The sequence below is a fragment of the Sphaerodactylus townsendi genome, linkage group LG08 (assembly GCF_021028975.2).
Source record: "Sphaerodactylus townsendi isolate TG3544 linkage group LG08, MPM_Stown_v2.3, whole genome shotgun sequence".
Classification (NCBI taxonomy): domain Eukaryota; kingdom Metazoa; phylum Chordata; class Lepidosauria; order Squamata; family Sphaerodactylidae; genus Sphaerodactylus; species Sphaerodactylus townsendi.
Genome location: NC_059432.1, coordinates 43,351,446 through 43,423,534, shown reverse-complemented (window position 1 = coordinate 43,423,534; position 72,089 = coordinate 43,351,446).

Sequence of the window (72,089 nt, the reverse complement as noted above, 5' to 3'; positions counted from 1 at the left end):
GAATAATTTTAGAGCTTTGGATTGCACAAGGACTGTTGTACATGCAGAATCCTTCTGCGAAATCTGACCCATTGCTTACATGTGGCTTGGACTGTACTGTAAATTACATTAGTTGTAGAAGAGGGAGGACCACTTTTACTGAAATTCATTTTCAGTAAAAGTATCATTGTTAAATGATAATCAGACTGATAAAAAGTTCCATTGGATGTCAGTGACCAATGGATTTCCCACTATGTAGGTCAGCATTCTCCAGTTTATAGAAGTAGATGGATTCTGTGTGTGACAATTTTTTGCAGGTATAGTCATGATAGGTGTAGAAAAGGGATCACAAAGCTTAACCCTCTATAGCAATGTTGGTCGCTGTAACCTCAAATAAAGGTGTAATTACAGCTTTTCTTTGTAAGTTTAAAATTTACAGTATATCATCAAATGCAAGACTAGACTTTTTCCTAGGTATGCCATCAAATAACAACTTTCTTCCCCACAAAAAAATCACAGGGAGTAATATTACATTTGCTTACAAATGTAATAACCAGCATGGTGTACTAATTAAGCGCAGGGTGACTCTAATCTGAAGAACTCAGGTTTGATTCTTCACTCCTCCATATGAGCAGTAGAGTCTTATTTGGTGAACCCGATTTGTTTCCCATTCTTAGGCCCCTTCCGCACACGCAAAATAATGCGTTTTCAAACCACTTTCACAACTGTTTGCAAGTGGATTTTGCTATTCCGCACAGCTTCAAAGAGCACTGAAAGCAGTTTGAAAGTGCATTATTCTGCATGTGCGGAATGAGCCTTACATTCCTGCTGAGTGACCTGGGATTGCCTTCGTCAACTTCTTATATACAAATCCTCCCAGTTTAGTCAGCATTTTATCATCAAGGTGATAATTCACTTCGGTGTCTTCCTTTGTGATATCAGGTCTGATCCAAATTGGTCCTGAGCATTTTCAGCAACTATCAAAATATACAAAGGGAATGGGAGGTTAACACCATTAGAGACGTAGCCCTTTCACTGGCACACAAGTCTTTTGTTTAAATGTTTCATACTGTATGTTTAAATAGTAATGGTTAGGAAAGAACTTTGATAAGGCAAAGGGCTAATTGGATGTTCTTGTTCTATAATTAAAAGGATATATATTATATCCTTATTAATACTAACAGCATTCATCATGATCAATGTTATTACAATGAATAACAAAGGAATCAGCAGCGATTGGTCACTTAGTTTAAAGGGTAGCTGAAATCATTAAATTGTTTGCCAGAGGGCTTATGAAAGCTTCTTGGATCACTGGGACTAAGCTTTCTGCCATTGGCCTGAATATTAAGGTTTACCCTTATAAAAGGAGAACAGGTGGTGATTTTATTCCTTTATAATTCCTTCAGTAAAGGTTAGTTTTAATAATAATGTGAGCAGAATTCTATTGTGCATGGCATGCATTTGACTTCAGTGTCAACCATGAGGGAAGAAACTAGACTAATAAGTCTTGAAGGCCAGTGTAGCTATTAGTTAAGACAGTTGAATTAGGTCTGAGGAGACTCAGGTTCCAGTCTTTGTCACCTGTGGTTGACCTTGAACCAGTCATTCTCTCTTGGCCTACTCTATACATAAAGTAGTTTTGAGGATTCAACTGAGCAGGCGAGTATATGAAAACTATAGTTCCAAATTGAATATCTGCAGTTACAAACTACAGCCGTTGTGACCCCTCTTCTATAGTCACCTTGAACTCCTTGGAGGTAGAGTAAGATAAATATGAAATACATAGTTGTTGGTTGATCTATTCAAGCAGCATGTCATCCAATACCTGAATAAAACAGATATGGTAGTACTTCACCCCATCCATTTTCCCTCATAAGGAAAATAATGATGTAGCCGTCTATGGGGATTAGACTTCACAAATCCCAAAGAATCTCAGAATTACCTGTTTTACACAATGAGTTACTGGCAGTGATGAGATACAGATGAGATACTCTTAGAGGCAGCATGGAGAATTTGGCATGGAAAGTTTCACACCAGTCCATACCTGATTATAAGGGCTATGACTTGGGTCATGATAGCTGCTTTTTATAGTGATGTTAACTTTCCGTAGAGAAGATGTCATGCTACTGTGAAAAGTCAGTTCACTAAAAATATTTTTGTAGCTGTAGTTAATGTTTTTGAATTTTAAAAAATCATTCTTTTTCTTTCTTTGTGTTGCTGGATAAAGTGAAATAAGACTCACCATACCGCAGATGTAAGAAATGACTGCTATCTGATTGCCACAGATGGCCTGGATACTGGCAGGAATCTGGGGGTGGGGTGGGAGGGCAGGCATGGTGTCAGCAACATGACATCAATAATGTGATGATGTCATTTCTGGAAATGACATCAACACATGACAGTGCCGATGCCTAGGCCTCAATTTGCACCTGGTAAGACCCCCTCCAGCCAGTTGAATGGCATCAGGGGGAGGAGCCCAAGTTAGCAATCATTCTGACAACCATACAAAAGTCCCACCAAGAGCAGACGAGGAAATGCTGGGCAGGCCACAACACAGGGAACCTTGGCAAGAACACTCCCCATGTCAGCTGTGCCTGGCATATAGCAGAGGGAAGATGCAGAGATCTGCTGAGCCATGCCAAAGGTGAGACTGGCAGCATCCCCCATAGGCCAATTTGGATCAGAGCAGAGGCCCTCCAATGTGGCAGGTGAAGAAAGAGTACAGGGAGGGAAAGCCTGAACCAGGAATCCAATCACTTCTGTTGCCCACATCCACTAGTACTGTGCCCTTTTTCATGAGGCTTTAAACAAGCCCAGGACTGCCCCATCAATGCAAAATCCATTAAAAGGCAGGAAGTAGAGCAGTCAAGAACAGTTCAAACCTCTCTCTCACAGTCAGAGAAGATGTGTGGAGCAAGGGAGAGAGGGAATGAGAAAGGACCCCCTCTCCCACTTCCCTCCCATGACTGAAGCTTTTTCTGCATGTCGCTGAAAGGTATGACATTCCAGGCTTCATCCTTTGGAAGTCAGCAGCAAACATACAGCTCCAGTCAGTGTTTCTAAATACTTTCATTCTGTAAGAATCCTGCAGAACTCAAGGCACCTTCTGGTGTGACTATCGATGGATAATGAGGGAAAAGCTCTGATTTCACTAGAAGAACATCTCTAGGATGTAGGAGGAAGCTCCTGCCTCTATCCTTTCGCACAGTGCCACTCAGCAAGATGGCAATCAACGGAATAATGGCCAGGACAATTGAGGTTGCTCCAGGGTGGTGATGTCATTTCCAGATATTCCCCAGAAGTAATGTTGTATTTTGGACAACTCCTAGAGCATCATGTTGATGTTGTGGTGTCCCTTCTACACATTCACCCAAAGTGAAATTGCATCCATGGTACAACATCATTCTCCCAACCCCACTCTCCTTCCTGTCCCAGTGAGTGGCAACCTTTCTAGGAAGCTAGATAAATTGTCCTAACTTTTTAAATTGAAAAATGCCAAGTATGTGTAATACATTGCCAAATCTTGGCCAAAACTGGAATAGTACTATTAGACTTGATATACTAGTAGTTAGTTTTATTTTGCCTGTTTGAATCCTGCTTCTTCCAAGCACAAAGCAACTGACCCAAAATAAAATCATCACATCTTTATAAACCATACTAAAGCAATAAATAATAAAATTAAATTCTAAGACAAGATAATATGAAAAACACTACCTAATGTGTGTGTGTGTGTGTGCACGCATGTGCGTTCACATGTGCCATCAAGTCACAGATCACTCAAGTCACAGATGACTTATGGAAATCTGGTAGTTTTACAAAACTTCCAAATCTTGCCCCAAAATGCACCTTGTACTGTTCCTCTGGCATGCTATTCCAAAAAGTGGGGTCAATACAGGAAAAAGCTGAAAATCTCAGATATGTCAACTCCCTAACTGGAAGAGGTCCTTAACTAAAAGGGCTGTGATGAATAAAGTTGGCATGCAGGTGTATACTGGGATATGTGGTCCATCAAATATGTGGTTCCAAATTTACAAAAAAGCCTTTACCAGTTACATACTTTGAATTGACCTTGGAAACAAACAGAGGCCCTTTCCGCATGGGCCAAATACAGCACCCTGGGGACGGGCAAAAATGCCGTCCCCAGGGAGCTGTTCGCATGGGGGGTGCAGCTTCTTCGCAGCCACGCCGCCCTTGCTCCTCCCCAGCGGCGCGAAGCTGCCATTTTCCCATTTTTGGCAAATGTTTTTGGAAAATGTTTTTGGAAAACGGCGTGCGAACGGCAGTAGCTGGAAGGCGCCATCCCTCCCCCCTTGCCCAATCGACTTACCGTCCCTGCAACCGTCCGGTGCGTCGCTGAGGCCAGGGGATACCCCTCCTGCCCTGCGACTCCGGAGCAGTTGCAGAGGGCAGGGGGGCGTGTCCCCTGGCCACGGCGACACGCCGGATGGTCACAGGGATGGTAAGTCGATCGGGCGACGGCGCAGCGTGGCGCCGTCTTCCCGGTCGTGCGAACGGTCCCAGGGGGGTTGGGTCGGCATCACGTACGCCGACCCGACCCCCAGCGTGGCTGTGCGGAAGCGGCCTCTGTCAGGCTAATTGTATCTTCACTTATGTTTCTGTTTGTACAAGATCTTGTGCAACCAGTTTCTGGACACTACAATGAATATCAGGAGGAAAGAAATAGTTGTTGCACAATATCATAAAAAACTGGAATGGTAGCAAATTTGTTTCTACTCATGCATTGCTAGATCAAAGCCCTTGTCTTTTTCAGGTCAGGAAGACCCACTGAAGGTGTCTTGCCTAAGAGAACTGTAGAATCAATATTGCATATTTATACATTCTGAATGTGTCCAATGAAGTTTTTATTGGTCTGTGAATAAGAGCAGGGCTTGTTTCCAGAGGTGTTACTGGAGCTAATTGATACCAATGGGTGGAACCCAGAATGGTTATGAAATTCCTGGGTAATGGGTATTCATTAAGAGCCACTTGACTATCAAGTGGTTGCTTTAAAATTCTGGGTATGTTGACTCTTGGCAGTGACCACCTGAACATACTACCACCATATGCAAATGTCAATTTTTGGCTACAAAGTTTCCACAAGCAATGAGCTAGCACATACATTCGCCTCTTAAACATTCTTCTTTGGCTACCATGTATCCAATGGGTATATGAGCAGCCCTAAATATGCACAGCCGGAGAATATGAGATGACTTTGCTTCTAATCAAGGGAGCAAAAAAAAAAATTAAGGGTGAAGAGAAAAAAAAACACTCCTAGTTTGAAGTGCCTCCTCTTTTCCTATGAGCAACTGATTTTTACTATGAAGAAGTGCAACATTAATTCTGACCTTTTCTACAATGCAGCTCCTAATTACTCGAGCATATGGTATTCTTGAAATAGCAGTACTATAAACAATTATAATTGAAGTTCTAGTGGTAGTATATTATACATTTTTAAAAAATCAGCTCCGCGGGATTCCTATAACACCATCTGAGCTATAAACCCCTCTCTAATGTTCTTGCAGCTGAAAACCCCTCCTTTTATTTGACCTTTCCTGAGTTCATGCAATTGGAAAAAGTGAGGGGTATTTATTTATTGATTAGATGTATATCTTTCAACATGGAATTCAAAGTGGCGTTCCTAGGGTTTTCAGGAAATCTCCTATCCAGCCCCTCACTCATTCGATACATTTTCTGTCTTTTACCAACTTGCTATTTCATGTGCTGCCTGGCCACACTAAGCACTACGAGGATATGAGTGGGAGCTCGCCTGTGGAATGGTCTCATGCCAAACAGAGCAAACAGTTTCCTGAAGGTAAATCCCTTTGGCTAAACCTGAGTAGGATTCTGATGAGACCTGATTCAGATGGCACTGATTCAGACCTGATTCAGATGGCTGCCTCTTGTGTTAAAAACTAATATATCAATAAGATGGCTAGACCCCTTTGCCTTCATGTGCTCATTTTCTATGTGCAGGGAGTTTTTCACAGGAGAGAATGTATGTTGGTATAGCAGTGAATTATTAGAGCAAATAATAGGGCAAGGTTGTTACTGCCATGTATTGATCAGAGAGGTGAGTTTGCTATTTAACTATTCTGTTCTACACATGTTGCTTTAAAAGAAGTGCCCACTGGAATCAGCAGGATTTGTGTATAAGTAGCGAGTTCAAGATCATTGTGTAAAAAGAAAAGGTGAAGGAAAAGAAGGAACTTTATAAAAGAATAGGATGAATAGGATAAAGGTAAGCCAACTAGCAGAGAGACGGCACTGAAAGGATGATCATGGACATGTTTTTATTTCATTTTACACTGCTTTTCTCCACAGAGATTCACAGCCTCTTAAAAGTAAAAAATAAACATAACTGTAAACTGTAAATATGGAATTTTGTTAGGATTTTTTCTTTCTTTTAAAAATTCTGGGAATTCTTATTACATTTGGAATCTTCCAGCTGCTGATACCTGGCAGCTAAAATAGTCTTCTACTGACTTATCTGTGACCCAAAATTGGATCAAACTCTAGGTTTTTATATACATATAATTTCTCACAGATGAGCATAGGTCCATTTTGCATAACACAAATAAGACATCCTGAAGGCACCAAAAAATGTTTCCTAGGCCCCTTCCGCACATGCAAAATAATTCATTTTCAAACCACTTTAACAACTGTTTGCAAGTGGATTTTGCTATTCTCCTGCCTGGCTGTGCAAAGCTCAGGAGCTCGGGAGGCATCTTATTTTTCCTGCCTGACCACTGAGCTCTCTGGTCAGTTTCTTCCTCAGCTTCTGCCCACATTTTGTGAGCTGCTGAAGGGATTCTTCCTGCCTCCAGTTGCTGAAGGCTGCCCCGGAACATTTGGTTTGCAGGCTCCAATCTTCTACACCTTTTCAGCCCAAAGAGTACATAGTTCTCAGCTTTTCATGCCAGGGAAAAAAAAGCTGGTAAAATGACGTTATGGGTGGAGAGTTTGCACGGCCGTCACTGTAGAAACGACACTGCAGTGATGCGGCAGTGTTCCAGTGGGGCCACAACGGTGTATCCAAAAATCGCTCAATGAGTGAGTCTTCCCAACAACGGCACTTCGCAGACAGTGTCGTGTGAAGCGCCAGCCAGGAATTGGTGCCGCAGAGCCTGCCCCCAGCAGTGGCGGCCCACACTGGCCAATCTTGGTGCTGAACACCCGTGACATCTACCCTGGGGAAAAAAGAAAGCCATTTGCAAAGTGCAGCCATGCAAAGCACTGTAGTTCAGCCAATGCGCTACCTGTCCATGGAGCGCCTGCCCATGTGATTGCTCCGTTGCTGCAGCGTTGCCAATAACACTGATGGCACGATGCTGTAATTGGCTGTGCAGAAACAGTCTTAGGCCTGTACATGAGAATCAGCCATGTTTCTCATATGCATGTCTGTGTATTTTCAAATACAACTCCTCCCCCCCAAATTTTTTTAATTGGAAAACTATATATTGCTGAAATCAGCAAGAAAAGCTGAGTACAAATGTGTACTCTTTGGGCTGAAAAGGCACCCAGGATTAAAGCCAGCAGAGCAAATGTCCTGGGGCAACCTTCTGCAAATGGAGGCAGGGAGAATCCCTTCAGCAGCACACAAAATGTGGGCACAAGCTGAGGAGGAAACTGACATACATATATCTTGTGAAGCTTTTGTTGTAACTAATTTTAATAAACAAAATCTTGGTTTCAGATACTAGTTTGATGTGCCCTAACCAAACTTACTGGGGAAACCTTCATTCAGATGATCATGCTAATTAAATAATTAATTAAAATTAATTATGGTTTTTGTGATGTTTGAATTGAGCTTCTGAAAGAAGAGAAGAAGAAGAGAAGAGTTTGGATTTATATCCCCCTTTCTCTCCTGTAAGGAGACTCAAAGGGGCTGACAATCTCCTTGCCCTTCCCCCCTCACAACAAACACCCTGTGAGGTGGGTGGGGCTGAGAGAGCTCCAAAAAGCTGTGACTAGCCCAAGGTCACCCAACTGGCCTGTGTGGGAGTGTACAGGCTAATCTGAATTCCCCAGATAAGCCTCCACAGCTCAGGCAGCAGAGCTGGGAATCAAACCCGGTTCCTCCAGATTAGATACACAAGCTCTTAACCTGCTACGCCACTGCTGCTCCAAAAAAGAGGCTTATGTGTTGTTTTGACAGTTCAGATAGTGGAAAAAAGTTTCTGCAGTGTATACCTATGACATCTCTCAAAATGTGAGATTGATACAACAAGATATTCTATTTAGATCATACTAATGAGACTGGCAATCTGGACAAATGAAGAACGTGTGGCTCCCAGTAGCTTCTCAATATACTGTGGGATTGTTGAAAGTAGTAGTTCTATTCTGGCAAAACTTTTTCTTATACTTTTATTGGACTTTGTTCATTTTCTATTATTCAAGGAGTCCTTCCATCATTTGTGACCTGTACAAATTCTATATTTAAATTACACCTTTTTGGTGGCAAAAAGATAAATTTTATAACTGTAGTAATTTACAAATTTCAATTATCCTAAGTATGAAAAACTGGACTTCTGTCTTCTGTATTAACCTCTTGAGGGGTGGTAGTGTTTGCTAAGTATTTCAAGGTAGACAAAATCAGAAAATCGTTAAAACTTATACGTTTTCTATTTCTTTCGTTCCCTTTTTGCATATGCTAAACTTTCTGCTAATGGATTATTTTGTTAATTATTAATTTATTTAAATAATGGGTGGGCACTTGAATTATTTGTATTGCTGCAGTATAAATGTTAGATCATATATGCATTTATGTATAAAAAATCAATAACATTTAAAAGAAAGAAAAGCATGACATTAATCCATTAATAAGGGCACACACATACATTTAAACATCCTGAGGTCTTAAACTAGTGGCTAGTAGATGAAGATACATCTAATTGGATCATCTTAACAGGGAAGAAGGAGCAAGGACCATACAAAGGAGTACAAGGTGTCTTCAGGTCACATCCTTGTTTGCAATTATATCTGGTCACTAGTCAGTATATTATATCTTCCCAGCTTGTGTTATTCCCCACTTTGGATCCCAAAAGTTGGGAGAAAAGTGGGCCTATAAATATTTTAAATACATACATACATAATTGCTGTTTTGCTGTGTGTGTCCTAGATTTTGGTCTAACTTTACTAATATTTTCTCTTTTTCCCTTTCTCTCTGAGCAACATGGTAACATTTAGCTGTGGGTACTTTTTCATATGACACAAATAAAATGGTTCTGGAATCCCATAATAAGTGTTGAGAATACTAAATGGGGAGCTGGGTAAGATACTTAGAAATAGTATCTTAAAGCACTGGGTAAGATACTTAGAAATAGACTGAACTAGTTGGAATCCTTAAGTCTTCAAGAACAGTTCTGTGAGAAGTAAATAATAGCAGCCAGATATGAGTATTTATCAAACACGTGTGGACGCTTGCTTCTAGCCCTCCTTAATGTTGCTGAGAACCTTTGTGTACCAAGCTGATGCAAATATATTCCTGAAATTTGTTATTCATATCAGAGAACTTAATTTGAAACCACAATTGAAAATTGAGAGTTGGTACGAATGACTCTTCTACTAACGACGAATAAGTAAAATCTAGCTATTCCGAGAGCATAACCTTGAAATGCACCCTATTGTGTGAAAAACAGGAATTTAGAATTATTGCACCAGTATTTTTCCCCACAAGAAGAACTCTTTATGGTCTAGGTATTCATTCTCATGTGTCCAGATCCAGCTAGTTTATGCCTCTTTATGATGGGAAAGCCAGCCAAAAGGGACTAGAAAGGATCTATTAATTAGATAGAGAGTCTCTTGGTCAAATTCAGTGCTAAATGAATGGGTCACTGCTGAATTGAAGGCAGAGAAATTGCACCTTCTAAATATTCATATACATAAAGCTGCTCATTGTGTTGGGAGGTTGGAATCCAAGTTGCCAAATTGTGTGCTTTTTTAAACATTTTGCAGATGTGCAATACTTAATCTTCTTTTCAACAGATGCTTTCATAATCTGAACATATAAAGGATGACTTCTTGGAAACAAATCTCCTTTTTGCTCTTGCGAATGCTTTGTTTTTATTCCAGAATTTTAAAATCTTTATTATACTATTATTATATTTTATACTTTGCTATAGGGTGAATGCAGACAATAGCCCCAGCTTTTCTCATAACAACTGCTTCAAGAGTTCTGACAACATTTCCTTGTGTGTCTGCTTATTTTATTTTTTGTATGCCCCTTTTCCCAAGACCTGGTTTTCAGTTAAGGGAAAATATTCTCTGAAAATAATAATCTACGGTACACTAAAATGTGCTAAAGCATTTTTTTACACTCTGCAAAACAAAGTTTATGAATATTTCTTCACTTAGTACTATTAGCAATCCCTTTTTTGTTCCCTGTGAGAGAATTTAGCTTTAGCATTAGTGGTCAATCAAATGTTTTATTCTCAGGAGGAGGTGAAAAAAAATCACTTGAAAATGGCTGGAAAAAAAATCTTGGTTCCAGAAGGAGTTTTGAAAAGGTGGACTCAAGGTCAGCAAAGTGCTAAATGCTGTTCCTAACTCTTGTCAATCCCTTGGTGATCCAGTTCATGCTGTGTGTTGATTAGACCAAATGAAGTTGACTACTTTTAAAGAGAACTTGCAGTGGGCAATAGTGCATCTGTTAGGCTCATAAAAGTATATATTTAGGGGCAGCAAGGGTCCAAGGACAAAAAACAGTATGCTTATGGATTTATATTGTAATCCTGAAATCTATAAAATGATTTGTAGAAAACCCCTTTTCATCTTCCCAAAGGCATGGACATTTGATGTAAGTTTTACATTTGATTTATGGTACTTAAATGTATGGCCATTGTGAGGCTGTCATATTATCCATTTGGCAATGGCCAGTTCATGGAAGTTGCCATTTTTTGTGGTAGGTCCAATCCTTTGGAATGGCTTACCAGAGTGGGTGCAGTGAACATATTCACTTTCTGGCCGTTTGTGCACTTGTGGTCTGCTCCACAGTGAGTGTACAGTCTCTTCAGGTATGATTCTCGATTGCACACACTTTTTTCTTGCTCCCAAGTTAACAGCATTGCAGATCAGAGAATCCCCAGTTTCTAAAAGTGGGTAAAGTGCAAAAGACAAAAGTGGGTAAAGTGCACAGAGAAAGTGAAGGAGATGGCCATGTGTTACTCTTTCTTCAGTTTTTCTCACTCCTCCTCGACTTTCTCTGCCCACCGAACAGCTTTTCTAATCGTATTGTTCTTTTTAATTTCACACTGCTGGTCTATTGATAATTCAATATCAGTAAAATTGACATGGTCTATTGAATTATTGATAGACCAAAAATGACACTCCCCTCTCATTCTCTCTCTCTTGCTCAAAAAAAAGGGCATCAGGCAACTTCTCCAAAGGGAGGCTGCATGGAAAGGAAAAGAAGTGGCGGGGGTCAAAATGGTGGATCAGATCAGGGCAGCTGGGGACACTTCACAATGGGAGACTTCCCTTTAAATGGAAAACCATGAGAAAACCCTGCATACCACACCACCCGCTCTGCAAGCAATAAGTACATGAAAGCCCTCTGCATTCAGGAAGGTACGTAAAATGGTTTTACTTCAGAGGACATTTGGTGGGGGGTAGTTGGTTCAGCAGATTAGGTTATGCTTTGTGTTATTCTTATCTTGTTGATAGATGGTTGCATTATTTTTTATGTTTTTGCTGCTTGTTGCTTACATATCTGCTTTGACTCAAAAAAGATAAGAGTGGATTTAAATATTTTACATAAATAAATAAATGGAACAGATTGTTGTGCTGCTAAGGAAGTGCTTAAAATGAGGTATCCCATGCCAGCGTTTAATACAAGCTTGGTTAAGCCAACAATTTATGTAAGTTTTTATGTGGAGGGTAGGGATATAATGATCTGATCAAACTGTGGAACTTAAACCGTTTTCAATACTTATGTAAAACAACACATATGGGAAGATTGTTACATGTACTTCTCTTGATATATGAGATCACCATTTTGTTTCATAAGGGCACTATGCATGTAGTTAGCTTGTGTACACACCAGAGTTTGTGTGTACACAAACACTACAGCTTGTGTGTAGTGTGTTCTCCTCATATGCATGATCAAATGTAGTGATTGAAAAGGTATGTAGTGTTACAGCTCAAAAAACACCTCTTCTTTTCCCGCTGTAACATCTAGTACTGTTTTCTGCTATCCTGGTGCAACAGTGTCTTAGTGATTCTGGGGCCCTGGGCAAAAGTCCAAGATGGATCCCCAGAATCACTGTCACCCCTGCCTGGGCTACTGCAGGCTCAAGCATGGTGCACATGCATGGCAAAGGTGTTGATGGATTCTTTCTCCTCTATTAGGAAGTCAGGGCTCTGATTAGTTGTGGGCCTGCCTAGTCTTTGAGCAGTTGTGGGCCTGCCCAGCTACCCCAGCTGCTCCATGGCCAAGACTGTCTTTGCCATTATGTAATTACACTACTAGTAGATGCCAATGATATGGAAACCTAGACAAGAAGTGACACAGCATCATGACATAGGGACGCGAACTAAGTTGTCCTAGAAATTATGTACAGAATAGGCCTTGACAGGGATCAGCACATCCAAATACATACCACAGAATGACTTCCTGACTTCTAAAACGTATGTTCTTTGGAATTTTGTCCTTCTGCTATATCTGTATGCCCAACTAAAAATGTGATGTTAATGAGTGGGTTAGTGTGACATTGAACATGCCCAGCATTGAACCCCTTAGCTGTTCTGTGTGGTATATTAGCATGTGAGAACTCTGTAGACAAGTGGTGTCGAACTCTTTTGCTACAAGGACCAGCTATGACATAAATGTGACATGGTAGGGCCAGGCCTGCGGGAGGGGTAGAGATGGCTGCCTTGGCTGGCCTCAGAATGGCACTGGGGGTGTTTGGACTGGCAAGCTTGAAGTGGGGAGGGGTGGTTGCCTTGAGAGAACTTATCTGGGCCACAAGCCAGGTGAGGCAACCCCTCCTCACGCCTGAGCTGTCCTGACAAACCCACTGGACTTGCCAAGCCAGATTGGGAGTGTGAGGAGGAGTTGCATCAGCTGGCTCACAGGGTTGATAAGTCCCTCATGGGGTTACATCCAGCCCCCGAGCTACATGTTTGACACTCCTGCCACTGTGTAGTCATTTTAGTGGTGTTCTGCAAGCAGCCTTGCTTGAACAAGAGTTGGGTGCATGTAATTTTTAAATTGGGCCAAGATCAGGCTTATCACAGAATTACAAGTGAAAAACAAAGAGAAGGTAGTCCATGTGGCATTGATTATCAAAGCTGCATATTCCCTGAATCACTGGGACTGATAATAATGTCTGCAACACTTAGAAAGCTAAAAAAATTGTCCAAACTTATGAAGCTCAGTTTAGATTAGTACGTACTTTTCCTCAAAAGAATAAAGGTATACAATTAAGTCTCTCATAGTATGATTCCTCTGGAAGCAGAGTTACTAATGCAAATGTTCAGCTCTTTCCGAACCTTTTCAGCCTAAAAGATTTTAAAATGTATTTGTCTCATCATTCTTTTTCTCATCTGAGTCCGTGCACAATTGTGTGCATATTTTATAGGTTTTCTAATAAAGTAACAAGAGCCAGTTGATAGCATTAAAGGGTTCTTTCAGATGTATTGCCTGGAATTCATTGTGACCTCATCATTGCATTTGGAGGTGCTCAGATCTCGAGTGTGGGCTTTATTTATAGCTTTAGAATTAGAAAAGGGACTGCTGCATGTGAGATGTGATCGATGTTTGAGATGGGTAATTTTTGTTTTTCCGTTGTCAAGAGATAAGATAGAAATGCTTAAGCATCACTTGCTCTCTCACTGATGTGCATATCAAAATTGTTAAGAGTACTTCCAGAACAGATAGAAAACGGAAGGATACTTTGATTGCTAGAAAATTTGAAAAGGAAATATCCTGTATGTATAATGATGGGTTTTAAGGGTGTGGGAGTTGTGCTTTTCATAAACGTTACCCATTGAATGAGAGGAGGGGATAATTTCTAATGGCAGACCAGAACATATCTATGATTGCACAATACTAGGCAGATATACAAGTGATACTATAAGAAGTCTATTATGAGTGTATGCTAATCCAAAAATCCTTTTGGTTCAGTGCAACCCAGACATTACATCGCTATCAAAAGAAAATCCAAACTATTCCTTTTTTAAAGTTATACATCAATTCCTCACAGGGCACAATACAAGCAAGAAAATATTACAACAAATCAGTTAAAATACAATTAGTACAACAAAACACATTTAGGGAAAAAATCCTTGGTTTTTGAGTTTCCACAATAATGTGTGAAATCTGTAGGTATTGAGGAGATAGAAAAAGTGCAGAGAAGGGCAACAAGGATGAGTGAGGGACTGGAGCACCTTCCCTATGAGGAGAGGCTGCAGTGTTTGGGACTCTTTAGTTTGGAGAGGAGACGGCTGAGGGGGGATATGATTGAAGTCTATAAAATTATGCATGGGGTAGAAAATGTTGACAGAGAGAAATTTTTTCTCTCTTTCTCACAATACTAGAACCAGGGGGCATTCATTAAAAATGCTGGGGGGAAGAATTAGGACTAATAAAAGGAAACACTTCTTCACGCAACGTGTGATTGGTGTTTGGAATATGCTGCCACAGGAGGTGGTGATGGCCACTAACCTGGATAGCTTTAAAAGGGGCTTGGACAGATTTATGGAGGAGAAGTCGATTTATGGCTACCAATCTTGATCCTCTTTGATTTGAGATTGCAAATGCCTTAACAGTCCAGGTGCTCGGGAGCAACAGCCGCAGAAGGCCATCGCTTTCACATTCTGCATGTGAGCTCCCAAAGGCACCTGGTGGGCCACTGCGAGTAGCAGAGAGCTGGACTAGATGGACTCTGGTCTGATCCAGCTGGCTTGTTCTTATGTTCTTCTTATGGTCTCTTATGTTCAATTGCAATTATTGTTTTGGGTGAGAGATGCTATGACAGTTCTGGTGTTGGAGGGGTACATTGGTGTCTGTGTGACTGGGAAAGGTGATATTCTCTGGATGCACAGCATCCTTTCCAGCCAATCGAGAAAACATGTGGTCGGTCCTTTTGACCTAACATGGCTGAGTGTGTTAGTCATGAAAGATAACAGAGGAAATGATGCTAAAGATATTAGCAGGTGCACCTAGGGAGCAGGAGTATCAAACAAACAAAGACAAAAAATGTCATGGATTGTAAGTACCAGATAAGTTAGTTTACTTTTGCTTACTTTGATTAGAGCACCTAGATCTATCTTGTGTACCCTTTGTTTGTGCCTTGTACAAATAAAGTTGTTTCATTAAAAAGAGTGCACACCTCGTTACCCACTTGCCTTGGTCACCCAGCATGCTAAAGTAACACACCCCTGTGGTGTTGGGCTCTGGTGACCTATGCGAGTGGGGGTGAATTTTATCAATGGTGGTGGCAAAAGGAAAATTGGAGGGAGGGGGTAAGACCATGGCTGGGCTTCCCCACATGGTGACATTGTTCTTTACTATCAAATTGATAGGAACAGGGCTGCCAAGGGAGTGGTTAAGAGCATAACATTTCACCTGTTTTGGTCATCTTGGGGGCAAAGAACTGAACAAGTAATGTGATTTATATTCATTTTATGTTTGGGTTGGGTCTGAATGATATGAAAAGTGCCCTGAGGGAATTTTGGTCAGAGCCAGTTGGCAATTTATGGTGAGGGGCATAAGAGTACATACCTTGAGACTCATTGAGCGAGGTCTGATGCTGTCATGAGTGGATTCCTATGATATCATGTGGGTGGGGTCTGGTGATGTAACAGTGAATACAGTATTAATTCTTCTTCTCCCTCTTCCTCTTCTTCTTCTTTATGGTATCTGTGAATGTGTTTACTTATAATTGTACATCTTTGAAGAAATGGACTATTTATCATACTAAAAATAAACAGCCTAAAGAAATGAACTATATGCTAAATGTGAATATTATAATAAACCTATGTATTTGAACTGTTGGTGCCAGATTTGGCCATCTGTCACCAATTTATGTATATACTAGTAGCAATCCCTGCTGTAGGGCAAGGAATAGTTGGCCTAGATAGAATGGGGGGTAAAGGCAGGTAGTGAACTGGGCTTTCCCAGCTTGCCTTTGGGGGGGGTGGGGTGGGAGAGGGCAGGTACAGGGATGGGAAGGTTCATGATAGCCTCAGTCTGCCTTGGAGGGGTGAGAGTGCTAGGCAGGGAGATGGCAGGGAGGGCTTCCTAAGCTGGCAGATCTGATGATCCACAGGCTGGGGTGCTAGGTGGGGGAGAGGGCGAGGGGCTTTTTGGAGCCCTGGAGCAGCAGCAGACAGATACTGCTGACATGGGATGGTGACGGGAAAGGCCAGGAGGGCTTGCTGGTGGTGGGAGAGGGCAAGAGGGCTTTTGGGGCCCCAAGCAGTGGTGACATGCTGCTGCTGTCCTGGAGGAAGGGTGGGAGATGCCAGGAGGGCTTGCTGGGAGGGTGAGGGGGCTTTTTGAGCCCCGGAGCAGCGGTGTCAAGCTGCCACTTCTCCAGGGCACGGATGGAATGTCCAATGATGAACCCTCCACTAATTAGGGAGTAGGATGGAGTCCTGCTCCCTTATTGCTGGAGGGTTCATTGTTGGACATTCCATCACTTAGTTCTTTATTATTGGTAAGATTAGTTACCACAAACAGGCATACATAGAAGTGTTTAAAGAACTCATCAAGTGTGGAGGATTAGCTCATGTGAGATACAAACTAGTCCTTGCATTATTTGCTAACAAATATGAAGACTGTGTACAGGGACTTTGTGATGATGGACTGAGACTTGGCTATCCTGTATGCTTGTACTGTGTGTGAGGAAGAGACATCCTGGAACAACAACACCCAAGCCAGTCCAATATGCATAATTTAACTAGTCTTTTAGTCCCATGTGTCCAGGTGGCCTGGCCCAATATTCTGGTGTGGATCACCAGCTGCTTTTCTGTTCACATCATTGTATGATGAAGTCTTATTTGACTAAATAATATTTGCACTTTGCACACTTCAGTGGCAGTAATGATGTTTTGTTCAGTAATATGAGACATTTTAATCAATTTGAATTTTATTTCATGTTTTGCTAGTGGTTTCTTGATTTTTAATTTTTTTTAAAGCAAGACTGCATTTGAACAGGACCATAATGCTATGAAGTTGGATCTCTTTTCCCTCCCTTCTTCCACACTAGCCTTGTTCACATATTAAATACCTACAGTGGATGCATGTACAGCCTGCATGAATGTTGTAAGAGGGAACCTGGGTACATGTGAGTTTACATCACCCATTCAGCTGCACATGTTTTGAATGGACAGGAAATCTAGGCATTCAGAGGACACCGTCTTCCACATATGTGAATTTCAGCACACCTAGTGAGGGAGCAAGGAATCTAAAATATACTGACTGAAAACTTAAGTTGATAAAACTGATTTGGGAAGGAGATCGATCATTCTTATTGTCCTGTTCTTCTATCCAGAAATGAGCTTTATTTTCAACTGAAGTCGCATAAGTTAGAACTAAGAACATAAGAACATAAGAACAAGCCAGCTGGATCAGACCAAAGTCCATCTAGTCCAGCTCTCTGCTACTCGCAGTGGCCCACCAGGTGCCTTTGGGAGCTCACATGTAGGATGTGAACGCAATGGCCTTCTGCGGCTGTTGCTCCCGATCACCTGGTCTGTTAAGGCATTTGCAATCTCAGATCAAAGAGAATCAAGATTGGTAGCCATAAATCGACTTCTCCTCCATCAATCTGTCCAAGCCCCTTTTAAGCTATCCAGGTTAGTGGCCATCACCACCTCCTGTGGCAGCATATTCCAAACACCAATCACACGTTGCGTGAAGAAGTGTTTCCTTTTATTAGTCCTAATTCTTCCCCCCAGCATTTTCAATGAATGCCCCCTGGTTCTAGTATTGTGAGAAAGAGAGAAAAATTTCTCTCTGTCAACATTTTCTACCCCATGCATAATTTTATAGACTTCAATCATATCCCCCGTCAGACATCTCCTCTCCAAACTAAAGAGTCCCAAACGCTGCAGCCTCTCCTCATAGGGAAGGTGCTCCAGTCCCTCAATCATCCTTGTTGCCCTTCTCTGCACTTTTTCTATCTCCTCAATATCCTTTTTGAGATGTGGTGACCAGAACTGGACACAGTACTCCAAGTGCGGTCGCACCACTGCTTTATATAAGGGCATGACAATCTTTGCAGTTTTATTATCAATTCCTTTCCTAATGATCCCCAGCATAGAGTTTGCCTTTTTCACAGCTGCCATGCATTGAGTTGACATTCCCATGGAACTATCAACTAAGACGCCTAAATCCCTTTCCTGGTCTGTGACTGATAGCACTGACCCCTGTAGTGTGTATGTGAAGTTTGGATTTTTTGCCCCTGTGTGCATCACTTTACATTTTGCTACATTGAACTGCATTTGCCATTTCTGAGCCCACTCACCTAATTTATCAAGGTCTGCTTGGAGCTCTTAGCAATCCTTTGTGGTTCTCACCACCCTACATAATTTGGTATCATCTGCAAACTTGGCCACCAGCTACCCACCCTACTTCCAGGTCATTTTATGAATAGGTTAAAGAGCACTGGTCCCAAAAGGATCCTTGGGGACACCACTCCCTACATCTCTCCATTGTGAGAACTTCCCATTTTAAACCCACTCTTTGTTTCCTGTTTCTCAACCAGTTTTTAATCCATAGGAGGACTTCCCCTCTTATTCATTCATTGCTGAGTTTTCTCAACAGTCTCTGGTGAGGAACTTTGTCAAAAGCCTTTTGGAAATCCAAGTAGACAATGTCCACCGGTTCACCCCTGTCCACATGCCTGTTTACACCATCAAAGAACTCTAGTAAGTTTGTAAGACAGGATTTGCCTCTGCAAAAGCCATGCTGACTCTTTCTCAGCAGGTCTTGCTTTCTACATGTTTTATAATTTTATCTTTAATGATAGATTCTACTAATTTACCAGGAACAGATGTCAAACTGACTGGCCTGTAATTTCGGGTCCCCTAGATCCTTTCTTAAAGATTGGTGTGACATTGGCCATCTTCCAGTCTTCAGGGGATGGAGCCTGATTCCAGGGATAAGTTGCATATTAAAGTGAGAAGATCAGCAATTTTCATGCTTGAGCTCGTTAGGAACTCTTGGGTGAATGCAATCTGGAGCCAGGGGATTTGGTAACATTTAGTTTATCAATGGCTGCCAGAACTTCTTCCTTGTCTACCACTATCTTAGCTAGTTCCTCGGATTAAGCCTCCTAAGAAGCTTGGTTCAGGTGCAGGAATGTTCCTCACCTCCTCTTGGGTGAAGACAGATGCAAAGAATTCATTCAGCTTCTCTGCAATCTCCCTGCCATCTTTTAGCACACCCTTTGTTCCTTTGTCATCTAACGGGCCTACCGCTTCCCTTGTTGGCTTCCTGCTTTTGATGTACTTGAAGAACTGTTTTGTTGCTGGTCTTGATGTTAAGCAGCCATCGTTCCTCATAATCCTTTTTTGCCTCCCTTACAGCTTACTTGCTTCTCTTTTGCCACCATTTGTGTTCCCTCTCATATTCTTCATCAGCCAAACTGGACTTCCATTTTCTAAAAGACATTTTCTTTTTTCTGATAATTTCCTCAACCTCTCTTGTTAACCATGGTGGCTTTCTTTTGGACTGGGCGCTGCCTTTTCTAACCTGTGGAACACATTCCAGCTGAGCTTTTATTACTGTGTTTTTAAATAACCTCAAAGCATCCTGGACAGTTTTGACTCTCTTGATTTTCCCTTTCAGCTTCCTGCGCACTATCCCCCTCATCTTTGAGAAATTTCCCTTTCTGAAGGCGAATGTAACTACATTAGTAGTTGCCACTTGTTCGCATGCTGAGATACTGAATCCGACAGCATTGTGGTCGCTGTTCCCTATCGGCTCAACAACACTGACTTCCTGCACCAGGTCCTGAGTCCCACATAGAATTAGATCTAGGATCACCTCTCCCCTGGTTGGTTCCACAACCATCTGCTCTAAGCCACAGTCATTTAGCATATCCAGGAATGCTCTCTCCTTACTATGACCTGAACATGCATTTTTCCAGTTTATATGGGGATAGTTAAAATCACCCATTACCACTACATTTTGTTTTTGTTGGCCTCTCTAATTTCTTTTCCATCTCCAGGATCCTCTTGTGCACTTTGGTCAGGGGGACGATAATATATTCCTAATATTAAACTGTCCTTCACACCTGGTATTGATGTGCACAGTGATTCTGTAGGGGGACCAGCTGCTCGGGCAGTGTGGATTTTATGTGAGACTATGCTCTCTTTGATGTAAGGAGCAAGTGCACCCCAATCGCCCTATCCTATCCTTCCTATAGAGCCTGTAGCCTGGTATAACAGCATCCCACTGGTTCTCCGCATTCCACCATGTCGCTGTAATGCCCACTATATCAAAGCCCTCCTTCAAAACTCTGTACTCTACCTCCCCCATTTTAGGTCGAATGCTTCTACTATTAGCATAGAGACACCTGTATACCCTGTCTCTGTCCTTAACCTGGGATTTATGTGCTTTACCCTCAAGTCTTTTGTAGACACTATCCCTTGTCACATGCACATTGCTATGTTCCTCGCTTGTATGTGGTTGATTTAGAAAAACCTCCCTCTCTGTCTGCATCCCCATAGATACTGTATTCCGAACCGAAGTCACCTCAGCTCCTGTCGGCTTTCCCCCAGTGATCAGTTTAAAAGCTGTTCTGCCACCTTTTTAATGTTGAGCGCCAGCAGCCTGGTTCCTCTTTGGTTAAGATGAAGCCCGTCCCGTTTGTACAGGCCTACCTTGTCCCAAAAGGTTCCCCAGTTCCTGACAAATCTGAAACCCTCTGCCTTACACCACCTTCTCATCCCGCATTTGAGACCCTGTATCTCCGCTTGCACCTAGCTTCGCCCTGCGCGTGGAACGGGTAGCATTTCTGAGAATGCCACCTTGGAGGTCCTGGACTTCAACCTGTTTCCTAGCAGCCTAAATTTAGCTTCCAGAACCTCCCGGCTACATTTCCCAACGTCGTTGGTGCCAATGTGGACCACAACTGCTGACTCCACCCCAGCACTGTCTAAAAGCCTATCTAGATGAAGCGTGACATCCGCAACCTTCGCACCAGGCAGGCAAGTCACCATGCGGTCATCACACCTCTCACAAACCCAACTCTCTACATTTCTAATGATCGAATCACCCACTACAAGGAGCCCCCCACCTCCCCGAGGGGTATCCTCAGTGCGAGAGGACAGTGCGAGAGGACACTGATAAGTGTTTAGCAGTTCTCTTAGTTCTGCTGATTTTTATGGCACCCATAGCTTTTGCAGGATTGTACTCTGAATAGTTACACACGAAAACAATACAATTAATCTGTTTTATGCATGTGAAGTTGAGTAGACATTGTATTGTCGAAGGCTTTCACGGCCGGAATCACTTGGGTGCTGTGTGGTTTCCGGGCTGTATGGCCATGTTCTAGCAGCATTCTCTCCTGACGTTTCGCCTGCATCTGTGGCTGGCATCTTCAGAGGATCTGATGTTGGAAAAGCAAGTGGAGTATATATCTGTCCAGGGTGTGTGGGGAGTGTCCAGGGTGGGTGGGGAAACCTTGTCTGTGAGTAACAAAGGCGGCAACCAGGTCAATAGTTGAGGGCATCTGAATAGAAGTATGAGTAACAATGAAGACTATAGCCTGGGAGTAACCCTGTAGATAGCAAGGTCACTGGTGGGAGCATCTGAATAGAAGTATCCTGGCCTTTGTTTCTTTTGTCTATGTTCATCCTGTGTTTGTGTGGAGCTGGTTTGACACAGTCTTGACCCTAGTATTTTTCAACACTGGCAGCCAAGTTCTGTTCATTTTCAGAGTTTCTTCCTTCCTGTTAAAATTGTCCATGTGCTTATGGATTTCAATTGCTTCTCTGTGTAGTCTGATGTAGTGGCTTTCAGAGTGGTCCAGAATTTCTGTTTTTTTCAAATAATATTCTATGTCCAGGTTGGTTTATCATGTGTTCTGCTATTGCTGATTTTTTTCTGGCTGAAATAGCCTGCAGTGCCTTTCGTGTTCTTTGATACGTGTCTGTGCGCTGCGTTTGGTGGTTCCTATGTAGACTTGTCCACAGCTGCATGGTATGCGATAGACTCCTGCAGTAGCTAGAGGATCCCTCTTATCCTTTGCTGAACGTAGCATCTGTTGAATTTTCTTAGTGGGTCTGTAGATTGTTTGTAGGTTGTGCTTCTTCATCAGTTTTCCAATGCGATCAGTGGTTCCCTTGATGTATGGTAAGAACACCTTGAGTAGACATTTTTTTTCCAAACAGGAAAACATTTTTCAACTGATTAAAGAATTTCTTGTCTTTCTTTCCATGCATGTAGTTTAGATAACAGATATGATATTTCTATTATGCATACTTAAATCTCTCACTAAAAGGACGTACATGAAAATGTGATTCCTTCCAAATGTTCAAAGATTGCATGCCAAATTAATTAAGGCAAAAAGCTTCAGATTTAATTCAGGGGAGGTCTGGGTTTTGCTCTACACTGTTAAAGTATGATTGATTTCATATTGAATTATCAGAGTTTATGGTTTCTCTTGGTCTTAAGGTAAAGAAGAGTGTGTAATGCATAATGCTGGCAACATAAATGCCTTATTTGCTTCCTTTTAAAAATATAATTATTTTCAGAACTATAAGGGAACAGAAAAATTGTTTCCCTCAAACACCCAATGTATATTTTCATATTTGGGATCTGGCAGGATTAAGCCATTCCTATGCCAGAATCAATTGCCTGCCAAATTGTATAGTAATTCAACCCAGAATTGTATATTTTAATAAATGTAAAATTGGGGGGGGGGGGGGCTTCCATTGCAATCTTTTTCAATTACCTGTGCACTAGTTACATATTATCCATGTAATTTGCTCCCTCTAGTCATTAGTTAGAAATATTTGCTTCCCAAACTGAATCCAATAATTGTCTGAAGGCACAAATAAGTTAATAACATGAAAATACAATGGGCAATCTTGTTTACCGATTCTGGCTGCTGAAAGGTTAAACCTCTTCCAGTAAATTCATTCCTATTTCTCTTTTAAAAATATTCCCAGTGCTACAGAGCAATTGGCTTTTCCATTTTTATGTGTATGTGGGTGTGCAGAAAATGGATGTACCCAACAATCCTACCACTATTTAACAGAAACATTTTTAAAGAAAAGGTTTGGGATTAGAACAGGCTATTCAAACGGGAAAAACATATCAAGAAGGACAAGTCCTTGCTGCTCATGTTTTCTGTACACAGGGAAGTTATATGCAGAACATTTAACAGACCAGGTGCTCGGGAGCAACAGCCGCAGAAGGCCATTGCTTTCACATCCTGCATGTGAGCTCCCAAAGGCACCTGGTGGGCCACTGCGAGTAGCAGAGAGCTGGACTAGATGGACTCTAATCTGATCCAGCTGGCTTGTTCTTATGTTCTTAACAACATTAAAACAGTTTGGGTTTGAAGTCCAAATAGGTACAGCCTAGTATATCCTTTCAGAATTCTACTGTCTCATTTCTGTTGCATTCTTGACAACCAAACCTAAACTTATAACAAGTGAGTAGGGTATATTGAACCCAGGTAGGTTTCATTATTTAAGAGTAATAAAAAGTAGGGTATACAGAGTCTGACAATCATAATTTTATCCTGATAAACATGTTGTTAACCTAATCCCTGCTAGATCAGACAAGCGGTCCATCCATACCAGTGGTCCAATATACTGTCTCACACAGAGGCCAAGTAGTTGCTCTGGACAGCCAACAAAGGTAAGGAGGCCAAATGGGACAAATAGAAAGATGGAAGGGAAAGAGTATAGAAGCTCATTCTGTCCATAACTGATTGATGAATGCGGGAATTATTCTTGTTATTTTATTTGGTCTAAAATCAATAATGTTTGTTACTATTATTTTGGTGTGTGCATGATCTTTTTATTTTGTAAATAAACCAAATGTTGCAAAAGTGGGATATGGGAGATCACTGTCTTGGCCAACAGCTCAATCCCTGTAAGTGTCTAGATCATGATTTGATTTTGACAGCCCAAAGCAGTAGACAGATGGCAGTGACACAGAGATCTGGGATTCTCGGGCAGCTTTGGATATATATAATATAATATATAAAGTACTTCAATATGAAGTATTCTCAAAGATTTTCTTCTGCCCTAAATTAAAGCAGACCCTTGTCATTCAGGCGAAGTGGCTGGAAGGGTCATCATGGTATCTGTGATGTTGCCTTTTGTGTGCAAATCAGCATTAGGGTACTCACTCAGGTTCCTGCTCTTATGTTCACCCAGCACAGAGAGTTGTGTTCAGAATGACATTAATTTATTAGCAAGCAGATACATGGACAGTAACAACTGGTTTCAGGATAAGTTGTCTACAATTCTAATTAATAAACAGAATCTACCAGCAACTCCATCCTATGAGACTAAATGGACCCCATCCAAAGCCTGAGGCGGCCAATGATGACATCACTGCTATGCCATGCTACCATCTCCAGAGGGCTTACTGATGGCATGGGTAGGCAGGGAAAAAAAGACCCAATTGCTGAAAGGGTGGTGTAACTCTGCGGGCTCGGGAACCACATAAGTCATAGAGTTTTGGTGCTGCACTCTTGGCCCTAAACCCCAGGTGGAAGGTTACTAATGTTGGCTCCACCCCTGGGAACACCCTGGCCTGCCCCCCTGTGTTGTTATCTGATTGAATGCCAGTGTTGCTCCGCAGCAGCCCCTGTATTGCTGGTGCTGAGCTGGTGGGTGGCCAGACCCCAGCACATTTGCTCCATGCACGGGGGGGGGGGCTGTCCCTTACGTGTCAGAGGAGGCAAACGTACCAGCACACGACTGCACCACTCCCGCAAGCTCTTTCAGCCCCTCCTCTGGATGGGGCCATAATTCATACAAATATCAGAGAAAGGCAATTGTTTCCACTGTAACAAGTAAAATATATAAATGACAATATTGACTCATTGTTTTAAAAGTTTAAAGCTGCATAATTTTTTGTCCTTTGGCAGAGGTTGAATTCCTGATCCACATAGATGCTTATATGCAAGATCTTTTTGGCCTCAAATACTCAAGGCTGGGCCATTTCCCCTGCCCTCCATAGGAAACAGTGGAGAGAGGTGTACCTAGGGATGCCCACTTAGAGGGCATCAAACTACTTTATCCACTTAGAGAGCCTTCAGATTAGAAAGAGGACTATATTCTGTGCAAATATGGTGTCATTATCTTTAAAAACATCTGCACCAGATTCTCAAATTGTTTTCTCGCTGAAAATAGTGGTTCTGAAATGTTGGGAACATCCCCACCGCCCATGGATTTGAATCTTGAACTAGACTTGTCCTACCTTAAACAGGAATACATGGTATACGTGGTCCACATTAAATCAGTTCTGAAAGACTGTAGCAATTTTTTTCTTGTAGTGCACCCCTACAGAGTGCATGAACTGATTGCTAAGGACAGGATGTTGAGCACATTGTTGTAAATTGTCCCTCTACATCTTTGTACTTGTATCATATGTTTCTCAATGCCAAACAATATTTACAGCCTGTTCCTTTGTTGTGAATTTCACAGGATCATACCTGACTAGGTGAACAAAGAATTGCAGCCTTACTCAGAAGTAGATATAATTATAATTTAATACCCTATTGAACTGAGATATTGTAGCATTTCTTTTATTTAATCAGCAATCTGATCTGTTAATTTTTTTGAAATCAAGACAGAGAGCCATAAAACTTTTTATCATTAGTCCAGATCAGTAACCTTGTATATGGGATAATTTGGAGAGATCCTCTGTGTGAGCAACACCTTCTTTATAATTGAAGCAGGCATGGCTTGAGTGCTTATATCAATTTCTGCCCATCTCCAAGCCTGCAAGGTTGAAGCTTTTCTCCATGTGATTGATGGTTCACGTGGGACGAGGAATGAATGCAGGGCCAGGAAGATCCATACTTCTTCCTTATTTCTTAGCTGAAAAGTTAACACAGCTGTTGCTAAAGGTTAAATTTGGAGGTCAGATTGTTATGCTATTAGGAACCCTCCGTACAGGTTTAAGCTGTATTAATGCACAACTCTTTCTTTATCCACAGAGTGAGTTAGTCAATGACTACATTGATCCATTGTTGTGTCTTCTTACAGAGGTTCCTGCAATGAAGCAATAGAAATCATTAGGGCTTGTGATAAGGAATTCCTCCTGGTGCAAACAGAGACAGAGTTCACATTTCATTTACTGTCACAGTAGTCAGACAGCTAGCAAACCTAGAATTTCATGTTAAAGTGGTTTCGTTAGTGAGACTGAACAGGTGCCACCCCATTTGATGTTCAGGTGAAAAACACACAGAACAATCTTTGTACTGTTGTTCATTTAAATTTGTGTTTTGTTTAGATATTAGAGTCTGCCTGGGGAGGGGTGGGAATTGTGTACTTGACTGACTACTAACATTTTCTTTTCTTCAGAAGAACTCAGTGGCTTGGCTCAGTCAAGGCAGGTTGTAGAATAAGAGAATCATAGATTTGGAAGGGACCACACAGGCTATCTAGTACAACCCCCTGTTCAATGCAGGATCAGCACAAAACATCCCTGACAGTCCAGGTGCTGCTTGAAGACTGCCAGTGAGGGAAAGCTCACCACCTCCCTAGGCAGCTGATTCCACTGCTGAACTACTCTTACTGAAAAACGTTTTTTCTAATATCCAGCCAGTACCTTTCTGTGCATATCAGTGATTCCTCCCCAATCTCCTCTTCTGTATACTGAAAATTTCCAAGTCCTTTGGTCTCCAGGATCCTGGTCACCCTTTTGTCGCTCTCCATTCTGTCCATATCCTTTTCAAAGTGAAGCTCCCAGAACTCCTCAAAGTACTTCAGGTGCAGCCTGACCAATGTGGTGTACAGCAGGACGATGAGTTCTTGTGATTTGAATGTTATGACTCTATTGATAAACCCCAAGACTGTATTAATTTTTTTACCACTACATCATACTGATTGCTCATATGTAGCTTACAGTCCACCCATAGCTGACAACCTTGTTCACACACATTACTACCCAGAACCCAGAGTCACCCACTTTGCATATTTTTCTTTTTTGTTACCCAAATGTTGAACTATGCTCTGATCCTTGTTGAATTACATCTTGTTCAGTTCACATCCTCCCACTTTCCCACTGCATTCAGATCTCATGGAATTTTATCTCTATCTTCATGTGTGTTCACTGCTCTTCCCACTTTGATGTCATCTGCAGGTTTAATGAACAGTCCCTCCACCCCCTCAACAGTAAAAAGTACCAGGCTCAAAGTCAAGCCCTGTGGCACCACACTGGAAACCTCCCTCCAATTAAATGAAATGCCATTGACAACTAGTTTTGGGGTGTGGTTCTCCATCCAGTTCCCTATTCTAGAGACCAGCCCACAGTCCTCCAGTTTACCCGTCAGAGCTTTACTGAAATCAAAATAAACAACATCAACACCATTCCCTTGATCCAGTAAGCTCATCACTTGATCAAAGAAGGAAACAAGATTGGTCTGTTGGGAACAAATCTCTGCTGACTTTCCCGGTTGTCTTTCAGTTGCTTGCTAATTGATCCCTTTAAAATCTGCTCCAGTATCTTTCCTGCGGCAAAGGTCAGACTGAGTTGCTTTTCGTTTCCTAGGTCATTGCTTCTCCCCTTTTTGAAAATTGAGATAACATTTGGTGTCTTCCAGTCTTGTGGCACATCTACCATCAGATCTGGAAGATGATGGACAAAGATTCTGCAGACTCACTAGAAAATTCTTTGTAAGGCTTCTTATCTCCAGAAACAGAACTGCATGTTATGATTTCAACTGTAAGTGGGAATTAGGCAACTTCTTAGAGCCAAGAAAATGGCTCTCATGTAACATCTCTCATGTAAGGTGAAATTTAATTGGAGATCAATTTGAACACCTGGGGCATATTATACCAGACAATAAATATGTGTCACCAAAGATGAGCTAATGAGTTATATGGGCTACACTATTAGCCTAGATCCCCTGAGTTCTAGCTTCCCTGAGAGTTGTGGTGACCACTTTAAACAAAATGATGTTAAGCTTTCTGTCAACAACAGCCCTTAATCTTTTTCCTGTTTGACAAGTTGCCTTTGAAACTCAAATGAGAAGTTTCACTAGTAGTTAGAGATGAGGAACAGAGACAAGAGGTGGTGATGAGTTGGAGAGAATTACTAGCTTTCACCCCACTAGAGATCATAGGAAAAATGAGTTTCTGTTTGTTCCAAACCCAGAATAGATTGTGGATTCAAGTATGGGTTCTGAAATCTGTTCTGGGCTTTGAAATGGCTTCTGTTCATACAGTGAGGCCTAGTGCCTTGACACACCATCAGCCTTGCAGTGACACACTTGAAGGCTTATTATGACTTATTGAACTCTGCAGAGTTCTCTGGAAATTGGAATAGAAATTGCCCTCCCCCCGACAATCAGTTCAAGGCTGATGCTCTGACAGCTTTGCAGTTAAATATTTTCTTGCTTTTTAAAAAAATCAGAAATTGAAAGTACTGGTTAGCATTGTTTCCTGAAGGACATGGGGAATATATATATATTTATAAATATGCCATTGTCAGCAGTATTTCCTAACTGGTTGTGTTGTCTCATATTACACCTGTTTTAAAATCATGTGCAATATGTGCATAAGTATTAAACAAACCCCAACAACAGTGATTTGTAAGTTCCATACCACAAACAACAGAGTGTCTGGAAAAGAGAAAAATGAATTTGATGGTGAAACAAAATCCCTACTATCAAGGATGTAATGACTACATATTAGAACAATATTTTGTACAGTCTTTGAAATGCTGCAAAAGACATAAATATCTCCAGCCTTTCTTTGAGAAGTACTGACAAGATGTATTTGCTTGAATCTTTGGCCGTTTCCTCACTTAAAAAAAAAGCAGAGGCAAAACGGTTTTGTAAGCTTTGGGTGTTTTTGAGTCACGCTCCTCACTGCAGGTAGTCGCGCGGGGTTTCCCAAAAGGCGCTGTTCTGAACAGGAACAGAAATGATGCGCTCTGAGGGGTCGGGAGGGTGGCAGAATCGGGGCGGCTGCTTGTCACTGCTCCAGTAGTGGGGAGTGCTGCTGGAACCCGCGTTACTTGGAGCGAGTAGCGCGCAACAAAAGGTGAGTGGGGAAACAGCTTTTGTGAAGTATTTTACTAAATATCCTTTATTAGTAGAATGTGCTCTATGTTCAATTTGGTTAATTTTCACTCTCCTTCTTGCCACCTGGTTGATAATCTTTGAGCAACAACTTCCAGGAAATGGTACCATCTCTATGCTGTACACTTTCTGCCCATCTTCATTCCTTTCCAGGTCTAATAACAGCTTCAGGATGAGAGTCAATCAGTTAAACCACTTGTTGGATGAAAAGGATTTAATCCCATCTTTCTCCATGCTGCAGTCCCAGTAAAATTTTGTGGGTCCTCCAACTGAAATATCTTTTTAAAAAATGCTGGGAAAATTCAACCACAGGTATTCTTTCATCTGGTTTGAACTTTAGTCTTCTGATTTCTCAGCTAAACCAGGTAAAATTGGATTTAGCCCTTTGAGGGAGATATACTTCTGAAGTTCAAAACAAAGGATTCTTACAACTGCCAATTGCCCCTAATGTTCATTAATGACTCCAGAGTAATTAATTTGGGATGCCAAAGCCTGTTACAGGGAAAGGGGGGAAAAGCCACATTTGATACATTACATAAATGTTGCACTTGGAGATGAATTTACTTATCCTGTTGAAAATATAACAACTAACTTCTTAAACAGGGACTTTGACAACCAAGTTTAATGGTCAGAGAACCAGTAAACAGTTATTTGTCTGATAGTGTGTGTAGTTAGAGAGCCAGTGTGGTTTACTTGTTAGATTTGTGGACACAGGTGTACAGCCTATAGGGACATGGGGTGTTCCTGGGACATCCATATCCCTTGGCCCAATGGTGGGATTCTAATTATTTAACTACTGGTTGACCCCCCAATGTGCCCCCGCTGCCCCCTGCTGCCCACTTACCTGGCTGCTGCACCCCTCTTTTCGATGTTGGGGGAGGCAAAGGAAGGTGGCGGCTGCAGCCTGGCCTGCGTGCCACCCATCTGGCCACCGAACAGGCTGGGCTTCTTTCACCAGTTGTCTACAGTGAGGATTGCCCAGTGGGCCTGAGGCAGCATCAGCCCACCCCCCACCTCCATCACAGCCCGGGTCTGCTTGCAGGCACAGCCTCCAATGGAGGTGTGGGGGTGCGGCAGCCTATTGCAGACCTGCCGGGTTCCCCTCAAGTTAAGGAGTGCCCAGCGGGATGGTGGCAGTCTACTGCTAGGCCAGGTTGAGGAGCACCCAACAAGCTTGTGGAAAGCTTTTGCCAGACTGGCTCCCCACACCTCCATCGGAGCCCTCGCCTGCGAGCAGGTGCAGCCTCCAATAGAGGTGCGGGGGTGCGGCAGCTTACTGCAGGCCTGCTAGGTGCTGCTTGAGTTGAGCAGTGCCCAGCAGGCTTGTGACAGGCTGCTGCCAGGCTGACCAGCCTCCAATAGAGGTGCAGGGGTGCGGCAGTGCTGCTCTGAAACCCCCCGCTCTCCCTCCCCTGAGAGAGGGAAGGACGGGGCTTTTCATGCCTTAGAGCAGCTGGCCACTTATAGCAACCAGTTTGCCCAAACTGGAGCAAATCAGCTGAATCCCAAAACTGTGTGCGCCCCAGCTGTACACCACCAAGCCCTGCCCCCACTCAGGAGCCAGCCTGCAGGGAGGCAGGGGAGAGGGCAGGTCTCAGTGACAGGCTGTTGCAGTGCCCGCTTGTGCCACCCACTGCCACCAAGCCCTGCCCCCCAGCCTCCCTGAAGGATGACCTTTTTCCTCCCCTGGCCCTGCCAGGCTGTACAGAGGCTGGGGGTGGGGCTCGGCCTGCACAGAGACTGGGGGCAGGGCTCAGCTCTGGGTGGCCCCACCCCAAGCCCTGCCCCCAGCTTCTGTACTGGTTGACAGGAGTGGCGCTCAGGACCTCCAAGCCATGCCCTTGTGTGTAGGGGGCACAGGGGTGGGGTGTGTGGGGGAGAAGGGGTTGTCTCCGGGCTCCATTTCCCCCGGATACACCTATGGTTCTGGACTAAGAACTGGGCCATTTTTGCATGGTCAAAATATCCCTGGGTAGAACCGGGATCTTACATACCACGGCTGGTTTGTCACAGTTTCTCCTTTCACACGGCTCTCTGAAGCTTCCAAGGAGTCGAGGCAGGACTGAGATGTAATGCTCCAGCTGTTTCTGCATTAGTCCCCATCTTTTTCCATTTGCACTGCAATCTTTTCTGCGCATGTGCGTACACCCTCCATTTCCTGTGTTGTAACTGGCTGAAAAAATCAGAAAAAGTGGGGGAAGACTAAAAGAAGAGGTGAGCGAGTCTCTCAAGTGACCGTGGATTTAAAACAGAAAAAAGTGGTGGGGGGGATGAAAAAAAAGGAGAGCAAGTCTCCCAAGCAACTACAAGCACTTCCTAAGCCAACGCAAACATTTCTTGCTTCCAGTGCCTGTTGATTGATGGGGCGGACCAGAGCAGTGTGGTGGGAAAAACAGACTAGTTCTGCCCCGGTTCTGCTCCTGTGGTGTTTGCATGGCAGCAGGGTCACACAGGGGCATTTTAAAATTACCACCACTTTGGTTTTTTACAGTTGCAGGGCAAAAGGAAAATAGCAGTGCAAAACCAGGGCAGATTCTGTGCAGCTTTGGGAACTGTGCAGAATTCCTGGTTGCATAGGGATATTTTCTGTGCTCACCACAGAAAAATGACCACGGAGTGAAACACATACGTTTCTTTGATAAGTTTTCATTTTTTGAACTCATGAAAATCCTTTAATTTAGAGCATTTTACAAAACAATTACCCAATTTACACTGTTCACTGAAGTAAAATTGGTATTTAACCCTCTAACCATACTTAAGAGGTATAATACCATAATACCATATTAATCTCATGTTTTTGCAATTTTTTGGCAAATTTTTTTACTTCAGTTTCCACACAGTTTAAAGAATGTATTCAATGCTTACCCAGCTTGGAAATGCTTACCCAGCTTGGAAATGTCTATTACAGGTTACTGTTCTGGCTTTTTGGATTAGGCTTGGAGATGATAACTTCCTTCTTTTCCCTAACAACACTCATGCAAAATGGTAGGATTTTAGTCTGTGTCAATGCTAACCAAACCTAGAAAATGATCCAGAGAGGTTGCTGTATTGTATCTGATGGGAATGGGCTGTTGCTCATAATAATAAATTCATTTGCTCATAATAATACATTCATTAAACTTTAAGATGGCAGAAGACAATGGGGGGATCCACTGTTTTATGCATAGGTCTTTCTAGGTTTTGTAGTTCCCAAATACAAGAGAGGCATAAATTGGGTCTTTGTCTGTCTGGCAGGCTGCCTGCCAGCTGACTTTACTAGTTTCTGCTTAGGAGAAAGACATTTAAAATTAAAATACTTTTATAATTTTACACTGAAACTCAGTCGACTGTGATTACTTGCTGATTAATTTTTGTGATTTATAAAGTGAAGCTGTTTCCTGGTCAGATATGTGTGGGTAGTAGAAGAGGTAGCAGGAAATATTTTTGGAGAAGCACTGCTTTTTCTAGTGTGTTGCATGAGCATCAATTCCATACTCAAGTCTGTGGGTGGGTGGGTGGGTGGGGAAGATGCCATTTTGCATAACTGAACAGCATACTCAAGTTGCATTACACAGTGACAACAGAGTCATGCTTGAATTAAACATCACTGATTTAAGGTTGCCAACTTGGAAAATTCTTAAAGAACAGTGCTTGGATAGAGTAAAATCTGAAGACTGGATGGAGCTCAGTGGGATAGCTGCTATTTCCAGTAGAGAAACTGATCTCTGTGGTATGGAGATCAATTGTAATTCCTAGAGATTCCTCTACAGGCCCCATGTAGAATTTGGCAATTCTAATCACTATCTTTTTCATTTTGACCAATGGAAAAATGTCGGAGAATTTTGAAACAACTTTTTCTCACCTATTTTACATGTTCCAGGGTGTTTTTGTATTTTGTAATTGTAATGTTAAACTAAAATAGTCTAGGATATAGTTACTTCAGCATACTTTAGTGCTCACTTCAAAGTAAACCTGTTTAGGATTGGGCCAAGATTCCCATGGGGGAAGAACCCACTCTTGTGAGATTTCCCTCTCTTGTAGACAAAAGCAATTTAGGTAGTGGGATTAATAGCTGAAGGAAATGCGATCTTACAGATGGTGCTTAAAATCAAGGTCCTGACCATTTGTTGACATTAAAGATCCCCTAACACTTTTTTATGAGCTAAGGTGTTAGCTGTGGTGTCCTGGACAAATTCCAAGTTTGAGTAATTAAATTCTGTTTTCCTAAATTCCTCCCTTCCCTTATGTAGTTCCAACTCACTGTAGTGTTCTTCATTTCCTGTCCTAAACCATTGTCAAGGATAGCCTTGTGCTGTTAAACAGCTGCCACATTTTCCCCACAAAGATAGGCATTTTTGTAGTAACGCATATATGCCTGTATATTATATACAGAAAGAGGGAATACAAGAAAGAGGGCTATTAGTATGCTGCAATAGCTATATTCTTTTCACATATTGCATTCATATGTTCTGGGAACTGTATGCACAGGAACATGATGCTCCTACCATAGGCAGTTGCCATGTTGTCTGAACAAAGGTAACATGCACATTTTGCATGTATGTATAGTTTTGGTAGATCCAAACCAGAACCCTGAAAAGAACCCATGTTAGCTTTATGCAGTGGCAGAACTACAAGGGGGCGGGGTGGGGGCGCGCCCCACTTCGCTCTCCTCACCCCACTTCGCCAGACTGGCCTCGCCCCACCAGTCTGACCCGTTTTCAGTCGACAGAAAGCTGTTTTCTGCTGGCTGGAAAAGGTAAATGGGGGTGGGGGTGGGCCAGGGCCGTGGGGGGGGGGGGAAGAAAACATGGAGTGTGCCCTGGGCACACTCCTGCCTAGCTTTGCTTCTGGCTTTATGCATATTAAAGCTGTACTTATATGCAAAATATGACTGGCATCTTGGAAGATCTAATTGCCATTGACAGCCTCCTACTGTGAATGGATTTAAAAGGGCTTAAATCACAATATCACACCTCCTCTTCCAGCTATATAGTAAGGCACATTATTTGAAAACACAGATCTGTGGAGCACCCACTTTTAATACTCTAGATTCTTAAAAATATGCACCAACATCCACAAAATATTCCCACCAAACAATGTGCAGGGCGTACACTGGGGGTCACAACCGATAGTATCATTTGTGTTGCCTCTGTATGATAACATGCTCTACACCACACCTTCCCTTTAAGAGGAACCAGGAAAGCTGACATTGCTGCTCTTGATTTCTAGGTATTGGTCATGCCAGGTAAATGGTTTCATTTTCTTAGCTGAGGAAGAAATCTCAAGCCCTCTTCTACAGGGGCTTGTTAAGCTGTTGCCTTGGGGGCCAGTTGATCAGTTCTTAAGCAGTAAGCAGCGTTTGCAGTCAACAGGCATAGGATCCCCTGCAGCTACAGCAGGCTGTCTCCCCTATCATCCTTTATAGTGGTAGAAGAGTGCTGCTGTATTGTAGTAATAATAAAGACAAAGAATAGAAACAAGGTAGCATTCATTGAGTTTTCAATGTGAGAGAATTTAAAGTGTGTGTAAGAGAGTGAGTGAGTGAGAGAGAGAGAGAGTGTGTGTAGAATGGTGATACAATCATAGCAATTTATGTGGATCTGAATCTCTCATATGAAAAGTATTCCTTGTAGCATTCCTGGAATGAAAGCTGTCCTAGTAATGAAATAAAATATCCGGGGCCACCTTCACATTAGATGGGAGATCCATGTTCAGATCTTCCAATGGGTTTGTTCTGCCAAGATACTCAACTGGATCAGAGCAGTGATATGGGGGAGTGTTTAACACTTCTGTCTGTTTTCTCAATTTAAATTGTGCCCACCCCAGCTTTTTCTGATGGAGAGTAAATATATGTCTTTTCCCGCAGCCAGAGAAATAACAAGTTTGTCACGATGATGCCAGAGGGTTTATTTAGATCAGAGCAACTGACCAATGCTACTGGTTCAATTAAAGCTGATCCACACTTGCTTTTAAGTGATAATAAATATAATAATGTGAACACAGTGTGATACACTCCACCATCTGCATGCTGAGAAATTCCAAAGACAGGGCTTACCTGAGTTTGCCCCCTTTGGAGGAGTGACCGCTGAATACTTCGGGCATTTTTGTAGGGTAATTTATTTATAAATATACAGGCAGAGCACAAGCAGATCGCTCTTACAAGGCAGCAGATCAGCAACTCCAAATCAGAATCCCAAACACTTCTAAGGATCATCAGCCAACTCATAGTAGTATCTGTCTACTTCTCTCTTCCAGTATCTACAATTGCTTTTTCATTACACATACATACACACCCTGGTTCCCTTGGTGGTGATATGCAGCTTTTCCATTTTCTGAGAGGTCCTCAGAGCCATTTCCTAAAACCTAAGAGACATTAAGGAGACATTTACAACTAGCAGTAAAGTCTATTGCCTTCTGAGGGTGGGAACCACCAGGGTGAATCCTCTCCAATAACCACACTGGACTCTTTGCTGGGATAAACATTTTGGCCATAGCCATTTTATTAGCCAACCAAAACAGAAGCGTGAGGCGTAGCATGGATCTTGATCTGGCCTGTCTGCTTCATAGCGAAGCTCCAATGGGCAGATCCCCTTATTGGACTTCGCTCCGCTGAAGGGCTCTGCCGGGCTGACGCTCCTGGCAAGACGTTATCCCCATTTGCCGGTTCAGCAGGGTGGTTGCCTCTTGCTGCCGTCGGCACTTCCAGATCATTACCCATGAGCCACCGCCAAACGGCTATGACAGAAACATGCAGCAACCGAATGAACCCAGGGAGAGGTGGGTGGGCAAATTGCCGGCTGGCCAAAGCACATGGCCAGAACAAAGGAGGGCTTTCCCCTTTAAAGGGTCAATCCGCCCTCCCCTCCTGGTGACATCAGCCCTTGCCCAACATGGCCCGGGCTTCGCTTCCGCCCTCAGTTAAGCGGAAGTGGTCACCTTGGCTCCACCCATCCCACACTTCTCTCTTCAACATTGGCAGAATGGTAGTCAAGCTAGGCCCTGATGCTCATGACTTCATTGCCTCAGATCTGCGTAACAGCCTTTGATCTCTCCCCTGTCATGTTCCCAAAGCAAACTTCTTATACAGAAATGTAGAGAAATTTCAGACTTCAAGGACTTTGATTGAGGTTAAATACTTACTCTTTCATGGCATCATCAATTTCTAAGAATGATATGGGCTTTTTCTGCAGTGTACACATAAAATGTTTTCAGGACAGAAATAAAAGCTGGTTCTGGTGGGTTTTCCGGGCTGTGTGGCCATGGTCTGGTGGATCTTGTTCCTAACATTAGGCGAAACATTAGGTGAAACGTTAGGAACAAGACCCGGCTACACAGCCCGGAAAACCCACCAGAACCAATTGAATCCGTGCGTGAAAGCCTTGGAAATAAAAGCATTTTTGGTCGGAATTCTGCACAGTTTCCCTCAACAATGTTTTCAAAACATTTTATTTGTGCTCAAAATGTTTTTTTTCCTGAAAATGCTGAAGTAGCAACTTCCCTCCCCCTAAAACTGTTTTGAAAGTGTTTCCTGCGTACTGTGCAGAAAGCAAGAAATGTTTTATTTTTCCCTTCTGACTTTAAAGATTCAATTTTTGTTTTGTTTTTTTTTGCAGCTCATGCCTGCCATTTTGTGCTGCTCCAGGGATTCTCTGTGCTGGCCGCCATTTGCTGAAAGTTTCCTATGGACATTTTTTTTTCTGCTTGCTCCATGGCCACCTGCTATTTCAGCATTTAAAGTACATGAATAAGTTTTGCCTGGTGATTCCATGCATCTGGTTTTTTTTTCTTTTTTTCTTTTTGCTGTTAATGAAGTGTCTTTGAAGCCATGATTTGAGAATCGCAGCTGATTCTCATGTCATTTTTTTGTAGCTTCAAAGACACCTCATTGGGAAAAAATGGAAAAATGACACATGCATGCAAAACAAAGTTTATTCATGTACTTTAAATGCTGAAATAGTGCGTGGCTATAATGCAAGCAGAGGGAAACCTTCGGCAAATGGCAGGCGGCACAGAGGATCTCTGCCGCAGTACATCTTAGCTTTCCTATTATATATGAAATTTTCTTAAGTCTGCTGCAATATTTCTGTGATAGAGTCAGAAAATGTGTTCCCCCAGAAAGAATGATCTTCTAGCACATCTTGTAATATATCAGAAGCAAGACATTTGAAATCTATTATAAGTCTTCTAGACATTGTTTTTGGTGATTTCTGGGAAGAAACATCAAAACACAAACAGGGATGTCCATAAGTGGGACCCATATCTTCTTGATCTGCAGCCCTGATAAGCAACATCTTTTGCCTGCTGGATCTTCAGCACATCAAATGACAGCTGTGGCATTGTTTTTAGAGGGTTAACTAAGATTAATGAGGAAAGAAACATGAAGCCATAGAAGATCAACATTACAAATCAATGCCTGAATAAATTTAATGTGCATTCTGTCTACCGAATGCTGGGCATGAGTGTGTTTCTTAAGTGTATCTTTTATGCCTCCAAATAACCCACCAAGACATGAACACTGCATCCAGTTTAATAATGCTTTATTTAAGGTTTATACTGTAGTCAATTTATTGATTGAGGGAGGAATTTGTAGCATACAGGAGAATGTTTAATAAGATACAAATAAACTCCCGCAGCGCTAGCAATTCCCAATCCACAGCATTTGCGAATTGTAACTTCAGCATTTTAATTCTCAGAAAGTCATTAGAAAATGGTCAGTTTTTAATGTATACACTTGCTAGGGGTTAAACTAGTCTTCTAAAAGATGAACTTTTAAATTTGTACCTGACTCTGTACATGATCATCAAATGAGTCCTAAAAGCACTTGTTCTAAAAAGCTACTTGAAAAGAGAATGAATATTTTATTTATTTCTACCTAATGACTGCTTAGAGCCAGGAAATGTGACTTGTGTCTTTGAGAATTACATCCTTTTGTCATTAAACCATGCAGTGGAGATGGTTCTCTCTCTCTCTTTCTCTCTTTTAATCAGAACGCTATTAACCTTAGATTGCCTCTTAAAATTGCTGTTTGTGTAACAAATCTGAAGGAGTTACTTACTTCCTAATAATTACAAGTGCAAAAAAAAAATACAAAAAGGAGACCTTTTACATGTCTGAGTGGTTTCACAGTCCGGTTTCATAATCAGATTCCAGAAATTGAACTTGCAGAAAGTTTGTGCTAGCCTTGTGGATTTTCATTTCAGATGTTGTCAACTCAAGGGCATTTGGACCAATCAATACCTGTCTGTCTTCTTGCACACAGAAAGTTGGCTATTAGAAAAGAGAGGCTTACAGCAGGCTCAGCCAATACCATTAGCCCTAGCCTTAGGGCAGTTCTATCCATGTGCTGGGGTAGACACCTGCCCCCTCCCCTCCCCCACCATTAAGAAGGCCACTTGGGATGTCATTTGGACATAGTGGGCAAAGAGCACTTCTTTATTCTTTCTCTTTTTTACACCCAGACTTCACCAAAAATCAATAAATCTGTTCTTTGCTTATTTTCAGAACTTTACTTCAATATAAGCAAGGACTTTCCTTCCAGCTACAAACTCTACTAATGCCAAATCAGTGTGTGTGTGTGTGTGTGTGTGTGCGCGCACGCGTGTGTGGGTGTGTGCACGTGCGTTATATTCCTTTCTTTGTTCCAATCTGAGAAATAATTGGAAATAATATCAGAATGATGCTATTTTTTCCTTGCTAAAGATTTCACAGATGAAAGACCTTGATCTGCTGTCTTTCATGATTCAGCAGTGCACTGGCTATTTTTCCCCTTGGTCTCCTTGTGGTACTAATGAATTTTTTGAAATGACACAACACAACACAGGATTGTCTTTGTTTTTTGACTCTGAAACCTTTCACCATCTCTTGTCAGTCAGCATTTGTTTCAGTTCTCAAAGAAGTCTTCCTGGTTTTTTTGAAATTGTTGTAAAATACACAATCACCTTTCTTAGAAGGACAGGCACCGGATGATCCATATTTTAAATTTGTTGCAGCAAGCAAGAAAAAAGAGTCATTAAAGTTCTTCTCAAAACTCTGCTTTCACACTGTGTATTCAACTGAGATGCAGAAATGCTATTCTGCATCTCAGCTGAATACTGGGTGTCTACAGTATGTAGAAGATAAATGCTCTTTTTTAAAAATCTATTGGCTGGCTGGAAAGAGTAGGGAGGGATAGGAAGAGTTTGAGTGACACCTGGCTAACTCTACAGCAATAACCCAGATTCATGGAAAAAAACAGGAGTGGAATCAACATTCAGGTAGAAGAAGAAGAGTTTGGATTTATATCCCCCCTTTCACTCCTGCGGGAGACTCAAAGGGGCTTACAATCTCCTTGCCCTTCCCCCCCAACAACAAACACCCTGTGAGGTAGGTGGGGCTGAGAGAGCTCCGAGAAGCTGTGACTAGCCCAAGGTCACCCAGCTGGCATGTCTGGGAGTGTACAGGCCATTTCAAATTGGTGTATCAACTCATTATCCCATACAAATATCTTCAGCCATGTGGTTATTTGTGATGATCAACTGAATAACACTTGCAAAATACTTTGTTTTGTTTTCAAAAATTCTATGACCAAAAAGAAAGTGTCTTTGGGAATGCTCAGAATGCTTCTGGTTAAAGGAAATAGCAGCCATCGAGTCACCAGCGGCAGCCATTGCGGCAGAGGTGAGCAGCATGAGGCAAAAGGAATGGGGCAGCCAGCTCTGAGGGCGCAGTTGCATGGAGCTGCAACGATTGACCCGAGCTGAAAAGGCGGGAACAGCAGAGCACTTATAAGCGCCACGCCCTTTTTGGCTAGCTGAGGCTCAAGAGCGACGTGACCCACCCTCCCTCCTAGTTACAATTGTTAATGGTTGACATATTGTAAATGGTTTTATTGTTATACTTGTACTTTTGTTGCAGCCCGGTGGGTTGGCAATGGAATCGCAACATCTGTGGGGAGAAGCCGAGCCGAGCGGCCTGTCTTTTCCATGGTTGGTGCCCTTAAGAAAGGGCCTGGGGGTGGGGCTAGCCGGTAAGCCAGCCGGTAGGCTTAGCTGGTGCCCGCCACCCCAGCAGGAAGGGTTGACACCAAGGGTATCCACCCTGGTGGCTCCCAGCTTCCTGCCAATGCCCCAATAGGGATTGGGGACAGCATGGTCGGGTCAGCAACGGTGCTAACCTGCTGATGTTGCGATCCGTTTGTCTCCCAGCTTCTTGAGTGTTATGTTTGTTAATTAATAAATTGGGCTGCGGCCCAATCTATTTCCAAGTCCTTGTTGTGTTTATTTGCCGGGGAAGGGTCTACACCATCTGCACGCAAATGAAGTTTGGCCTTTGAAAAGTGGAATGAGCAAATGCAGTGTGCCTCTTCCCCTTATTTACAAAGCTTCTAAAAATCTTTTCTATTTAACTATGGTAGTTCTTTCAGTTAACATTTTACGTAAGCACTGATTGCCCATAAAAGGAACACATTTCAATAACATATCAAGCAGAAGTTTTAGAATTTCAGGTAAGATGGCCTCTGTTTCTCTCTGTTTTGCATGCGGTTTGTGTCATATTATGAGACTTTAGACCTGCAACATCTTTCTAACTCAGGGATATCTGAATGCAGCTGATAAACAGAGGGTTCACCAACTGGCGATGAAGTCTGGCAAAAGAATATTTGTATGGATTTCCTCCACCCTGCATGGTAACAATTGCTCTGTCTCTTGTCTGCTGTTAAAGATATATTTGATCAACTGTTAGTTTTTGTATTTTCAGTAGGAATCTTTTGTTTTTTCATCTTGTTCCCAAAAGGCCAAGTGTGTAACACCAGCACTGTTTCAAACTGCTTAGTGTCCCATTCAAGATGCTTGAAAGGCGAAGCTTTAAGATTATGGCTTGAGATAACTCCCCTTGCATTTGAAAACATGAAGAGTTCTGCAGGATGCATACACTTGTACAGTGTTTCACGTCATTTTGGTTGTATCTAAGAAAGGAGGTTATGTAATGTTTAGTTTTAGGTGGTTGTCCCTCTGTATATGCTCTCCTGCTATATTTTTTTAAATGGTTTTTTTAAAAAATACAAATTTAAATTTAAATTGAGATGTCTCTAAAGGAAGAAGAGTACCTTGTTGAACTTCAGTAGGGAAACACGTGAAAAAAGCTCCACATGACAAAGTTCTGTTTTGGAAATTGGACTTATATGCTGCCTGGTAATTACATTTAAAAAGGTAAACTCAGAGGTGGTCTTAGCCAATGGGTAACAAGGGCAGTTGCCTTGGGTCCCACATGTTTAGGGGCCCAACTGCCCATGGCCCTATCTCCCCAAGATGGAGTGGGGGAAGAAGAAGCAAGCTCTTGCAACTCTTTGCATTTCCCCTGTCTGGGGCTTAGGCAGTAGAATCACCTGCCCACCTCCAACTGGGTGGGGGCAACCCCTTTCTTGGTTCCTGCAGGGGTGATGGTGGTGGCAGTAATTCTGGGGCCCCATTCAGGACTTTTGTCCAGGGCCCCAGAATCACCAAGACCACTTCTGGATAAGCTCCCAGTATATATACCATATTTACTTGTGTAGAAAGCACTTTTTCTCCCTTTAAAACTATTCCGCTCAATTTATGGAATAATATATTCCAGCATTACAGAATTAGATTATTGGTTAATCATTATGAGTTAAGACTATTGGTAGCAGTTAGAGTCTGATATAATGAAAGGAATTGCACTGATATGTAACAGTGGAGAATCTGGCTGTAACTTAAAAAAACTGGCGAAACTCAACTTGGAATCCTTCAGGGAAATAGGTCCTTTCCCCCCCTTTTTCAAGACTATTATTTCTGGTATCTCCTATGTCAAAGAGTTCATTGTAAGAAGAACCTTCAGTTGGCATATTTGATTTGTGCTTTGGGTCCTAGTGGGATGGATAGGGCTACTTGAAAATAACAAAGCAAATCTCACTTTTCCAAATCTCAGAGAAGTTGCAGATCGGAAAGAAAGAGTGAGGAAACTCTTGCATGGCTTTTATTATAGGTGAACTGGACAGCTCCTAGCAATTTTTTAAAAAGTAAAACAAAAGTAAAACAAAGCTGTCCCTTAAAAGGAACCCCTGAAACATCTGAAAGATTTTTTCAGACTTTCGACTTTTTTTCAAAAGATGCATCATTTTTGCAATGTTTCAAAAATCACTTTAAAGGTGCCTAACGATTTCTGTCGGTCAAATCTGAATGCCCTATAAAACCAGTCCTGATGGGCTGAAAGAAAACGACTCCTCTGTGTCATCCTTTTGTGCTTTGGTTGGTATTTCTGCAAATCTTATCCTTAAATGTTTATGTCTGCACATGGCTTAGAATCCCCAGACTATCATCTGCAGGGATCAAACATCCCTTCCTGTCCTGATATTTTCAAGTTAGGCTAGGGAGCTTCTCTACCACCATAAGACTCTGAATTAACCCTATCTTTTCAGAGTCACTGAGGGAATGCTGAACAGCCATCCAGCGGTTATCAGTGGACTGAGACAATAATGAAAATGAAGAATTGTCTTTTCGTTCACCTGTGATGAGGGTTGTTTTGTTGTTAGATTTCCATGAGATCACAGAGGTGGACTTACAAGTTTATAAGGATATTACTGAATAACTTCAGGAAGGAGTGGAGGGATAAAAAGCAGAGTGGATTTATGTTTGTGGCCTACGCAGCTGCACTCTAAAAATAATATGAGCAAGTTATAGAGGAGAAAAGCTAGGCCTTCAGAGAAAAGCATCTGGGGGAGACAATACTCACTGTTTATTATTTTCCAATATATACACCATGACTTTCTGTAAGCCTGGAAAAGGGTAATGCTCATCAAATCTTACCATTGGACTCCCTGGCCTTTCTTATCCTCTTATTAGTTCTGGGTTTTATTATTTTATAGGTTATAGAATTTATTTAGAATTTTTAATGAAAACTTACAGTTGATTATAGAATTTGTTTAGAATTTTTTTTCAAAAGCTCAAGGCAGCATACGTATCTCCTCCATTTTATATTTGAAACAATCCTGTAAGGTAATTTAGACTGATAGAATGTGAGAGAGACTGGCCCATGGACTTCATAGCAGAGTGGGGGGCTGAACTTGGATTCTTCCAGTCCTATTCTGTTACAACACATGAGCTCTGATTACAGATATGTAATGGATACAGAATGAAAGTCTCTATTTTTCTTATTAATTTCTCCTTACTTAACACCTTAGTATAAGACAGTTGTCTCAAAAATGGTTACCTCAAGCAGATAATAAGGACAGGCAGGATCTATTAAAAATGCTTGAAATTTTGGTGCCTACATTTGAAACATGGTATACCTACCCTTAAGTTGTAATGGAACTTTAGTAAGGATGTGGATAGAAATGATATCACTCCAGTCCTGCAATATGATGAAGACACACCTCTACTGGCTGCTGAGAAGATTATCAAAACTACCAGTTATTTAGGACATGGTATTTTATTTTGTAATAAAACCAACTTGTTCCAAATGTTTAAAACCTTGGGCCCTTTCTGCACGGGCGTTTTATGGCACCCTGGGGATGGCAAAAACGCCGTCCCCAGGGAGCCATTCGCACAGGGGGCGCAGCTGCTGCGCAGCCGCACCGCCCTTGCGTTGCCCGACCGGCGCGAAGCCGGCATTTCCCAACCTGGCTCGGGGAGCGAGGTTGTTGGAAAATGCCGCTTTGGAGCCGCTGCCGTTTGAATGGCAACGGCTCCAAGGCGCCCTCCCCCTCCCAACCTTCACTTACCTGGTCCATGTGGACGGTCCCAGCGTCGTGGGGTCGGCGTGGTTTACGCTGACCCAACCCCTTCCGCCTCCGTGCGGAAGGGGCCTTGAAGAGTTAACCATACCAACTTTTTTCTATATTAAGAAATGTGTATGATTGCTATATTGTAGTACTGAACCTCATTTTCACATTTGGAGACTATCCCAGTTTTGAAAAATGCAAAACCTTCTCCTGTTTTTGCATTCATTGAAGTTGAAAAGTCCTCAATGTGAAGAATATGGAAGAACTATTTCGAAATGTAGGCACAGAGAACAGTTACCCTCAGAACCAAAAATCAGGGTTGTATTATGCCCTTTGAAATGGTGTTCAGGCATTGGAGCAACACTTTCTTCCATACGGGATGCTTCTTTGTGTGATGCAGATGTGCAGCCCCCAAAGCGCTGAGAAAGAGTCAGAAATGGGATAATACTGTCAATAAGAACCAGGAGGCTTCTATTGAATTATCTTGAGATGATCCAGTTTATGGAGAACTGTTAGGATTTTATAAGTGCCTGCTTCATTCAGTCAACTGTTGGAATATTAGCTGGCTACAATCCAAATTTAAGAGGCAACAGAGCCATTGATCCTATGAAGTCCAGATATGCAATGATGCCTATGTAGAAGAAGAAGAGTTTGGATTTATATCCCCCCTTTCTCTCCTGTAGGAGACTCAAAGGGGCTTACAATCTCCTTGCCCTTCCCCCCTCACAACAAACACCCTGTGAGGTGGGTGTGGCTGAGAGAGCTCTGAAAAGCTGTGACTAGCCCAAGTTCACCCAGCTGGCGTGTGTGGGAGTGCACAGGCTAAACTGAATTCCCCAGATAAGCCTCCACAGCTCAAGCAGCAGAGCGGGGAATCAAACCCGGTTCCTCCAGATTAGAGTACACCTGCTCTTAACCACTACGCCACTGCTGGTCCATGTAGATGGAAGATGAATTTCAAGAGCTTCAAAATCACATGATTCCACAAAAGAAAGTAGACATGACACTGAAGAAGTCACATGTACAGAATGGATAACAGGATTGCCTGTCTATACTGTGTCCCAACAAGAGACTTTAACCAGAAGGGGAAGATGATGGAACCAAACCAGCAGAAAGAAAGAATGTGGTTGTAAGAAGGTCAAAAAGAAGCACAAGGGAGTGGCATCAAAGAGATACACCTACCACATGAATGTGCAAAGCCATAATAAACCCACAAGCTGGAATGAAATGGTGAAGTTGCCTCCATGTGAAAAAAAAAGTACGATGACAGTAAAAGAAAAATTAGATTCTTTACTCAAAGAAATGATCCTCAAGAAAATGATACTGACAAAACCACTTACCAAGATGAAATTTGGGAATATCAGAAATTATGCCTGGTTGACTGCAGAAGCTGACACTCGAGAAAGGGTTTGTTAGGATTTTACAAGTGCCTGCTTCATACAGTCAAACAAGAGTTAACTGCTGAAGTCACATGACTCGAATCACATGAGCTTCTGGAAAGATCTTTCCTTTCTTCTTCCAGCAAAAGAAGCAGGCACTCAGGCACATATAGACTGTAAAGACACCCAGACTGATCGCTTCCGTAGAGTTTGCTGTTCCTATATTTAATGTAATTTCATTTGTTATCCAACTCACTTAGAACTGCTATATTATTTACTCTAATAATTCATTGCAATACCAACAAGAACGTGTAGGGAAGCCTTTGCGGGAAGAGAGGAAGTTTGAAATACAGGCCCATGGGAGTGCTTTTGCACTCTAACTTGTCCTCTTTACTTCCTGAAGATAGTTTTTAAATAAGTTAGTTTCATCTTTCTGGTTTGGGTAGGAGATGGGTACAGTGGAACTGTATCTAGCACTATCAGAGTATCAGCCAGTGGCGTAGCTACCACAGGGACATCTGAGGACATATGCCCCAGGTGCCCCTGTGAGAGTCACATGGGGGGCAGAAAAATCACCCCCACACTTCTGGGGAGGGAAATGGCTGGGCATCGGCATGATATGCATGCACCGCCTGGGCCAAGGCCTGCCCGGGCAGTGTGCGCACCTCGCGCTGAGGCCCAGCCATGCCCCTCCTCCTTCCCTGAAGTGGCTGTGCCTCAGCCCCCTGTGTGCCCCCCTGTAGTGCAGGGGGTTGGTGGGGGCAAGGTGAAGCACCACAGGGGGGTGGGGCCTGGGCACCATTTTGCCCCAGGTGCCATTACTTCCTTCCCCATGTCACTGGTGACAGCTATAGTGAGAAGATTCTACTTGTAATTCTTGTTCTTCTACTACCATTCCATACAGCAGTGGGAGCAAAATAGCATTGGTGATACTGTTACATAAGTTCTAATTTAGAAACTGGAAGTAACATCATGGCCTCACCAACACTGATTTGGAAGTTTCCATTTCTGGTCTATTTCATGGGTATTGCAATTGAGGGATTGGCAAATGTACTTGTATGATCATCAGAGTCATAGCGAGGGGGAACTGCGCCTGGGACACATGTATGCCCTGCCCCCATCCACCTCAGTCACGCCCCTGAATGCCCCCGCCCCAGTGCGTGCGCGGTGCAAGACACCCCCTCCCGTCCCCTGGGCGCTGTGCCACTGATCAGCGTACATAAATCAAAACTTGTAATAACTGTCGCTTGGTAGACAACTGTCCAATAAGTCAACAGCTTTTAAATTCCAAGTTAGAAAATCAGGCATCGATTTGGCTGTACTACATGTTACTGCTCAAACAAAGAAACATGGTAGAGATCAAGTAACCTTGTTTGATGCTGAGTAAGACTTGGTCCAGCAAGTGAAAGCAACATGGAACTTAATGTATGTTGCTTTGATCACCCTGGAGGGACAGGAATGTAATAAATCAGTAATATAGATTATCCAATAAAAATTTCTAAGCATTCCATAGGTCTAAAAAATTCTGTCATAGAAGCAGGCTCCTATGTCAATTGTTTATTCACAACATTAAACAAAACATTGAATTTTGTTTAAGTTGTCTTTAATATGGTGAATGACTGAAATTTTCTTGCTCTGCTCTCAAAAGAAAAACAGGGAGGTGTTTTTTTTTGGTGTAGCTATCTTTGGAAGCTTAAATTTATTCCATTACACTATTAAAGAAGAGAGTGTGCAACATGCCTTCCACCTCAAGGCATCTCTCTGTACATTTTCATCTTTCCTAATACCTGTAGCTTCCTTTCTACACTAACATTTTACTGCAAGCATTTTAGACTCTCTGCCAGTTAACTCTCCCTCGAACGCCCATGGCCTTCTCGTCTCTTGTGGTCACTCATGTTGGCCCTTTCAGATCTCTGGTGGGGGGTGGCGAGGACCATAGTGAATGAAATATCAAGCAAACAGATCAAATGGCAGCCTGCCACATCCCCTCTGCCTCCTTTCCCCTTATAAACAGATCGAGTATAAAGCATTCCGAGTGCTAACTCTTTGCTTTACCTTCCCAATTTTCTTTTTAAAACTGAAGAATCTTTCTTTATATGGAATGCCCCCCTTTTGCCCCTCTGTCTATTAGAACACAACTAACAGAGACTGAGAAGCAACCCGCCATTCATTTGCAGCGTTATTGTCATGACGGTCCTTAATTAGAAACGCAATAGCAGGTAGACAATGGCTTGTATTTGTGTCGGGGTTGGAACAGACTGAAGCACACTAACCATTCTGCTGTTGCCTTGAGTCTCAGCTGAAACGCAGCTCCTGCTGAATTTCTTCCAGTAGCACAAGCCAAATCTTTCCCCTCATTTGATACAGTGACCTCTCAAGTGCATCATTGCCCTGAGGGCTGAGGGCAGTCCAGCTCCTGTTAAACCCCTTGGGTTGATAATCTTCTCCCACATTTGCCCTTAACACCAGACATACCACCATTAGCTGCAGCTCCACTGGTGCTCATTAGAGTCGATCAATATAGACTAACATAAAGAATGCTACTGCACCTTCTGTTATTTCTCAGTTACTGCAGATTTACTGGCTTTCTCCTACAATACAGGTTCTGTGTTAGTCTGGTTTGGATCCCGTACATATCTTTCATTTAAAACATTAAAAAAAAAACCTTGTTAAACACTGAAGGATTAATTTCTCCAATTCAAATGCAATCCAAATTCCTGTCAAATGCAGCGAAGGAAAGGCTTTGCGTGGCTCTTGAATTAAAGAAATGGAAATACTAAGTTTTTAAAATGTATTTTCAAGTATAAAGAGCACAAACATTACAATCAGGAAAGGGCTCTTCAAAGAAATGACATTTATTCCCTCTGAAATTTATTTTACATTTTGGCTTAACTGCAGACTGACTGTCCATGAAAAATATTTGGGGTGTGGGGGGGGGGGAGAGAGAGAGAGAAGAAATTTGCTGTAAGGATAGAAAGTATGTACTAAGGCACTGCTTGCTTCTACCAGTAGGTGATGCCAGAGATTACTGTCCGTAATTATTAAGAGTTAAAAATTAGGGATAATAATTTTTAAATAACTGTTGTTGGGAAAGGTCTTATAAAAGTCATCAAGAAATATTGCTTCGCTAGGAGGTGATGATACAAATAATGATTGTTGATGAAATAGCACACGTCTTGCAACTTCTGAAAACTGCTTACTAGTTTTACCCATGGTGTTGTTGTTTCATGTGGTAAAATAGGTTTTATTTCTTTCCATGCAATACTTTCTGTATAGGAAAGGCTTTCACAGCCAGAGCCAACTGGCTGTTATGGGTTTTCCGGGTTTTGTGGCTGTGGTCTGGTAGTTTTGCTCCTAATGTTTTGCCCGCATCTAAGTTTGGGATCATCAGAGGCATGTTATGGTGAGATGCAAGAGAAACACATGTCATTGTGGCATGCCTCTGAAGATACCAGCCATAGATGAGGGTGAAACTTTAGAAGCAAAAACTACCAGACCACGGCCACACAGCTCGAAAAACCCACAACAGCCAATTTCATTGTTTTTCTAGATGCAGGTTGCTGTTACTTTCATGATTACATTGATGTAAACATGAAATTGATTAGAGGGCAATGGAAGGTTTCAGTGTCTGGATTGGACTTTGGATTAAAACAACAACAAAATATGGTGTTCTCAGATATCAGATCCAGTGTCGTTAGATGTCAGCTAGGATCTGGAAGACCCTGACTTGAACCTGTCATAGAAGCTTATTGAGGATATTTAGGCTCTCTGCCTACACTAGTCAATTTCAATCTGAGAGTTGGAAGCAATTTTATTCAGATTAGTTAGCCTTCCAAGGTTAGTGCATAGGAAGTATTTAGCATTGATTACAATTATTTCAGACCTGAATGTATATCCTTAGTGGGATCTACACATGTATATCCTTAGTGGGATCTACACATATTTTATGAGCTGTGAGCTACTGGAAATTTGGTATGGCTAGATATTATATTGGTGTCCAATGTACATTATGCTTCAGTGACTACATTTCCTAGATGGGTTCAAGGGAGAATAGTTGGACAAATTTAAAGTTTATTCACACAAAAACTATTTATTCAAGAGATCTAACATAGCCACTGAAATGGCTATAAATAGGAGTTTATGTAATGGATTAAAAATTTGCCATGGGATTCATAACAATTAAAAAAGAGAAGAGGGAAGTTGGTGGTTATACAACACATTCTTTAACTCTGTAAAGTGTCAGACATAAAAGCTCATCCAGGAACCATGCCATGGCAGATGTTATAAAGATTGACTTACTCTGGAACATAAGGAAGAGTTTAGAAAACATGGGATAAATTTAGAGGGTTTTTAAAAAAATGTTCCAGACATCCAGATGGGCAATGAGGACATCTAATTATACCTTTCTCCCTCTATCTTTCTGAAAACCATGGATAAAAAATTGAATCCTACACAATGACGGAATACAAGACAAATTTTGTTTCCCTGGCAAGGACTGGATAATTTTTGTACTTCTTAGAGTGAACAGGTCAACACTACAGAGCAATCTGAAAACTTAGCAACTTTTTCAGATCATATTGGGTAGCAAACCATATTAAATAGTTTCCACCACAAATACCACCCTTATCAACCAGGGAAATGCTATCAGACAGATTAGAATAATAATCATTCACTGGCTACTTACATATTTCAATGTGTGAGGAAATATGTAAACAGTTTACTTGTATAAAAGAATAACATGGATCCAAAAGGCTTGGTTCACACAAACAAGATATCCATATTTTTTTACACTAGTTACCCTTGAGCATTGTAAGGTATAGGATTGCATAGAGAAGCACGATGTAAAGCTGTTGTTTCTACTTATTCCTGTGGGATCTGAACATGCATTTCTTCTGTGGAACTGTGCCCAGTTCCCTGTAGTGTGATCCTTTACACCAATATTGGGCAGGCAATTCAGGTTACCAGAATATTGCACAAGTAGAAATACTTCTCCTGAGATTAAAAATTAAATAGATTACCTTTGAACCATGTCATGGATGCCTGGAAAATGCAACTGAATCATGGGATGCTATGTTTAATCCATAAAATTTGATAACCTCTACCTCTGTTTTAATATGGCATCAGATTATTTCAAACTTTACATAGCTTAAACATATGTGAAATGAAGGTGAAATATATTATTTCAGTTGCCTGCAGTGCTTTTCTTTCAATCTAAATGCTAGCTATAATATTTTGGCATGAATATTAATGACTTCCACTTGAATGCTGAAAGTTGACTTTAGCTGCTGTCCCAAATTTAGTAAGTAGTGTTTGCAGGTGTGTGAAAAGCTAAGCTTCACGTTTAATGACTTGTACTCTGCATTTATGGCTCTCATCTATCCATGTCCATATCTGGAAAGATATTTAGAAATACAGTCCTAGCTGAATATGGAATATAAATCACCCGGAGGCATTAGTCCCTTTGTAGAAGACTCAGGACAAGGGCTGTGGGTTGGTTATGTTAAAAGAAAAAGCAAAAAAAATTCAATCAGATTCACCAGAGAATTTAAATAACATGGTGGCCTTCTACTGGCTCCTATTAAAGAAAAATATGTCATTTGAAGACCCCTGAAGGTACAAAAGATTTTTCTCTGTGCTGAAACTTTTCTTTTCCTCTGTACTCAAAATAATGTACCTCCTTAAAGCACTTTTTTCAAATGAACCATTGACTATCTAGACTGAAGGGTAAAAAACAAACTATTTTTTATTTAATTGTTTAGTGCGAAGACCCTTGAAATTCCAATGTATATTAAAATGTATATTAAAATGTTATACATTCTAAATGATACAATGTGTGAAAAATACTGCTATACAGTGAGATAAAAGATATATCTTCCAAAAGAATTCTGCTAAAAGTGAATGTGAAGAAACTGAGGTAGAAGTCTGGCAGAAGATGTGGGAGAACACTACATCCCCTGTGGTCAAAATTATTGGCATCATTTTCTCCTCACGAGACCTTCAACAAAACATCAAGATCCAAGATGTGATGGGCTATTGTGAATATGGAAAAGCCAACTCACTGATGGTATTAAACATACTATGAACACAATTGAACAAAAGTGAAGCCCATTTCAGAGCAACAATACAGAAGATGCCGGGAGATATGTGATTGGATTCCTCTAAGTGTTTTTAATTGGCAAAATAGCATCCTTGGGAAATCCTGATTTGGACTGGGGAGTGGGTGGCAGTAGAAGGTTTAACCCTTTTTCCCCACACCATTTTTCTGACCTCAACTGCCTTCCCCTCCCACAGAGCTTCTATTTATTTACTTTGACATTGTCTCACTTATTTTTATGGGAGTGATTTAAACATGTACTTAATGCAACTGATCAGTGGGAGTTGGAGCTGCTTCATTTCATCTGGATGAGACCCATAGTTAGCAACTTCATTCCTGCAGGACATAGCCAGGCAAACCTACAGAACCGTAATAAAGCCATCGGTATGCTGATATTCAATTTTACCTGAGAGCCATTTTTACACATGGCTTGTTGCCAAGAGCTTTATCCCTAGGAAGTGAGAAATAAGCACAATGACTGTGTGGCTTGTTAGCATGACATGTACACTCTTATTAGAACATTGTTGAATAATAACTTCATGGTGGCTTCCAAACACATGCTTTATGGCAGGAATGCAAAAACTCATGAGCAAAATCAGTGACAGCCCAGCTTTTTATAAAGACATGTGGCTTTGTCCTAAGGAAGTGGGGGGGGGGGGAAGAGATTGGTGCCATTTCCCTCTATGAACTATAAATGATTATAGTGTCAGACTAGAGCTTCAAGCTTATGACTCAAAGAAAAAACAACAACACAGGACATATTAACTTATCTAAAGTAGAGGGGGAGGGAGAGATGCTTATGGGCTGTTCTCCTTTTACAACCACATATTTATGTTTGAAATCCTAGGATATGTTACCTAAGTGCACTACCTTCCCCTCATTCATATTCCATTTATAACCCAGCCAGCTAGTGTAAGAGGGACAAGGAAGTAAATATAGGAATATGACACATTTATTTTGATTTGTTTTATGAGTTAGAGATCCTGTATGTTTGATGAATTTTTATATCTCTTTACTTTTCTCCCCCTTCCTTTGTTTCACAGAAGTTATATATATATATATAAATTTAATTTAAATTAATTTAAATATATATATTCAGATTTAACAAAAGCAAGAAATAATCCATACTAAGAACAAAGACATTAAGTGACAAAAAGGAGTTGAAGAAAGATAGGGAACATTTTGAGTACCATTCTGGTGACCATGGATGTAAATGAAATTGTTCTTTTGTAATTCAGCTTTAATATTAAGCTCCATTCTAGGGCATTGCTGTGCAGCCAACAGAGCGCCTCATTTCTGTGCCAGGGCAGAAGAGAACATATAGAAAATTATAGCATTGTGGACTGAAGGCCTGATTTATTTAGTTTTTATCCTGTCTTTCACCCAAGAAGCAAGCAACCCCATCCAAACTCAGAGGTGGCGGGCTGTTCTGCCACCCTGATGCTTCCAAAAGGGCTTTTTGGCAGCATGGGAAGCAAGGAAAAGCCCTGGATCTCTTACTGCCAAAAAGTCTCATAGGGCTGCATTGATGTATGCCGCCAAAAGGCAGGTGTAAGTCCAGGGGAGGGTGCACTGCATTACCAACCTGAATCCCATTTTGAAGTTATTGATCATGTCAACAAAGAGATTCATGGGGGTATTTTACTAACCTCATAAACTTATATTTTTAAGAATCACACCAGAGGCATGTTCAGTCATGGAGGAAAGATGACAGAATGCTATTGTGCCATACAATAAAAGATAAATTAAAATACTCCATTTAGAGATATTGGCCCCTTCTGCACATGCAGAATCATGCACTTTCAATCTACTTTCAGTGCACTTTGCAGCTGGATTTTACTGTGTGGAATAGCAAAATCCACTTGCAAACAATTGTGAAAGTGGATTGAAAGCGCATTATTCTGCATGTGTAAAAGGGGCCAATGAAGAGCTTCAGGACTCTAGTATGTCTTTTCTCATCAATTCTCACTGCTACGTCAGGAAATAACAGCCCAATCCAGAGCTGACTGGCGGGTGGGGATGGTGGCACTATGTTGCTGCTCCATCCTCTGTAAAGGGCTGTCCTGTGGCATGCGAAGCCCACACAAACAAACAAAACCCAAAACCCACAGCGAGAATCTCCCATAGGGAATAACAGAGATACACCATGGAAAATGTGTCCTATCTCTTTGGCCACCCCACAGGCACACGAAGGCTGGGTGGACAATGAAAGCTGACTAAGGTGGTCTCCACCTGCTAGCTCATCCCCAGGATGTCCCCGGCCACTTGGTACAGCTTTCTGCACCGGCAGGGCTGGCAGGTTCTGAATTGGGTGCCATACTCACTGAGTTAAGTCTGCCAGTTCATTTTCCTCTTGTGCTGATGGGGTAGGCATCATGCTGGCACAGAGCTGTGCTGACTCCAGAGGTGGGTCCTCCCCCCTCCCTAGTTGGGCTGAAGGTTGTAATTCAGAAACAATACAATATAAAAGATAGAACAGAACACCATCAAGAGAAAACACAATGGCACTTACTTGTGACTGATTTTCATTGAGTGATCCTCTATCCAGGAAATGTGCATATGTAGGCTAGCCACAGAAGATCCTAAAGGTGATTAGAATTGTAGCTGTTCTTTTCTCAATGGTTTTCTTGTTTGTGGATCAAGTGAGAAAGAGGGGGTGCATCCACTTCCCTCAGTCTTCTTGAGTTAACATACCAATTCCAGCAATAGTGCCAGGATATCCCACAGTGAGGTGGCTGCACAAATGAACTCTCAAATAATATCAGTCACTTGGAAATGCAACCCTGTTTTCATTGTTGTGGTTTCTGTTGTGGTTTCCACATAAGAGATACAGCATGCTCATTTACAGACTTGCTATTGCCCACCACCCTTGGCCTCTATCTTTCTCATTCATACATACCTGAGCTTGAAAATACACAGATTAACCTATTCACAAGTGAGCACACATATTGGACCGATCTGGGTAGTGTGTGATCCCATTACATAAAGTTTGACTACCAAAATATTAACAAGTTATTGTGGTTTGTGGGGAAAAAAGACATTCCTAAACTATATATCACTGTACAGAAGAAATGGTAGGTAGAAGATTAAACATGTCATTCAGATAGTCTGTAAAATGCAACTATAAATTCATCTTCCTGCATTGCCATCAATCAATTTTGAAACCTGACACAAACACATTGGTATCTATCTAAGCTGAAATTAAACCAAAATTAGCTGGCTTAAGTTGGCTTGGGATATGCAGACACTCCCAGACAGGGCCAGAGAGAGGGGAACTGCACCCGGGGCACGCGTGCACCATACACTCCTGCCACACCCCACCTGCCCCGGAATGCCCCCGCCACACCCTGGAACACCCTCAGAATGCCTCTGCATTGACATGGTGCATCGTCCACTCCCCTGTCCCCTTGGTGCTACACCACTGCTCTCAGAATTCAAGGAATAATGTTAATGTGCATGTTTTGGATATTGGGAAGTGCAGGATGGGGAGAGGAAGAGAGGAAGAGCCTCTGCAAACACTGCTTATGCAACAATTCTTTGCGTTTTAAATGGTCATTTTCTATAGGAAGAATTTGGCTCTAAACTCCCAATGCCAGGCCACACTCATAGAAAATAATGGCCCTTCAGTCCCTAAAGGACACATGTACTGCCAAATAGTTTGAGGAGGCTTTTAAATTTTACATGGTAGAGCTGGTTTACACATATTGGACATCAGGTCTATCCCCCCCCCAACATTTTCAGTGGGCAGTAGGCCTAGTTTCCAGATTGTGGGGGGGGGGGTATTTCCTATTTAACATAATGTTGCTTTAAAATTTAAAGTATAAACCAACATTCATAAACTTGATGTCTGGGGTCTAGAGATCAGGATTCTTTCCTCAAAAATAATGGTCCCTTAACCTTTAAAGGGACATCATTGTCAATGCAATGTAGACACGAGGTCTACTATCCATTATATGGAGCACCAAGCCATCTGTTATGTCTTCAGATTGCATTGACAAGGTCTTCCCATAGAAAATAATGTTTAAAGTTTAAAGGACACCTGTGCCACCAAACAGCTATTTGCTGGGTACACTTCCTCTCTACCTCTACCCTTTTATTCCTGTTTGCTCCTGTTTCTTTTGGTGGGAGAAACTGCTGCAGTAGTGGGAATGGCAAAAATAAGGATCCTGAAAAATGTACTCCACATGGAACCCCAAATCAGTAACAACACACCCCAAAATCTGGGATTTCAAAAAGTATGCCCTGTCCAAAATCCCAAAACAAAATCAATGCAATTTTTATTGAAGTGCACACCCCTAATGAACATGTTTGAAATGGGCTATCTGGGTTGAAACAGGCTAGTTGAAATGGCTATCTGTAACATGTTTGAAATGGGCTATCTGGGTTTTGCAGACACATCATATTCAAAAGTCACTGTTAGGTGAATTTGGTTTAATTCTGCAATGTTGTATACGTTCATCAGGAAGTAAATCCCATGCTTTGGCCCAGTCCCTCACATTGCAACTGAGGAGGTGGCTACGACCATCAAAAGTATGAAAAACCAGAAGGCCCCTGGCCCAGATGACCTGCCAGCAGATATTTGGAAGCTCAAGAATAACACTGAAGTGTTAACTTGGCTAACTGCATTCTTTAACGCCATGATCTCCACTGGCCAACCGTGGACTGGTCAGCATCACTGTACCAATCTTCAAGAACAAGGGTGACCCAATGGAATGCTCTAATTATCGGCCAATACTCCTGCTCTTGCACACCATGAAAATTTTTGAGCACATCTTTGATGCCTACGTGACATCATCTAGCTTAACATTAACCAGTGTAGCTTTGTGAAAAGCTATGGAACAACTGACGCAATATTCACAGCCTGACAATTAATGGAAAAGCATCGTGAGAAAAGCAAACCACTTCACATCAGTTTCCTAGACTTGGAGAAGGCCTTTGACCATGTACCCCACTTTGGTATGCACTGCATGATCACAGTGTCCCTGAAGAACTTATCAACTGGGTCAGACTTCTTTACACGAACACCAACAGTTGAGTGCATTATGCAGCTAGAACGTCTGACAGCTTCCCAGTGAATGTTGGCGTCAACCAGGGCTCAGCACTGTCACCATTGCTGTTCATTCTCATCATGGACACCATCACGTGGGATTTGCGAAGTGCTGTGTGGCCACACAGACGGCCAAAGCAACAATGGCAAAATGCCATCAATGTGGATCTGAAAATTACAGGCCTGCAACCAGACATTGTGCTTGATTGAGAGAAGTGGCATTTAAAAATCCAAGTAGCAGACCCTGTGTTAGTGGGACAAAACTAAGAAGAAGAAGAATCTGGAAGTAAATCCCATTGTACTATAGGGCTATCACTTCTGAATTTCACAATATAATAGTAGACCTTGAAACTGAATTGAAAAAAACACACACAGATTTTTTTGGCACTGCTGTTAGAAGTAAAGGTTTATATATTTGGAGGGAACAGATGAATATTGAAAGGCAAATGGTGTCACAGAGAGAAATAGGTGCTACTCCTTCAGCATATGAATGTATAAAACACTTCAAATAAAAAGATTCTGGAGTAATTATTCTGCTTTGTGATACAAGTTAGACATGACCACGATAAAAAATACTTGTTAAATTTTTAGTTTGGCTTTTTTTTTTAATCTGGAATTTTTTGACAAAGTCAAATAAAGCAGATAAAAACCCCAACCCCCAATTCTTTTCAGTTCTCACGCCACAGTTTCCCAAGACCTTGGGGGCATGGGAAATGGTGGTGGGGAGAGCTGACCCTGCCAGTGCTGGCGGGTTTGGAAAGCATTGGTGGGGGACTTTCCAAGTCCTGCTTGGATTGAGAAGCACCCGTGGGGACTAGATCCTGCAATGTGGTGCTGAGCTTGATCTCTTCTCCCCACTAGATTGGCTCCCATCTACACATGGGCTTGGAAAATGGCAGGGGAAGAAAAGGAGATTTAAAAAGCTGAAGAAGCCCCAGGTGAATCTGGCTTTTAAATACAGCAGTGTTTTTTATCCATAAAAGAAACCCCTGAAAAAAACTGATACAGCTTTTTTAGGTTTTTTATCCAATGCGGGTTTACCAAATCACCAAGCCTAATACAAGTCATAGGAGCCTACCTGCCTTGTTCCATAGACAAAAGCAACAACTAAAACGTCCCCAACAGGATAGTGCATACCACTTAAATTAGAAAAGAAGGAGAATCAAATTAAAAGCCAGGGCAACTTCAAAAATAAGAAAATAAGAACTTGCTAGGGATTTGTTGCTATTGTGGAAAGGCAGAAGTCCCTTTGGTGCAAATGACCTGTGGTTTCAAGACAAGCATTGCAAAAAGTATCAGAAATCGGGACATGAAGAGAGAGAAAGTGCTAACTGCAAAACAGGAACTCCAGGAAGGTGAAGATAGGGATTCTGGAGTTTGACAAGTTACACATATTGACCGTGATTCTCTTGATAATACAGCAACAAAGCAAAATGGCTAGATCCAAATATAATCTGTATAAAAATGTCAGAGAGCAGTCATTTTTAGCAGCATTCTCAACTGTTTGTTTTTGTAATAAGTATGCAACAACCAAACTTTGGGAAACAACATCACTTTGGGAAATGCATAAGATACCAACACTTTTTGGGGGAAAGTCAAGAAAGGATTCTAGTCAATGGAAGATGGTATTTGTAGTCTATAACCATGGAAGAAGAAAGATCAGTTAATTTCCCCCCCAATGTATCAGCTAATTAAATTAAGATTAGTTTGATGAAGTGGTGTTTCACTAAATTCAGCATATCTCCCTAATGACACAATAAAATTATGTATGGTTTTGGAAATAATTTAAATAATATAGGAAAAAATATAAATTATTTTTTCCTTGTGGAAAATGCTATTGGTGGAAAATGCTTTGTTGTAAAATGCTTTTCTTGTTAAAAGCTCCTATTTAAATCCAAACTATTTTTGTAAATAAGATTCATGAATTATCTGTTCTACATTGATATATCAAGTGCATATGTATATTGTGACTAATTTCGATGATTCAGGGAAATTTGTATGTGAAAAATATTCACTGAAGTAATTTAATTTCAGTAATAATACAGTGCTATTTTAGGGTCAATTCCTGGAAAGAAGATCTCCAAGGAAAACTCTGCAGGAAGGCAATGGCAAATCACTCCTACTTCTCATTTGTCTTGAAAGCCCTTCCCAGGGCCACCAAAAGTTGACTACGACTTGACAGCATTATATACACAAACTTTATTATCATAGTTTACTCAACTTTGCTACTTTCTGTCTTTTAACTCACACAGTATTAGCTTATTCCATAAGTACAACGGATTCATAGGATTCCTACACACAGTCAACTCAAGTCATATTTATTGTCTCTGGCCGTAGGCCATTAAAATTACCCACAGAACTATAAAATCAAAACACATAATTTAAATAGTTAAAATAATACATCGTAGATAATGCAACAATTTTATAAGCTACAAATTAAAATAAATATCTGAGTATGCTACACTCTTTGCAACTACTTTGGCCCACATCTTTTTAGAGGCCAGAGCAAAAAGTGAAACATTATTCTAATATATAAGTCAGCAACCTGTGGAACGTCGTGACAACTCACTTCCAAGAAATTGCAGTGCAGGACTCACTCGCTTGGCTGGAAGTGAGTCCTGCAAGGCATTTGGCTACTGTGCTTCACTGCCATTTTCCCTGTTTGATGCCTTTCCCCCTTTTCGCTGCTGGCAGCTGCTCCCGCCCAAGTTGTCACAATGCTGCCCATCGCTATGGGAACATTGTTTGCTGCATTTTCTCCTTTTCACCACCGACTGCCACTCCTCACAATGTTTCTTCTGGGTGCCACCATTTTTCCTGTTTGCTGCCTTTCCCCCTTTTCACCGCTGGCTGCTGCTCCTGCCTGAGCCATCACTATGTGGACCCAGAATCATGCCCCCCACCTCCTTTCCCAAGACCTGTGGAGAGAGGTGGGGGAGGGGAGCTTTATCATGGATGCATTCAGTCCAGCACACAGGATCGTTCCTTTTTTCTTTTATTTTAGAGGATGTGTGTTCAAAGCTTCACAGACTTGTCACTAGAATAAGAGTGGATTCTCATATCGAGTCTGTGAAGCTTTGATGACACATCCTGGAAAATAAAAAAGGGGGAAACTATATATTGCCTCAGTGCTGTGCCCATCAACAACAGCTGACCAGAGCCCGCTGTATTGTTTACCACAGCGGGCTTTATTGCTAGTAAGTAATAAAAAAGTAATTGTTGGATAAGAACATAACATATTTATCAGCAAGGCTACCACTGTCTAGAAGCAATCTGTTCAAACATTTAGCCCTAGGTTCTGCATAGAAAAGGCAAAAAAAAATCTCAATGTATCTCATGCCGTTTAAATTTGGTATAACGTTTAAACTTCATTTCTCAAAGCATGTTAATTCTGCTTCCTTTAATTTTTAGTTTTGTCTCTGTCTGTCTGTCTGTCTGTCTGTCTGTCTGTCTGGCTGGCTGGCTGGCTGGCTGGCTGTCTGTCTGTCTTATGGTATCCATGTTCTGTCACATTACATATTTGGCCAAATCAGTAAAATACTTTGCAGTCGCAGTTTTCTCTAGTCTTTGTGAATTTGAATAGTTTATTTGAGGATGTTTGCACACATGATACCAACCCCCACATTTAAATCTCTCTGTTATTTTTCTTTATTATCCTATGTGAATATTGCAAATGAGAATTAAGAGGAGAAATTAAAGGTAAATGACAGTGTGGGTTTTACATTGGCATGAGGAGCCAATTTAGCCTCATGTGTGAAAATGTTTTACAACTTCACGTGGCAGGTGGTTTAAAATATAAATGGTTGCTTTCACACTGTGGAAACTGCCTTTAGTTTTAAAGCAAAAGGCAGACATGACACAAACCTGCCGCTGCTGGCCAGGATGTACACTTTAATAATAATAATACCTCAGTTCTACAGTGATTTGGCATACTTCTTGTAAACAGTGTAGTAATGCTTCCGCTTAGTCTTTCGTGCACACCAATCTATAGCACACATCAATTTGGCACATTTAGCAGCCCAGGACTAGTTCAGCACAGTGGTAGCATAAAGATCTCTTATGCTTAATGTTGCAGGTTAGAGGTTAAAACCATTGGCAGGCAGTATTGAAAAGCTTGTAATACAGCTGCCTCCACAATATTTGATCCAGAAGACTTTGGTTTTCCCATGCAACCAAATGCCAATATTAAAATTAAAAGGCAGGCAATTAGGCAGGCAAATTAAAAACACCTCTTTATTGGCCTCTCAAAAATCAGGCTTTATTTTCAGATACATATCTTATTAAATAAAGGCCAGGGTTAGATGAGTCAAACTGGTGAAACACTGGGATTATTTGGTTGTGGGGGTTATTTTTGAGATTTGCAATGATTCTTAGTTTTTTAAAAAGGGAATAGGTAATAGTTATATTTATTGTTATGGTTATTGCACTCTCAGAGGTGAAATCAATCAATTCCCATTAATTTTAATTAACATAACAATGAAATTTCACATCTTGTTACTAGCTGGTATGTGCTTGGCTAGAAGGTAATGAATGGAACATCATTCTACCTTCTATACATTTGCTGGTTTACACAAGAAAGTGTTGATCTATTTGGTTGTCATTGAGACTTATTTATAGCATGACACTTCTTGTGCAAGGAATACAGATAGATTGGATATAAAAACATAAGAACATAAGAAAGAGCCTGCTGGATCAGACCAGAGTCCATTTAGTTCAGCACTCTGCTACTCGCAGTGGCCCACCAGGTGCCTTTGGGAGCTCACATGCAGGATGGAAAGTAATGGCCTTCTGCTGCTGCTCCCAAGCACCTGGTCTGCTAAGGCATTTGCAATCTCAAATCAAGGAGGATCAAGATTGATAGCCATAGATCGACTTCTCCATAAATCTGTCCAAGCCCTTTTTAAACCTATCCAGGTTAGTGGCCATCAGCACCTCCTGTGGCAGCATATTCCAAACACCAATCACGCGTTGCGTGAAGAAATGTTTCCTTTTATTAGTCCTAATTCTTCCCCCCAGCATTTTCAATGTATGCACCCTTGTTTTAGTATTGTGAGAAAGAGAGAAAAATTTCTCTCTGTCAACATTTTCTATCCCATGCAGTGGCAGACCTACAAGGGGGCGGATGTGTGTGTACCGTGCACTGGATGCTCGCCTAGAGGGCGCGTAAAATCACCCTCAGGCCCCTCCCCCTTCCCCACACCCGTGGTGCCCCCCGCAGCGCCCCCCACCCCCTTCCCACACTTACCTTAGTTCCTTTCCTTTTCCTAGAACTTTTTCAGGCTGAAAAAAGGCCTGTTCACAGTACAAGCTAAAAACAGCCTGAGGAACTACAGTTCCCAGGAGCCCTTGGGGCTTACAAGGTCTCCTGGGAAGTATAGGTCCCATCAGTTCTCATCACCCTACATAATTTGGTATCATCCGCAAACCATGCTACCCACTCCTACTTCCAGGTCATTTATGAATAGGTTAAAGAGCACTGGTCTCAAAATGGATCCTTGGAGGGCACCACTCCCTACATCTCTCCATTGTGAAAACTTCCCATTTACACCAACCCTTTGCTTCCTGTTTCTCAACCAGTTTTGAATCTATGGGACTTCCCCTCTTATTCCTTCCTTGCTGAGTTTTCTCAATAGTCTCTGGTGAGGAACTTTGTCAAAAGCCTTTTAGAAATCCAAGTAGACAATGCCCACTGGTTCCCCCTTATCCACATGCCTGTTTACACCCTCAAAGAACTCTAGTAAGTTTGTAAAACAGGCCTTGCCTCTGTAAAAGCCATGCTGACTCTTCCTCAGCAGGTCTTGCTTTTCTACATGTTTCATAATTTTATCTTTAATGATAGATTCTACTAATTGACCAGGAACAGATGTCAAACTGACGGGCCTGTAATTTCCTGGGTCTCCCCTAGATCCTTTCTTAAAGGTTGGTGTGACATTGGGCATCTTCCAGTCTTCAGGGATGGAGCCTGATTTCAGGGATTAGTTGCATATTAAAGTTAGAAGATCAGCAATTTCATGCTTGAGCTCTTTAAGAACTCTTGGATGAATGCAATCTGGGCCAAAAAATTTGGTAGCATTTAGTTTATCAATGGCTGCCAAAACTTCTTCCTTCTCTACCATTATCTTCACTAGTTCCTCAGATTTGCTTCCTAAGGTTCAGGTGCAGGAATTTTCCTCACTTCTTCTCTTGGGTGAAGACAAATGCAAAGAATTTATTCAGTTTCTCTGCAATCTTCCTGTCATTCTTTAGCACACCTTTTGTTCCTTCGTCATCTAACGGGTCTACTGCTTCTCTACTTTTGATGTTTTTGAAGAACTGTTTGTTGCTGGTCTTGATGTTTGCAGCCATGCGTTCCTCATAATCCTTTTTTTGCCTCCCTTTCAGCTAACTTGCTTCTCTTTTGCCACCATTTGTGTTCCCTCTCGTTTTCTTCATCAGTCAAGCTGGACTTCCATTTTCTAAAAGACATCTTTTTTCTGATAATTTTCTCAACCTCACTTGTTAACCATGGTGGCTTTCTTTTGGACTGGGTGCTGCCTTTCCTAACCTGCGGAACACATTCCAGCTGAGCTTTGATTACTGTGTTTTTAAATTACCTCCAAGCATCTTGGACAGTTTTGACTCTCCTGATTTTCCCTTTCAGCTTCCTGCGCACTATCCCCTCATCTTTGAGAAATTTCCCTTTCTGAAGGCAAATTTAACTACATTAGTAGTTGTCACTTGTTCTCATGCAGAGATACTGAATCTGACCGCATTGTGGTTGCTGTTCCCTATCGGCTCAACAACACTGACTTCCTGCACCATGTCCTGAGTCTCACATAGAATTAGATCTAGGATCACCTCTCCCCTGGTTGGTTCCACAACCATCTGCTCTAAGCCACAGTCATTTAGCATATCCAGGAATGCTCTCTGCTTACTATGACCTGAACATGTATTTTTCCAGTTTATGTGGGGATAGTTAAAATCGCCCATTACCACTACATTTTTACTTTTGTTGGCCTCTCTAATTTATTTTTCCATCTCAGAATTCTCTTGTGCGCTTTGGTCAGGTGAACGATAATATATGCCTAATATTAAACTATCCTGTATTAACTTGCCTACTATATGATTTTTAATGTCAGTGTCCTTTTGATGTTATCGTCTGTTCCACAGAAGGACGATAGTATGGTCAGTTGAGGAGCAGTGGTTGAGAACATTGTATGCTTCCGCATTAGAATATAGACCCAAATGAATATGAGAATTATAATTCATTTTTACATGCTGCCATTGTAAAATCCATTGCATTTCTGAACATGGTACTTAGATACAAAAGAATCTATAGTTCATTAAACAACTTTCAAATGGATGGGGGGAGGAGGAGCAGGGCTTGGTAGGCACTAGGACCCTTTCTACAACAAAGAAGGTCTTGCTGGCTTTGTTCTATGGTGAAGGAATGCACAACCCGAGTATCACTTTTCTGTGGAACAGAGTATAGAGGGAGTAAACTTTAACTTGGGTGTACCACTCAGTTCCATGACAGTTGGCAGCTCAGAGGGAAGAAGATCTTAGCAGGAGGAAATCCAGGCATTATAGAAGGATGTTGGCTATTGCCTGTTCTTCCTGATTAGTTTGATCAGCATGCCTGCCAATACACAGGAGCAGCTTGAAAATGCTGGATGTAGGAAACCATGCTTGTATCTCTGCTAACCTAAAGCTCTCTACATGCTTTAGGTTACTATTTTAACCTAACTTGTTTCCCATGGTTGCTGTGAGGGGAAAAATGCTCCAAAATTCATAGAGGCAGGCTATATGTTTTTACACTGCATTCATTTCCTCAAAAATTTGACTGGTCTGCCTTCTATAGTTATTACTTCTTGAAGAAACCAGTGATGAGAGGTACAGAGAAGGACACGGGATAATGATTAGGCAGAAATCATACATTTGTGAAAATAACAAAAAGGAATTCCAGCTATCAATGCACAATACTAGTGTTGGTATCTGTAGTAAATTAAAAACATATGGGAAATGGTTAATGATCTCCTAAACTGTATGAAACCTATTTCCAAGTTGTTAGTTTTTCATCATATTAAAATTAGTTTCATGGGAATATGGAAAGGGTTTTTTTGTAATTAGATAATGGAAACTTGACTAAGTTTTATCTCTTGTGTCCTTGGATATCACCAAAGTAAGACATCTTACCAAACCACTGTCTGTGCATCTAAACTTGCACAAACAATTCAGCAGCATTTTAGTCATTTTCTAAAGTCATTTTCCCCACTTTTAAACCAGCAGAATGGTCTCAATTAAATCTCTACTTGTTACTGGAAAATAATCATTAACCAACCTCAAACTTTTTCTCAAACTTTTTGCTATGATAGATACACCTTCCCAGGAGTCACTGAAGTTTTCAAAGGAAGTGACTGATAGCTGATTATATTTTCTCCTTCCTAGTACTTGATATAGAAATATGATAGGTCATACAGATGGAGTATCAAGGCTAGGGCCATTTTTCTTTCAATTAAATCAAAGAAGAAATAAGCAATCCTGCAATGTTTATTTGAAAGACCACGACTTCTCCCCCTCATGAATGGCCAGCCCCCAAATGACTTATATGATTACTGTGATTTTTCAAGCCTGTCATAGGACTAGAAGCATCCAGTTCCAATACAAGAGATTCCTTTCTCTTGTGTGATCCAGTGTTTAGCCGAGATTGCTAGCACTGCTGTAGGTAAGAGCCTGTCAGAATTCCCATTATAAGGCTCTCTTTTGAAGGATTTATTATAACCAGAGCTGCAGCAAACTATTTTCCCCACATACTGCAGAGTGAGGTGAGCTTGAGGCCAATTGCGTTACTATACAGTGCACAGAGAGATAGAGCAGGATGCATTTTTAAAAAAACCAAAACTGTATTCTGGTCTTCCTACCCCATGCATCAGTTAATGTCCACAATGCTAAATTCTGTTTAAAATCTCTTGATTATTGACATTTAATTGCCACAGTCCATTGTTTCAATGTTTGCCGCTTTTTAGCATACTTATTTTGAAACATTTCTGCCCTCCCCAAATGTGGGAAGTGTTTTGTGTCATTCTGAATATCCTCAAGAGAGCCTGAAATAATTAATTTTGTGAGAGATTTCTGTTTGGGACTATCCATATACAAAACCTTAATTGACAGTCTAAAGAGGCACATCATAGAAATAGTTGTACTATCTCAATAAAATTTAGAGCTAACAGACATGTGATTATGGACATTCATAAACATCTCTGTGTGTGCGCATGTGCTCATGTGTTCATATGCATGCATGCTGGGATCTATACATGTTTTTGGCACAGCATTAACGGGGAAAAAGTATCTTTATCCCAGACACAGGCAATTTACAGACACCCTACCTATTCTGCAGCTGTTTTCTTCACGTTGGGTTCTCTCCAAGGTCTTTGGTGCACACAGTAGTCAGTGCTGGGTCCCGGCAACTTGGCAAGCCATGGGCTGCTGCCACCCCCCACCTCCATTGGAGCGGAGGCTACACCTGCCTTGCTCGGGGTGGGGGTGGGAGGCCCATGGTTTGCCAAGTTGCCACGAACCAGCCAGAGGGACATGCACAGGCTTGATCACATGGGGGTGGCACAATTTTAGGCCCCCACATGATCTACTGGGTGGCACCTGGGGTCAATTGACCTCCCATGTCCCTCTGGCAGATATGCCCCTAACCTCCTTTATGTCCCACCAAAGCACTCTGCACAACCTCTCCAAGTACTCCCTTGAGAGGGCCAGGTGCTCCCATGCAACAACCACAGGGTGATGCGAATGGGCTGGTAGGTGAGCCAGTAGCTTGGCAAAAAGATGTGACTAAAACCCAAGGAGGTGGAGCTGAAAAACTCCCTTTGGGTGAGGAAAGGCTGTCATCACTATGGGGCTGGTTTAAGGTTGTCAGGGAGCAAGGTAGGTTTCAGTGTGGGAGCTATGGAGAAGTAATTTCTCCTATAATAGGCAGTCCCATTGACTCCCTTCTGATTGGTAGCCAGAAGACTAGGTGGAACTCCTGCTGCATGGATGGGGGAAGGTAGGGAGGTGAGGAAAAACCTGCTGGAAGAAGAATGTTCACTTATTCCCTCTACAGGAACTGCAGAGACAGACCAAACAGTTGGACTTTAAGCAGACTTGGAATCCCCGGAGAGCATCCAATTTGTGGCGCAATGAGTTCTCAAGAGGGGGGAAATGTGTGCATTATGGAAAATGGATGCTCGCTGTGAGGGAGATAGCAAGTGCATAAGGAGCCTCTGTTTGCATGATTTAAATAACTTTATCTGAAGTTATATCTGTATTGCCTCTCCCTGTGGGGCTGACAGCCACATTGAGACCCCAGTAAAACTAGAGAATTTTTTTTTGGGGGGGGGGAGTAGGGATATTAAACTGCTATTCCTTAGGAATGCTGTTGTGATCAAATTGAGCAATTGGAGTAGAAACCTCAACAATATCTCCAGTTTTGTCTGTGTCATGGCCTGCTGAGTGCACAGGAGTTTCAAATTACAACTGGCTAGCAGAGGCACAGAGGGGGGGGGGGCTTTCCGCGCAGCAGAGGCAACCTAGGTTCGACTAGTGTCTGTGGAAATCGTTATCGAGCTCGACTCTTCTGTTACTCCGCCCAGCAGCTGGGTCGTCTCTCCGGACCCGAGTTCAGAGGGCGGGGTTACCTCCTTGCGTCTTTTGCTCCTCATTCCTGATTGGCTGCCATTCTATGGTGGGGAAACGTGAGTGCCCATCCCTTTTTTCATTTTGCCACGTAGGAGCTATGTTGTGACGTCACAAAGCACCGATTTCCCGCCTGTCACAAACTGGCAGGAATCTGCATTTTCGCCAGCCTTCTCTGTCGGAGCAGAACGAGCAGAGCTGAGCCGTTGCTTCGTGCACGAAAAGGGGGTTTTTTTTTGAAGGCGTGCTTTTTGCTGCTGCGAGTCTCCCGTTCTGCGCATGGCCAAAATAGTGCATTGTGATTGGCTGGCCGGGAGAGTCAAGGTGAGGGAGATTCTGCACTGTGCTGGCTTCGGCTTAAGTGCAACCCAGGTTCAGCAAAAAGTCATACCTCCCAGTTGAGCTCTAAAATTTGATGGTGAGGGTGGGGGGAGCAGAGAAAGACACGAGTTGAACTCTGCGGCTGTGCGGCGTACCCGGGTAAAACCTATGACAAACTAAGGTCGAATCCTACAGTGCGGAAGGCCTTAGAGAGAGAGAGAGAGAGAGAGAGAGAGAGAGAGAGGGAGGGAGGGAGGGAGAGAGAGAGAGGGAGAGAGAGAGAGAGAGAGCGAAAGAAAGAAAGAAAGAAAGAAAGAAAGAAAGAAAGAAAGAAAGAAAGAAAGAAAGAAAGAAAGAAAGGGTGGGTGGGTGGGTGGGTGGGTGGGAGAGGGCTTACTTCAAGTTCTCAGGAAAAGCAGTCCAGTGCAAAGTATACAAGCCAAGCAAGGGGCAGGCCAGTCAATTCAGCCCAGGTCCACAAATCCAAAACATTCAATCCGAGAGCAGACGCTGTAGAAAGTATCAGACTATTTCCCAAAGTTGCTCCTGCAGCTCTCACTGTTCACAGCTGCCTCTTATAAGCCTGCCTTCCTGCTCAGTCTGAATCCTGAACTGACTCACAACCATCTCTTTGGTGTCTCTGGGCCTCCAAATGGGCACTGTGTCTTTTGGCATGGAGTGCCTGACAGCCATGATGTCTGAGCTGCCTTTCGGAAACAGATGAGCTGGGAGGATTGTCTGCCCTGTCCTCCTGCTGTTCATTTGGGCCAGCACTGACTTTCACCTGTGTGACTTCTGGTTGCTCACAAGACTCAACCAACTGTGGCTCTGGAGATTCAGCCAGCTAAGACTCTGATGAAACTGGGTCATCATGCCAATATTCCTCATCTGAGAAATCCCGGCTGGTTGCTGGGGAGCCCACGACAGTATGGGCATCCCTTTGTAGATTTACAGCTATACATAAATACAAAGCCACCATATTTGTCTGTTTGCCACTCTATGAAGTGATAATGTGGTCACATATTTATTTTATCAAACAAGAGTTCCAGCCATCTATGCTTGTTTCAGAGTAGATGCTGAACAGATCTTTTTCTCCACACACACATATGCAATAAATATGAAGTCATATACCAAGTCCTAGGAAAAGAATGATAGTAGATCCCTTAAAGATCTTTTAGAACGCACTTGTAAATCCTCATCCACTTTAGCTATTCTATAATGTCTTGTAAAATGTATTGTGAACAGCAGGACAGAGCAATCTACACATGTTCAAATAAAAAAGAAAACTCCCAGAGGAACGTGTGTTAACTGCAGTTTAAAAATACTACCAGCAGAGCAAGCAAGGTCCTATTAGTTGAATTATTGCCTTCACTGGAATTTGATTTCCTCTACATATCCATGCCTGCATATCCACTTCCATTGTGCATCTATCTGCATATTTGTAATCCCTCCCTTATATATTTGAAAGCAAAATAGTTTTTGCATATGCATTTTGGACTTTTCTTCTGTTCTTCCTATTGTCTACCATGCAGAGGGCTGAATGAATCAACAGGGAGCAACCTATGTGGTAGGGTTGCTTTTCACATGTATATCACTAAAAATAGATATTCCTTTTGCAAGTGGGCCTCTGCTGGGAGTATGAGAAAGGAGTTGGGAGTATGAGAAAGGAAAAAAGAAAAGAAAAGAACTAATTGTATGTGTAAAGTTGCCCTAACGTCTTCCACATGGTTTGATTTTTGCAAGGTCAGACCTTTTGCCGACAGGTGCTCTTTTGTACATAAACCATTTGAATGTGTCCTGTACAATCTTGGAATTAAAATTTGTTTTGCCAGATTATGTTCTCTCTTTAGACAGAAGCTTCCACTTTCACAGGTTTTTATTATGCTGCACATTTGGTTGTCTGTCCCACTTCTTTTAACAGTGGAATCGATTCAGTTGGATGTGATAAGTCTTTAACAAAAGAACACATGTTAGAGATCAAATGGGAATTCCCCATTCTCAACCTCTCTGCTGAGACTGCCAATGCAGGGTCCAATTAGTGTCAGTTGCTGTAATGGTTTCTGTGATGTGGACAACTGGGTTAGTGAGAAATGGTCTGAAACCACCTTCTGCACTCCACGCAAGTTACATGGTAGGTACATCAGAGGATAAAGAAGTCTGGGCCACTTTTACTGTTCCTTGAATTTACATGTCTGCTCCATAATGGAAGGTTTGCTAACTTGTTCAATGCACATCAAACTCTAGTTCATGCTCATTCCAGAGAACAACAAAGGTTGCAAATATAGATGAAGCTGGAATATTTTCTCCTTCACAACTACTCTTTGTTAAACTGATGAGAACTTTCTAAAAATAGGTTGACTTATTAAGTTCCTTATGTTTTCAAGCAGTAGTCCTCAATAATGAATAAAACAAGTCTCGGGTGATTGCTAGGGAGATTCCAAATATTGTTTCCGTTGTAACACAGATATATAGAATGAGAGCAGGCATATTTAAGCCTCTAAGGGTGACACTTAAGAGAGTTCACAATTCTATGTAAATTTTGAACTAGGCCTCCTAGATGGGTCTAATCCTATTTATCTACAATTTCTTATAGTAGTGTTCTTAAACATGTATGTAATCACTTCTCAGCAGATGCAGTGTTTCCCATGTTTTCCTTTCATTTCACAGCACATAGGGTTCATGGTGTGGACTTTTCCAGTTCTTAAATTTAGTGGACTCCTAGAAGTGAGCCCACAAGCAATGACTTCCAGGCACCTTCTGCTTCCAAAATTAGGTTTCTCATGACATCCTCTCAGAAAGTACCACTAGTGACGAATGCCCACATATGAGATAACTTGGCAGAACACACGGCTGAAAGAAAATGTTACTTTATCTCTATCATTTTTACACTGATGGAGAGATGATGAGGATGTCAAAAATTAGAAGAATTTAATTCTGTGGCAAAAAGTGATCAGATAAACTAAAGAGGTTGAATGAAGAGATACTGTGGGATCTCACCTGAAAAAATATTCTTTTGGTATCTTGCCCCACTGCAAGTTCCATTATGACAAGCTTTGAGACATTTGTCAAGGTGCCTGCAAATACACTATGAAAAGTAGTTAAATATATAGATGTCCTTCATGAGCAATCCAAAGCAGTTCTGTTCATAAGTATGACCCATGTGGGGACTTACTCACAGGAGAGTGTTTTTAAGACACTGCCTTTTTTGTGATTTGTTTGGCGTGGGCAGAACAAAACTATGGAAGACAAAAGCAGAAGAATTCTAGGCACTTGTCTGGATAGGCCCACAACGTTTGGACTATTCTACTTTATCTTAATAAACTTTCCAGTCCTTACTACTCATTTTTTATAAAACATTCCACTGTTTTATTTCTCAAGGCCTTCACAGCAGCTCATATAGCAACCTGCTCTTCAGTTCACATTGTTCAGTATATTTTAATTCCCCTTGTGAAAAAACTCAAGAAAACATAAGTCCTCTAAACTTTTTGAAGCAACAAATGTGAGCCCTGTCTGGATATTGAGTGTTATTTGTCTACTAATCATGTACTGTCTCACTTGTAAGCATGTCTGACAGTCAGTTTTATTATTAACTAGTGGGGCCCGGTCACGCGTTGCTGTGGCAATTGTACTTCTCATCACAGTCCGCAATCCACACAGATGTCCATGCAGGTCCAATGATCTGCAGCATAGCCTTTTGGGGTGGTCAAATGGAATCCCTGTTTCCCTTTTCAATTCACATTGTTATATGGTGCTGTCTTGTTTTTTTAGTATAAGGTAACCCTTTCCATTCCACAACGGAACTGTTCAGAGTGTGAATCCCACTGTCCACGAGGCTGGTTGACACGCACAGTCCAGGCTTGGGTAAGGCAGAACTGGGGCAAGAAGGCTATCCCAGTCAGGCAGCAGAGGCAGGGGGGTGAGGCGCTCAGATTGAGGCCAGCTCCCTAGGTTCTTAAAGGGTCATGTGCAAAAGAAGCGGAGGCAGTAGTATTGGTTCTCCCCCACCCTGCAGATTTTCTTAAAAGAAAAAGGCAAACTCCAGCTTTCTTTTAGTAAAAGAGAGCTGTGGCGAATATGGGTGAGGAAGTGGGTAAGTGGTGGTTGGATGTGAGGGAGGGCAGAGTGAGGTGTGTGAGGATGAGCTGGATGTTTATGAGAGTATGTGTGTTGTGTGGTAGCAATTGGTGAGGCACAGAAAGTGAAAGATACCTGTGTGAGAGGGGAGGAACCCCACCTGACGTCTCACACGGCAAAGTGTGTATGTGTTTCACTTCCACTCGTATTACCTACTAGTATTACCTATTTTCTATTTTCACTGCTCATCTCTGGCCATCTGCGCGAACATTCTAAGGGCATACCAATTCCTCAGGCCACAGACATGCTGCACGAACATTCTAAGGGTGACAGTTAAACACAGCCAGCTTCATGGCCTGGTGCGCCAGGAAAAAAAGACGTTTTACCTGGCTCAGGTATGGACTTTCAGCAATTTGAAGGTCCAATTACCTGACCGCAACAGGGAGGAACATTATGTGAAAATTTGGGGGCGATCCGTCCAGCCGTTTCGGCATTAGGGCATGACTAACAAAGTCACTGTTCGCTTTTTATATATATAGACAATGTTTTCAAGGTATCAGAAATTTGGGGTTGGGTCCAAAATTCCATACATGGAATGAAAATAGGGAAT